The sequence below is a fragment of the Suncus etruscus genome, chromosome 4 (assembly GCF_024139225.1).
Source record: "Suncus etruscus isolate mSunEtr1 chromosome 4, mSunEtr1.pri.cur, whole genome shotgun sequence".
In the NCBI taxonomy this organism is placed as follows: domain Eukaryota; kingdom Metazoa; phylum Chordata; class Mammalia; order Eulipotyphla; family Soricidae; genus Suncus; species Suncus etruscus.
The window spans coordinates 149,136,458-149,208,546 of record NC_064851.1 but is presented as its reverse complement, the minus strand read 5'-3'; the positions used below and the strand labels follow the sequence as shown (position 1 = coordinate 149,208,546).

General features: G+C 35.6%; 1 pseudogene; it reads left to right on the top strand.

The window, feature by feature from the left end:
- The first annotated feature begins 52,828 nt into the window (after positions 1-52,828).
- Positions 52,829-53,102, top strand: LOC126006475 (60S ribosomal protein L37a-like; annotated as a pseudogene).
- Positions 53,103-72,089: the final 18,987 nt, after the last annotated feature.

Sequence of the window (72,089 nt, the reverse complement as noted above, 5' to 3'; positions counted from 1 at the left end):
GACTTAAAAACATTCATTCAAAAGGATGTATGCACATCATTATTCATTGTTGCTCTTAGTATAATAAATATGGAATCAACCTATGTGCTAAACTACAAATGAATGGATTATGAAGATGTGGTACATATACACAATGGAATAATTTGGAGCTTCAAGGATGATGAAATCAAGATATTTGCTGAAACTTCTTTGGAACTGGAAGATATAATTTTGAGTGAAGCAAGCCAGAAGAATAAAAGCCAACCCATCTTCCCAGATAAAGTCATGGTAATTTTATTTTCTCCCTTAATTTTCTCATTGTTTTGTTTTATTGCATCACTGGAAATCAAACTCAGGCTGAGCTACAGCCCTTTATTTTTCTAAAACATTATGGAGGTTCCAGAGGTCTGTCACTGATCTGATTTTGGAGTCTCTAGACCATTTTGGGAGGAATGGAATGGAATTACCTCGTCATCCCAGGAGGTATTAATTTACTTCTAGTAGTAAATTACTCTGGCTCCCCTTTTGATTTCTTCTCATAATTTTTAAGTCTTAGAAATAAAGAAAATATGTTCTACAAAAATTCTTTCCAAGTCAATAGTTAGATTCCTATATGTGTTTTTCTGTATTTTCTTACCCTGGACTGATAAAATAGAAAGAAGACAAAAAATATAGGAAGGAGGAAGAGGAATTGTACCAAAATAAAATTTTCTCATTGTTTTGTTTTATTGCATCACTGGAAATCAAACTCAGGCTGAGCTACAGCCCTTTATTTTTCTAAAACATTATGGAGGTTCCAGAGGTCTGTCACTGATCTGATTTTGGAGTCTCTAGACCATTTTGGGAGGAATGGAATGGAATTACCTCATCATCCCAGGAGGTATTAATTTACTTCTAGTAGTAAATTACTCTGGCTCCCCTTTTGATTTCTTCTCATAATTTTTAAGTCTTAGAAATAAAGAAAATATGTTCTACAAAAATTCTTTCCAAGTCAATAGTTAGATTCCTATATGTGTTTTTCTGTATTTTCTTACCCTGGACTGATAAAATAGAAAGAAGACAAAAAATATAGGAAGGAGGAAGAGGAATTGTACCAAAATAAAATCCTACCATAAAGATATAATTTATGAAAATGTTAATTCTGTAAGAAAATCTGGGTACTTCATGTTTCTGGGACTTCAAATGTTTCTGGGACATGAAGCAAGTTTCAGATGCATAACATCTCCAGTTTTACAAACCATACTGCCCACTAGACATTTACCCTCAGTTCAGTCCTGCTTACTATAGGAAATGCATGTGCAATATTATAGTAATTTATTAACTTATTATAATTCGCAATCTTTTAAGAATACTAAGATTGCACACATAGACAAAGTGAATACCTCATATTATGAAAATATGGGTACAACTGAGATGAAGTGTTCCCCACTGGTAAAAGGTGGGACAATTTAAAAAAAGTGACTTATAGTTTAATAGGCTCATAAACATGAAAAATTTTCAAGAACATTAATTGTCTTTAATAGACCCAATACGTTAGATTTCCCAACTAAACTAAAAATGGAAGGTAATAACAAAATTCTGATATATGTCATAATTCTGACTATTAATTATACCAAATCTGAGATACATTCTAGATTCCATGGTTCTCAAACTTTCTTCAGTAAAATGACCTTTTTCAGCAGAAATGAATGATCCCTCATTAAGAAGAGAGTAGCAGTTCTGTTCCCTCAGTGTCATTTTAATCCATCTTCTGTGGTTGGCAGTCCTGGTCTTTGTGCTGATCCTAGGATGGGCCTGGGATAGCGTCTTCCGTTATGTTTCCAAAGGTCCCCTTCCATTGCAATAGTCTCAGACAGACCTCTGGAACTACGGATCATAGTTGTTATGCAGGTGATAGCTCACACCCTAGACTAGGGCTTTTTTTATTGGTCCCAGGATACATACAGTCTGGCCATGGTTCTGTCAGCCAGTCATCTGTAAATCGCAATCTTGTCATTTGGACAGACCAAAGGGTGACAAGTCTTCTGATTTTTGTCTTATCGTTAGCTGGTGAGGTAGGATAACTTGCTCTTAGGTCAAGTTGTTCCCATTTTCCTCGTTGTCAGGGTATCATATTAGGGCTGGCACTTGTTGGATGTCCCGGTTGGGATAATCATAAGTTCAACTCCTTGACTCCTGCAGATACCGAGACCTCTAGATACAGAGGTCTGATGTTATCACCCAGGACAAGACAGAAGTCTTCCATACACCAAAAAATCACCAAGGGGAGAGTAAATGAACCTGAAAGGAGTCTATAGTTAACCCCATGACAATATACTTCAAGGGTGGAGAAACCCTGTATCTCTTAAGCAAAGGAAATTCCTTTTCGAATGACCCCAATATTTACTGTGCATCTGCAGGAGGGATTGTTGATTGCATTGTTGTGGTTTGGCTATTGAAGTGGATGTCTCCATTTATAATTATTTATTTTCTTCTTTTCTTATGTGTTCTGCCACATTTTATCTCAATACCATGACTTTTATATGGTGCTTACCCTTTTGTTTTGTTTTGTTTTGTTTTTTGGAATGCTCACTGGATATTTTATTTGACAGTACTTTATGTACTGTTGTGGTGTTTCACCTTCTTTTTCCCCTTTGTCTCTCAAACCAAGGATGAAAGCCTCTAGAAGGACTTCGCCCATTTCCAGAGTATCTGATTCTTTTTTCCTTTTTTTTTCTTCAGGTTATTACTTCTCTCTTCTTCAAACAAAACCGCATAACTTGAACTATCTAGTCCCACCTCCCAATTGGGGCAGGGGAATAAGGGAGGTACCAAGACCAAATAGATGTAAGACCACTAAGTAGTAAGCTAGGCACAGAGTGGACCACTTATTCTAGCAGCCCCGGGGGTAAGGGAAGAGGTTCTGAGAAGAAGGATGGGAACGGAGGTGGAGGGAGGACAATTTGGTGATGGAAATTCCCCTGATTTTATGTTAATATGTACCTAAAATACTATTGTCAATGATATGTAAGCCACTATGATTAAAATAAAAATTATATTTAATTAAAAAAAAGAAGAGAGTAGCAAGGAAAAAGCTTAGTTGATGTTTGTCAACTATCCTGTTTCTTCAATTCTATTTTAAATAATTTATACTCTTCCCTATATCCTTTACTCCTTGCCTTTTTATAAGGTGGGGTCTCCAGAATAAATAACTCTATTGCAATTTTATGCAATTGTCACTAGTCACAAAGTGAAATCTGTGACTTCCATATACAGTTGGAAGTTAGTTCTGTTTTTGTTTTTTGTTTTTTCTAGTCCACATCTTCCAGGGCTCATATTTTACTCCTGGATTTGTATTAGGGCTAAATCTTTGCAAAACTCGTGAAGTCAAGGATCAAATCCTGGTCAACTGAGTGCAAGGAAATTACCTTATCCAGTGTTTCATCTCTCCAGTCCCCATCAGTAGTTCCATTTTAAACCCAGAAGAAGGATCCATTTAACTCACTGAGTTTCTAATCTATGGTCATCTAGAGATTTGGGGAACTATTTCAGCCCAGCACCACTTGTATAACTGTAATAAGCAACTGCCACTATTTGTCTACTTCCTGGAAAAAGTGCTCAATTTAGCACAAAACTTGTCCACAGTCTCTGGGCCCACTTGCGGCCTCCTGAGTCTCATAGCCCAGTACTCTTTCCAGAATTCTAATAGGAACTGGAAGACAAAAGTAGAAGATCTATTGTACACCAACCTCATACCTTATGCAACTAGAAATACATGAAGATTAGTGCATTCTTAAACCCCCACCATTTCTGTTTTTTTGGAGTCATGGATCGACTGCCCATTACCTCTGATCTTTGCACCACTGAGTCCCAATTCCTCCCATCTAGTATCCTCCAGGAAATGTGTCCTTGGATCCAAGCATAAACTGAAAAAACCTGAATCTTTGCCTCCAGGTCTAAAGCAGCCTAAATATCTCTGGTCATATATTCAGGAGCAGCACCATGCACAACTTCTCTAACCCAGAACTAGCTACAGAAGTTTCCAGCAAGTATTTAGGTACAATTTTCATTCACAATCTACAGAACAGAACAGAACAGTGACAAATTTATGAAGCTAAGCATTTAAGGAACAGGGACAGAGAAGTCAAGCAAATTTAAATACCTGTTACTATTTGAGAAGAACTTCAGAGCAATGGAGAGGAAACAAAGGAAACTTAGTTATCAATGACTTAATCACCATGTTTCCTTCTCTACCCTACTGCCTTGGAATATTTAACTATATAGCAATCTATTCTAATGCAAAAAGGCAGGTAATGAGGCACTGTTCATTCTGCCAATAACATGAGTCAGGGAAGGAAAACAAAACTTCTAGAAATTGAAAAATAAACAAAAATGCATTCCATATTATTTTCTTTCTTTACTTTCACCAACAAACACAATTTTATTTTGAATGGTTATGTGTACAAAACCATTCAAAATAGAATTGTGTTTTTATTAGTTTTCAGGCAGGTAGAAATGATAAAATCAATGTCAGTAACAGTGACTGTGAGAAGCACAGATGAATGAATCTCCAATTAAATTAATGGGTAGCTTTAGTTTTGTTCAGCACTCTTGCCTACTTCTCCCTTCTCTTGATTTGAACAGATCGTGATGTCCCCCAAATCAGCAAACATTTTGAGGTAATATTGAATACAGGGAACAAAAGTATAAAAAATAACTAGTATCAAGAAATATTCCATCTATATTATTGTCTGAAAGCCTTAATGCCATACTTTCTGCTGTCGTAAAATGGTTTTTTGCCAATCTATTTTCTCCGATATAAAGAAAATCAAATTTCATGTTTAAAAAGTAAAAGTTTGGGAAAAATAACATAAAAGTTTAAATGTAAAGGATTTACCTCCATTTCTCAAAACAAAAACCAAAAGACAAAAAAACCTAGAATTAGTCACACTAAAAGCACAAATGAAGACAAAAACACATAAGGAATATACTAAACATACTAAAGAAGATATCCCTGTCTTATAGTTACATTTGGGTTATGTCATCATATAAATTAGGTCTTCGAGAGCTGCTAAATAGAAGCAAGCAGATTGGAAGTATTCAACAATGCAAGATTTTAAAAAATCTAATAATTCAAGAATTTTCATACATTCTCTGAGTAGGGCTAAATGCAAATCTTCTCTGTATTGTTCTTTAGTATATCTGCTGCCAAAGAGAGCGTGGAATTTGGGTGAGCAACATTAAGTATTACACAGGATTTACTCCTGTCTCAGGAATTACTCCTTAGGACACCATAAATCATACTAGGGACGTACCTTGGTCAAGAAAAGTGACCTAGATGCTGTATTATCTCTCCAAACAAAAGATAGTAATCTTAATACACTTAAATATGGTCATCAAAAAACTGAGATATATTTTCTTTTGTTTTGTTTTATTCTTTATTTAAACATCTTGATTACATATATGATTGTGACTAGGTTTCGGTCATGTAAAGAACACCCCCATCACCAGTGCAACATTCCCACCACCAATGTCCCAAATCTCTCTCCATCCCACCCCACCCCCACCTGTACTCCAGACAGGCTTTCCAGTTCCCTCATACATTCACATGATTATAGTAGTTCTCTGTGTAGTTATTTCTATAACTGCACTCACCACTCTTTGTGCTGAGCTCCATGAAGTGAGCTGGAAGTTCCAGCCCTCCTCTCATTGTCTCTGATGATTGTTGCAAAAATGACTTTTATTTTTCTTAAAACCCATAGATGAGTGAGACTATTCTGCGTCTCTCTCCCTCTGACTTATTTCGCTCAGCATGATAGATTCCATGTATATCCATATATAGAAAAATTTCATGACTTCATCTCTCCTGACTGCTGCATAATATTCCATTGTGTGTATGGAATTGTGTGTATGGAATGTACAGTTTAGCCATTTGTCTGTTGAAGGGCATCTTGGTTGTCTCCAGAGTCTGGCTATTGTTAATAGTGCTGCAATAAATATAGGCATGAGGAAGGGTTTTTTTTTATTGTATTCTTGTGTTCTTAGGGTATATCCCTAGGAGTGGAATAGCTGGTCGAATGGGAGCTCAATTTCCAGTTTCTGGAGGAATCTCCATATGGCTTTCCATAGAGGTTGGACTACACAGCATTCCCACCAGCAGTGGATTAGAGTTCCTTTCTCTCCACATCCCTGCCAGCACTGATTGTTCTCATTCTTTGTGATGTGTGCCAATCTCTGGGGTGTGAGGTGGTATCTCATTGTTTGCATCTCCCAGATGATTAGGGACGAGGAGCATTTTTTCGTGTGCCTCTTGGCCATTTGTATTTCTTTTTTTATCAAAGTGTCTGTTCATTTTTTCTCCCAATTTTTTGATGGAATTAGATGTTTTTTTTCTTGTAAAGTTCTATCAGTGCCCTGTATATTTTGGACATTAGCCCCTTATTTGATGGGTGTTGGGGGAATAGTTTCTCCCACTAAGTGGGTGACTCCTGTATCCTAGGCACTATTTCTTTTGAGGTGCAGAAGCTTCTCATTTTAATGTATTCCCATCTGTTGATCTCTGCTTTCACTTGTTTGGAAAGTGCAGTTTCCTCCTTGAAGATGCCTTTAGTCTCAATGCCATGGAGTGTTTTGCTGACATGGTGTTCTATATACCTATGGTATCAGGTCTGATATCAAGGTCTTTAATCCATTTGGATTTTACCTTCATACTTGATGTTAACTGGGGGTCTATGTTCGCTTTTTTCCAAGTGGCTAACCAGTTCTGCCAGCACCACTTGTTGAAGAGGCTTTCTTTGCTCCATTTAGGATTTCTTGCTCCTTTGTCAAAAATTAGGTAATTGTATGTTGTGGGGACAATGTCTGAGAACTCAAGCCTATTCCACTGATCTGTTGGTCTGTCTTTATTCCAATACCATGCTGTTTTGATAACTATTGCTTTGTAGTACAGTTTAAAGTTGGGGAAAGTAATGCCTCCCATTTTCCTTTTCCCTAGGACTGCTTTAGCTACTCGAGGGTGTTTATTGTTCCAGATGAACTTCATAAGTGTTTGATCCACTTCTTTGAAGAATGTCATGGGTATTTTTAAGGGGATCGCATTAAATCTTTATAAGGCTTTGGAGAGTATTGCCATTTTATTGTTGTTAATCCTGCCAATCCATGAGCAGGGTATGTGTTTCCATTTCCAGGTGTCCTTTCTTATTTCTTGGAGCAGGGCATTATAGTTTTCTTTGTATAGGTCCTTCACGTCTTTGGTCAAGTTGACTCCAAGATATTTGAGTTTGTGTGGCACTAATGTGAATGGGATTGCCTTCTTGATGTCCATCTCTTCCCTATCATTATTGATGTATAAAATGGCCACTGATTTCTGTGTGTTAATTTTGTAGCCTGCCACCTTGCTATATGAATATTGTTTCTAGAAGCTTTTTGGTAGAGTCTTTAGGGTTTTCTAAGTAGAGTATCATGTCGTCTGCAAACAATGAGAGTAGGACTTCTTCCTTTCCTATCTGGATTCCCTTGATATCGTTTTCTTGCCTGATCGCTATAGCAAGAACTTCCAGTACTATGTTAAAGAGAAGTGGTAAGAGCAGACAGCCTTGTCTTGTACTAAAATTTAGAGGAAAGGCTTTTAGTTTTTCTTCATTGAGGATAATATTTGCCATTGGCTTGTGGTAGATGACTTCAACTAGATTGAGGAAGGTTCCTTCCATTCCTATCTTACTGAGAGTTTTGATCAAGAATGGGTGTTGGACCATATCAAATGCTTTCTCTGCATCTATTGATATGATCATGTGATTTTTATTTTTCTTGTTGTTGATGTTGTGTATGATGTTGATAGAGATACGGATGTTAAACCATCCTTGCATTCCTGGGATGTAACCTACTTGGTCATAGTGTATGATCTTGATGATGCATTGGATCCTGTTTGCCAGGATTTTGTTGAAAATCTTTGCATCAGAATTAATCAGGGATATTGGTCTGTAATTTTTTTTGGCAGCATCTCTGTCTGGTTTTGGTATCAAGGTGATGTTGGCTTCATAAAAGCTGTTTGGGAGTGTTCCCGTTTTTTTCAATTTCATGAAAGAGCCTGGCTAGGATTGGTAGTAGCTCCTCTTGAAAGATTTGAAAAAAATTTATTAGGAAATCCATGTGGGCCTGGGCTTTTCTTTTTGGGTAGATGTTTGATTACAGTTTCAATTTCCTCAGTAGTGTAGAAGTGTTTAGATATGCTACATCCTCCTTCCTTAAATGTAGAATGTTATAAGTGTCCAAGATTTTTTCCATTTCTTCTAGGTTCTCATGTTTAGTATCATAAAGTTTCTCAAAGTAGTCTCTGATTACCCTTTGGACCTCTGCAGTATCTGTAGTAATCTCCCTCTTTTCATTTCTAATACGGGTTATCAGATTTCTCTCTCTCTCCTTCTTTGTGAGTTTTGCCAGTGGACTATCAATCTTGTTTATTTTTTCAAAGAACCAGCTTCTGCTTTTGTTGATCTTTCGGATTGCTTTTTGGTTTTCCACTTCATTAATTTCTGCTTTAAGCTTTGTTATTTCCTTCTGTCTCCCTATTTTTGGTTCCTTTTGTTGGTTATTTTCTAATTTTTTGACCTGCACCATTAAGTTATTCAGGTATGTCCCTTCCTCCTTCCTGATGTGTTTGTAGAGCTATAAATTTTCCTCTCCGGACTGCCTTTGCTGTGTCCCATAGATTCTGGCAGTTTGTGTCTTCATTATCATTTGTTTCCAGGAAAGTTTTGATTTCCTTTTTGATTTCATCTCATACCTACTGGTTGTTCAGAAGCAGGGTGCCTAATTTCCAATTGTTAAAGTTTTTCTTCTGTGTCACTTTGTAATTTACATCTAATTTCAGAGACTTGTGGTCAGCAAAGGTAGCCTGCAAGACTGATATCCTCTTGATTTTTATGATGGTAATGTTTTATGTGTCAGCATGTAGTCTATCCTGGAGAATAACCCATGTACATTGGAGAAGAATGTGTATCCAGGTTTTTTGGGATGGAGTGTCCTATATATATATATATATATATATATATATATATATATGACAGTCTGATTGACCTATCAAGTGTTGATAGGGCCGTGTTGAGGTCTCCCACAATTATTGTGTTATTATTGATATCTTCTTTCAGATTTGTCAGTAATTGTATTAGATAATTTGTTGGTCTCTCATTGGGTGTATATATGTTTAATAGTCTGATTTCTTCCTGTTGCACATATCCCTTGATTAGTACATAGTATCCATCTTTTTTCCCTTACCACTTTTCTGAGTATAATGTTGGTGTCATCAGATATTAATATGGCCACCCCAGCTTTTTTGAGGTTGTTATTTGCTTGGATGATTTTCCTCCAGCCTTTGATTTTGAGTCTATGTTTGTTCTGACTATTCAGGTGTGTTTCTTGTAGGCAGCAGAAGGTTGCATTTATCTTTTTCACCCATTTTGCCACTCTGTGTCTTTTAATTGGTGAATTTAGTCCATTGACATGGAGGGAGATGATTGTCATAGGATTTAATGTCATTTTTGTAGATAAGTTTGCTGTGTTTGTTGGTCTCTCTTGTCTTAGAGTGGACCTGTCAGTTTTTCCTTTAAGGCTGGTTTGTCATCTGTGAAGTTTCTGAGCTGTTGTTTATCCATGAAGCTCTGTATTCTTTCTTCAAACATGAATGTGAGTCGGGCTGGGTGCAGTATTCTCAGTGAGGCATTCATTTCATTCAGTCTTGTCACAATATCCCACCACTGTCTTCTGGCCTTGAGAATTTCTTGTGACATGCCTGCTGTAAGTCTTAGGGATGCTCCTTTGAGTGTAATTTCCCTTTTTGATCTTGCTGTCTTCAATATTCTATCTCTATCTGTGGGATTTGTCATTGTAATGAGGATGTGTCTTGGGGTGTTTTTCTTTGGGTCTCTTTTAGCTGGTACTCTTCAGGCTTGCAGGATTTGATTGCATATAGTCTTTAACTCTGGGAGTTTCTCTTTGATGATGTCTTTGACGGTTGATTCTTCCTGGAGATCTCCTACCTGGGTCTCTGAGACTCCAATGATTTTTTTTAAACATTTTTTTTTACTTATGAAAGGGGTCATTGTTAAAAATGAAAATAATGGGGAGGGCCACTTTACATACAGGTGACCGGGTTTAATCCTTGACATTCCATATTGTCCCCCAAGTTCACCAGAAGTGATTCCTGAGCACAGCGCCAGGAGTAACCCCTAAACATTGGTGTGGCCTACACACAAAAAAAAAAAAACTCCCCCCAAAAAAAGGAAAAAGAAAGAAGAGAAAAGATATGCTACTGTTCCATGTTACATGATGGGACTAGCTACTCATATTTATCTTGATTTTAACCTTTGGCCTCTGCATACTGAATAGTTTAGTGAATTTTGTTAAAGATAGAATCAACACAATCCAACTGCTGGTCTTAAGGCAGCAATGCAAGTCTCTGATTGAAATAATCCTATAAGGTCAAGATTGACCATATACACAAGAAGAGGGGGAATATTAGAACCTAACTTTATTTAACGTAAGTGTGTCCATATTACAAGCCCAGCTCAGTGTGTGAACTGGAACAAGTCCTAAAATAAGAAACTGCAGTCTCTGGAACCTGACCTTGCGAGCATATACCAGGTCCAGATGGCCAACCACAAAGTGGGGAATTGTCTCAGATAGATAGCAAAAGAACGTTCAAATGGAAATCTGTGCCTTAGGTCTGTAAAGATAAGCTTTTCTTTTTACTAATAAGGCTTAACTTACGCATTTGTCTGATACAGTATGAGAACCAGTAGTTTTAAAGATCAATTATGACTTTATGTGAAATCCCCTAGACTCCCTTTAAAAATGCCTTGCAAGCTATAGTCGGGGTCATTGCCTAACAAGGGGTGACCCCAGCATGCTGGTAATAATAAAATATGTTGTTTCTGTTGAGTTTATCAAAGACATATTTTTATTTATTCGCATTCCATGAGTACTTTTTCCATTGCCTGTTCATTTGTCATAAGTTTCTTTTCCAATTTCTTCTGTTGTGTTGAGTTTTTCTGCATCACATCTTCCAATACTCCGATTCTCTCCTCAGCTGCTGATACCCTGCTGGCCAGGCCATCCACTGAGGTTTTCTGGTGAGCTACCGTATTTTTCAGATCTTCTATTTCCATTTGGAGTTTTCTGATTTCTGTCTTTGTGTTCTGTTCAGATCTATCTATGCTTTCTTTGAGTTCTACAAGCATCTTCCATATTGCTATTTTAAGTTCCTTATCCGAGAGGTTAATCAGGTGGTTGGAGTTTATTAGGTCATCCGAGCTTTCGTTGTCATTTTCTGTGCATGGTGTTTGCCTGTGCGGTTTCCCCATTGTCACACTTGTAGTGTGCTTTTTCCTGTGTGTTGTGGTGGGGTTCATTGGTTAGAAAGAGTCGAAGTGCTCTTCTGCTGCCTCTAGTTGACAGATTTTTGGGGGTGCGCTCCCTAGGCCTCTGAGGAGACCTTCAGGGATTCAGAAACACAGGCAGACAGGCACAGGCAGGCAGGAGAAGTTTCTCTTGAAGTCCTCAGAGTAAAAAACTGAGATTTTTATAATTTTAAATATTTGGGCCCCAAACTGATATGCAACAAGCTAAATGCATATTTAAGCACCTAAAATATATTCCTCAAAATTTATTTAAAAAGTGATCATGGAGGAGGATGAACAATGGGAAGACTCATAACATTTATGGTAGAAAAGTGCAGAAAGTTTGATACTAGCCTTTGATAAGTTTCTCATTCTCTATTTTAACAAGTGGAAAGTTTTGCTTATTTTTATGTTCTTATTGCCATCTTTCGATTTCTTTTCCATAATGGTATTTTGGTTAATATGTAAATGATAACTTTCTTTTAAGAAAGTCGTAAAATGAAGAAATAATTATTCAAATATCAACCACTTTGGTGGAGGTATAGCAATTTTGAATTTAAAAGAAAACACTAAATTTAACATGTGTAATTGTTACCTCAAATACAAATTTTATTCATGTAGATAATGTCATATTGTCCAAATATTCTGGACCTTGGGATTAATACAGTAATGTCAACTTGATTTTTCTCAACACAAAAGGAATAGGATAAACTTTTCTCATTATAATAAAATACATTTATTACAGCCCATCCATGGCAGACATTACACTTAATGGGAAAATATTATAAGATTTTCTTCTTAGATCAGCTACAAGACAAAGTTGCCTATATTCATTACTTTAATTAAATATAGTACTGATAATACCTGCCATAGCAATTAGTTAAGTAAAAATGACAAGGGCATCAAGATAGTAAGAGAAGTCAAGCTCTCTCTGTTTTAGATGGCAGGATGTTAGATTTAGAAAATCCTAAAGATTTTACAAAAGAACTTCTAGGAAAAAAAACGTTTATCCTAAAGTGAACAGGCTACAAAATAATATGCAAAAGTCCACAGTTTTTTTTCAATATACAAATAATGAAAGAGATTAAAGAGATATTTTTTAAAAATATACCATTCACAATTATAGTTCTGAAAATCAAATATCTCAGAATCATTGTAAGCAAAGAAAACTATAAAACACTAGTTTAAAAAATAAAAGCAGAGATGGAAAATGGAACCACATCCCCTGTTCATGGATTGGAAAATTAACATAATTAAAATGGCAATATTCTCCAAAGCATTGTGCAGATTTAATGCAATTTATATAAAGACATGCAAGTCATTATCAAGAAATATATAAAACACCTCTGAAATTCATGTAACAATAAACCTCTAGAAATAGCTAAAGCAATTCTTAGTGAACAAAAGAAGATGGGACATTATTTTTCCCAACTTCAAACTCTACTACAAAGTGGTAGTAATTAAAATGGCGTGCTATTTAAATTAAAACAATCTCGTATCAGTAGAATTGAATTAATTATCTTGAGACAATTCTCCAGCTATATAAGTTAATTTTTGAAAAAAGAGCAAAAACATAGTGGAAAAGCAAAGAAAACCTCTCCAACAAGTGTTGCTGGGTAACCTGGTCAGCTGCATGTAAGAAATTGAACTCAGACTTTTTTCTATTTTTTCTATTATGCCTAAATCAAATCATTAATATTAAAGACCTTGATATCAGATCTGAAACATTATGGTAGGTAGAGGAAAACATAGGCAGAAGTATTCATGATATTGGTGCTAATGTTATCTTCAAGGTTGAAACATTACTGACTACAAAGTGTAAGTAAAGATAAAAAAAAATGGAACTACATTGAATTAATAAACTTCTTCATTTGAAAGAAAATTATCATGATAAAAAGACCTAGAAATTATTTATCCAGTACTCATTTGATTAGGGATTAATGTCTAAGATTTATAAGGCACTTGTAGAGCTTAACAGAAAAGACTAAAATCCAACCCCATTTAAAACATGGAAAGAAGAGATAAGCAAAAACTTATTTAAAGTAGAAATTTATATGGTTAAATTGCACATGAAAAATGTTTCACACCATTAATCATCAATAAGATGCAAATCAAAACATTAAAGCTTTACCTTATTCCAAGAGACTGGCACTCATCAAGAACAAAAGCAATTAATTCATGTGTGAATGTGGGGAGAAAGAAGCTATCTTTAGTTGCTGATGGGAATGTCAACAGGTCCAGCCTTTTTGGAAAATATGGACTGTCCTCAAAAACCTAAAAATTGAGCTTCCATTCAACTCAGCAATACCTCTCTTGGGAATATAAACTAGTGCTCAGCACACAGTGCAGAAAATCCCTCTGCACTATTGTGTTCATTGAAGTAGAATTTGGAAACAATCTACCTTCCTGAGAACAGATGAACGGGTAGACAAACCATGGTACAACTCCACAGTGGAATACTATGCAAGTGTTAAGGAAAATAAAGTCAAGCTACTGGTTTATACATGGATAGAAATGGAGAGTATCATGCTGAGTGAAATGAGTCAGAAAGAGGATTATCAAACTCATCTGCATGACATTGAAAAAAAGTCCAAAGACAATAGAAATGTTAGGTGGAAAATGCAGTTAAGACAGAGAAGGGACAATTATGACTATAATCATTGAAAATGATCACTCTGAAAAGAATTAGTAATTGAGAGGAAGTAAAGTAATATGCGTGCTATCACTTCAGTAATAGTATTGCAAACCAAAGTTTATAAAAGGAATAAAGAACATGAGAAAGAAAATAAGTGTCTGCCACATAGGCAGGTAGGGTGGGGTGAAGAAAGGGTAACTTGGGAATGAGTGGCTGTGAATGAACAGTGGTGAAGTGATGGGTGTTGCAACATTGTACGACCAAAACTCAACTATCATTTTTAACTGTATAATTTGTAATGATTTAATAAAAAAAGATAAGAATCACTTAGCCGGCGCGGACGGGCAGCTGGCAGGCCCCCCATGGGCCAGCGGCCTTTTAGTCCGGCCTAGGGTTAGGGGGGCCCGGACCTGGGTCACCAGGCCCCTCTCTCCCCCATTCCTCCGGATCTCCAGGTGGGTTTCTGGGAGGAGCTGACGGGGCACCCTGGGTTTTTTTCCCCACTCCCAGGCCGGGCCGGGACCCTGGCCTAGGGAGGGGCTCCAGTCCCTGAGCTTCAGGCTTGGGAGGGTCTCTTTCCCTTCCCGGAGCAGGATTCTTAGCCGGCGCGGACGGGCAGCTGGCAGGCCCCCCATGGGCCAGCGGCCTTTTAGTCCGGCCTAGGGTTAGGGGGGCCCGGACCTGGGTCACCAGGCCCCTCTCTCCCCCATTCCTCCGGATCTCCAGGTGGGTTTCTGGGAGGAGCTGACGGGGCACCCTGGGTTTTTTTCCCCACTCCCAGGCCGGGCCGGGACCCTGGCCTAGGGAGGGGCTTAGGGGGTAGAGTTTGATCTGGTGGGTGGCAGATAGCTGCTCAGCTATACTCAGTCTGTCACTGGTAATTTCATACCAGTCTACATTTTGGAAACCGCGCGGGGGCTCTAGCCCCCGCGCAAACATTTGCTCCTTCCAACCATTAGTACCCCAGATTTACCCTTCTTAACTTCAGTAACACATAGTTCTAATCTCTGACCTAAGACATACAGTAGATCTAACAAATCCCAGAACTATCTAGAAGGACACACATTGAACACATATATCTTTTGAATATTTTATGGGTATTTTCTTTAACTGATGTAACTCTCTATATATTCTTCTACCCTGATGTTTCTATTCACTTTTCATCTTGTCTGTTCTTTGTAAGCTGTACAGTAAGGATTGTTGGTGGAACTGTCCCTCAGTTTGATGCTTATGATTGAACTATGTCATGGAAAATGCAGGTCTTGTTCCTATTGCCTCCAGATGCACAAATAACGCCCCATGGCATTGATCCTTGTTTGCATAGACACATTAAAATGGGAAAACACCATACATACAGATAAGTTCTTATCTAATAAATCTCAGTACAATGTACCTTACACCCTGAACATTGATATAATGACCTGGCACAGGCCTCATAAGAATGACATCCTCCATTCACGCCGGAACCAGGCAAGCTATCTACGAAACATCCAGGGTCTTTTTCAGCAACAGCTGGAAGCAGTCCTCTACCAGGAAAGACACTACCAAGGGTCTGACATCGACCCCCTAAAAAGAGACTTCCGTTTACACTGAGAAGACTCGACAACATCAATGACCTGCTCTACAGGACACGGTTCTCTCTAGTGCCCCTTAATTGTGAGGTGAAACGAGAGGATGCTATGCACCATCCTGACTGCAATATGGGATATGCAAACTCCAGGATCCTTAATACAGAAGCATGATACCAACAACAGAGACTATGTGAGGAATGGAGGTGTATTGCCACTACAGACGATGACTTGAATTGGACAAACTAATTTGCCTGGAGCCTAGAGTCAGTCCTGTGCCAGGAAACTTCAGGGTTAGGGTCTTCTTGTATTTAGACCATAATTTGTCTTTCCATGTCCCTTATGTTTTGATGGGCCTATGCAAACAAATGCCACTTTAATACCATTTTTTTACTATGTTCCCTTGACTCTAATCCTTAAGAAAAACAACCCACTAAAACTTTTGAGGTTAACTTAAACTAGTAAGCATGTGCATAGAACTAGAGAAATGTACTTTGCCCGCAATGTTTAGGGAGCTACATAAGTATAATGTCTTTAGATTATATTGTGTGCTGCTAAGAAATAGTATGTACTACAACTGGGGATTTGAGGGACAAGAAATTGTATTGTACATGGGTTCAGTTTTGTTTTTCTTAATGCTCTTTGGCTGAAAGTTCAAGGCTGGGATATCATCGATGGGACTACCGAGAATTCTGTTTATGGGTGATTGGGCTTCCACTGTCCTCTTCTTTACATCTTTGTTGTCATAATTAAAATAAAAAAAGGAAAAAAAATATCTAAACATATATCCACACATATTACTAGTCTTAAATTTTCTAGGAACTCTTCTGAAATCATTTAAAATTGGCAAAGTATCCCAACTATATAATTTAAGCAAATAGTTCTTCATACAAAATTCAATATATCATCTACTCCTATAGTAAATTCTAAACCTTGGCTTTGACGCACTGTACTTTAGATCACTCCCACAATATAAAATGTTAGAGCAAAAGGATCAACTGTTATGCAGATTTACCAAGTATCTACCGCAGAATTAACCACAGTATGTTGTACTTCTACTCATCATACGGCATGTGTAACTTGCTAACTCAATGTTCTAATGTCATGTTTTCAAATAATACATATATCTAAAAAAATATAGAAAATTGTCAAAAGTGACAGGAATTCTTAATTTTCCACAAAGCTTTCAAAAATAAATGATATGAACATCTTTCACAAAAAAAAAAAAGATAAGAATCAACAGAGCTATGTTAATGAAGTATTATACTCAGATCTCAAACAAACTTTATCTTTATGGCATATGCAAACCTATAGATTGTACTTTCCTTTTTGTTTTTATTTTGGGGACACATACAATGTTGCTCAGAGATGACTTCTGGCTCTGTTCTCAGTAATAACTCCTGGTGGGCTCAGGAGGTGCCAGTTATTGAACTCAGGTCAGCTATATGCAAGGCAAACTCCCTACATTTTCGACTATGTCTCCAGCCCTGGTTACTTCCCTTCCCTTTCATTTCAGGCTCATTTATCTCCCGCAATATATTATCTCCACCTATCTCCCCAATTCCTAATAAAAGACATATACTCATTCAGCCTTACCAGTTCAAAACCCCTGATTATGCTGTCTCTCTCAGTCTGAAACGGCATCTTTTCTACCATCCTAGCATGTTTCTTTGAACAAGCTCTGTCCTGACTACCAGATATGTCCAGTCTCCTGGAAATGGAAATGAAGAGCAGGAAATAAATGAGAGGGCTTTGGCTCCACCAACTGAAGCCTATAAAACATGAGAGGGGGCCGGAACTATGGCACAGCAGTAGGCGTTTGTCTTCCCTGAGCTAGCCTAGGACTGACTGCAGTTTGATCCCCAGGTGTCCCATATGGTCCCCCAAGCCAGAAGCGATTTCTGAGTGCATAGCCAGGAGTAACCCATGAGCATCACTGGACGTGACCCCAAAATAAAAAAAAATTGAGAGAGAAAAGACTGTGCTTTTTATTTTTGATTGTTTTGTTTTAAAATTTTGGGCCACACCCACCCGTGTGTGTTATTCTGTCTCTGCACTCAGAAATCGCTTCTGGCAGGCTCGGGGAAGCACATGGGATGCCGGGAACCAAACCTGGGTTCATTCAGGTCAGCTGTGTGCAATGCAAACACCCTACCGTTGTGCTATCTCTCCAGCTCCAGGAGGGAAAGTATTCTATTTATATCTCTCATCAAATTACATTGTTAGAGTGAAACTGTATGAGAAACAATTAGGTAATCAATTTCCATGCTTTTTATTTTGAAGGGAAGGTAATTGTTCTTTTTGAGACTACAAGTCAACTTTTTTTTTAAACATTTTTTTATTTAAACACCTTGATTACATACATTATTGTGTTTGGGTTTCAGTCATGTAAAGAACGCCACCCATCACCAGTGCAACATTCCCATCACCAATGTCCAAGTCTCCCTCCTCCCCACCCGACCCCCCGTGTACTCTAAACAGGCTCTCCATTTCCCTCATATATTCTCATTATAAGGAAAGTTCAAAATGTAGTTATTTCTCTAACTAAACTCATCACTCTTTGTGGTGAGCTTCCTATGGTGAGCTGGAACATCCAGCTCTTTTCACTTTTGTGTCTGGAAATTATTATTGCAAGAATGTCTTTCATTTTTCTTAAAACCCATAGATGTGTGAGACCATTCTGCGTTTTTCTCTCTCTCTCTGACTTATTTCACTCAGCATAATAGATTCCGTATACATCCATGTATAGGAAAATTTCATGACTTCATCTCTCCTGACAGCTGCATAATATTCCATTGTGTACATGTACCACAGTTTCTTTAGCCATTCATCTGTTGAAGGGCATCTTGGTTGTTTCCAGAGTCTTGCTATGGTAAATAGTGCTGCAATGAATATAGGTGTAAGGAAGGGGTTTTTGTACTGTATTTTTGTGTTCCTAGGGTATATTCCTAGGAGTGGTATAGCTGGATCCTATGGGAGCTCGATTTCAAGTTTTTGGAGGAATCTCCATATCGCTTTCCATAAAGGTTGAACTAGATGGCATTCCCACCAAGAGTGGATAAGAGTTCCTTTCTCTCCACATCCCCGCCAACACTGTTTATTCTCATTCTTTGTGATGTGTGCCATTCTCTGTGGTGTGAGGTGGTATCTCATCGTTGTTTTGATTTGCATCTCCCTGATGATTAGTGATGTGGAGCACTTTTTCATGTGTCTTTTGGCCATTTGTATTTCTTCTTTGTCAAAGTGTCTGTTCATTTCTTCTCCCCATTTTTTGATGGGATTAGATGTTTTTTCTTGTAAAGTTCTGTCAGTGCCTTGTATATTTTGGAGATTAGCCCCTTATCTGATGGGTATTGGGTGAATAGTTTCTCCCATTCAGTGGGTGGCTCTTGTATCCTGGGCACTATTTCCTTTGAGGTGCAGAAGCTTCTCAGCTTAATATATTCCCATCTGTTAATCTCTGCTTTCACTTGCTTGGAGAGTGCAGTTTCCTCCTTGAAGATGCCTGTAATGTCCTGGAGTGTCTTGCCTATGTGCTGTTCTATATATCTTATGGTTTTGGGGCTGATATCGAGGTCTTTAATCCATTTGGATTTACCTTCAAGTCAACTTTCTATTAAGATGGCTTTTTAACATGTATCTCCATACTAGACCATTAGATATAGTGAAAGTGGTCAACCAGGGTTAGATTTCTGGCATTCCATATGGTCCCCTGAGCACCACTAGCAGTGATTTCTACATGCAGTGCCAAGATAAAGTCCTCACCACTGATGAGTGGCTGAAAAACAAATATCAACAACAATAACAACAACAAAAAACCAAAATTCTAAAAACTGAGGGTGGTGATTCCTATTTTTGAGAGTAAAGATTCTAAAAGCCTATATATGTAAAGAAAATAAAAAATAATATGAAACATGATCTCCGAAGCAAAATTAGCTATGTATAAAGTTCTACAGATCAGCTGGGTAACAGAATAATTCATAGGTGAATTCAAGAAGATATGAGAACAACAAATTTTAGAAAAGTTATTTGTAAACTATGCTGGCTTACTGACAGTGTAGTATCAGTTTCAATTTATTAGGGGAAATTCAATTGTCAGTTAAACTGAAATCCCAGTTTCAGTTATAAAAGTGCTAGAGTAGAAAATATAGCCTATTAAATGATTTTATTTTAGTAAAGAAATTACAGATCCTGCTACTATAGAAATTGCCTCAAATTTAGTTATAATAAATAGTACATATTCATTCTTTTATAGTTATGAATATATATTCAGATTTATTTTCCTTAAAAACTCGAGAAAATAATCTATTCCCATGACTTTCTATGCCTTCCAAAGAATTTCTTTATTTCTTGTGACTATACCAACCAATAACCCAGTAAAGCTATTTTATTTTTTTGGTTAAACCAGTGGCACTTAGTCATTATTCCTGACTGTGCTCAGAAATAACTCCTGGCAGGCTCAGGGATGCTGTCAGGGATTGAAGAGGGTTGCTGCACACAAGGCAAATGCTTTACCTGCTGTACTATCATTCTAGTAAATTTTTTAATCTCACTTTGCTTCCATTCTCACATTGAATTTTGTCTGCCCCTAATATTACAAAATTTTCCTTACAAAGATCCTTGTCCTTACACTATATTGAATTAGATGAGATAAAATGACCTTTTACTCAAATTCTTTAATTTAATAATAATTGAAAACTTTCTTTTGACAGATAATTTGACATATTCATAGGATGAAGGATTAAAGCAGAAATATCACTGTTAAGGGCATTGTTTAACTCACAAATACCAAGGTCAATTTTATATATCATCATCAATAGAGGCCCAAAGTGAGATATAGTCATTGGAAGGGGGAAAGTACAATCACTTGGTAATAGAGGATACTGTCAAAAGCAATATTAGGAAGAAAAAATGTAGTAAAGTATATTCTTCTTTTAATAAGTTTTAGGAATTGTACAAGCATATCTAACTGTAGGACCACTAAAATCATCATTAATGGAGATTTTATTATATAAATGTAAAATAAATCAAGTAAATCAAATATTAATTTATATATTTGGCTTGTAACTGCAATTTCTCCAACAAAGAGAGAAATCATTTCTTTGGTCACTGATCTTGGTCTGATCAACAACTTGTTTGGCCATCAACTGGAACAGAATTGATACCCAATCTGCAACAAGCTAGACATAGAAGGGACCACTTATACCACTTATACTAGCAGCCCAGGGGGCAAAGGAGGGGTGATAAGGGAAGCATGCTGGAAACAGGGGTGGAGGGAGGACAACATTGGTGTGGGAATGCCCCTGATTCAATGTCACTATGTATCTAATATACTACTGTGAATGATTTGTAATCTACTTTGGTCAAAAGTAAAATTATTAATAAAAAATAAATTAAAATTTTTTTAAAATCTCAACTGAAAACAACAACAAAAAAAGAAATAATGGATTATATTAGCTTATTGGGCTTTACTTCTAGATATTCCTGACTAGACCACTGATTCAAAAAGAATCAGAAAAACAATGATGTAACTCAAATACAATCTGCAACTAGTGTAGAATTGCATATATTGATACACAAAAATAGAATAATTAAGGCTCATTAATACATGCCAGATATATTTTGTGGATTGTTTCTAAAGTCTGTTGATAAATATTATATGCAGTTTGCCTCTACTAATTAAACTAAACATCACTTCACTATTATAAAGTAAATAGATGTCTTATTTTATACAAAAGAAAACAATGGCTTTAAGAATCATGTTTTAAAAAACATTCAAAGAATAAATATTGGAGCTACAATTTGAATTTTTGTTAGTATATCTACTTAATTCTTAACAGTAAGAATTATTAGTTCATAGTCAAAAACATGTTGATATTTTCCCATCTATTTTTACTATTTACAGTCCTTTTTAAATCTATTTTAAATGTTTATACATATTTCTTTGAGTACCTTAGAAAAAAATAATTTGATATTTGATCTGACTAATCATAAGGAATACAGAATTTCTCAGTTATAAATATTTTCCTTGCCAGTTTTCACATTTTCAAGGGCTGAGATGGTATATATATAGTAGAAAAACAAATACCCATAACCTGAAATCAGTCACAGTAAAACAACTTGAAACCAGGAAAAAACTAGGTTTTTTCATTAACCATGTCTGAGATTTGTATAAAAGTTCCAACTTTTTGATGCTAAAACTTCTAAAAAGGAGTTTTATGTTTTTTTAACCTTTAGATTTGCATTCACAGGAAGTAGATAGAGGCCTATGATACAAAAATAGGCCACATATGCGACTTGAGGACCAAAATTTGAACAAAAACACAAGAACTGGTCAGTGATATTTTGTAACAAAATAAAATGACAAAGACTACAATCAAATTCACGTGTATTCTGATGTTCCTAGATTTAAAATGTAAAACTGTCTTATGGAATGCAAAAAAATACTATGAAATCATTTTCTGATAAAGGATGGGGTATATAAGGAATTCATTAACTTTTAAAATTATATGCATGTCATCTGCTATCTTATGCCTGGCAGTAAATGGTAATAGGATATTAAGCAAGTTAATGTTGTTATGGGATGCATCAAAGTGGTAGAGATGTATGAACACTATTTCTATAGTTAAGTTTTTGGCAATGATGATGAAGATGGTGGAGGTAAGTGGTAGTTTTAATAATAATGATGATAGTGAAGATGAAATAAAGTTCTACATAAAATTTCTCAATTTAAATTTTTAAAGAACTCCAAAAGAAACATATTAGATTATATGAACTTTGTATATGCATATTTGAGACTTAGGCTATTATTCTTTGAAATTACAGGGGCAGTCAGTGGTGGAACTGGTATTCAAATATAAACAATTCAGCTTAAATATTTTAACTATTAAACATAGAAAAAAGTGTCATTGTTTTGGCGTGATACCTGACTTATTATTCTGTATTAGATGTAAGGTGTCTTATGCTGCTAACCAATAATAAAATCTGTGAAAGATATTGAAAGGAATAACTTACTAAGCTTCTATAACATTTTCTGATTGGTCCAGAGTAAAGACCTCAAGCTTTCATGGCTCCTGCCACGTTTATCCAAGCCATTAACTGAAACTCTATTCTCCCTGATCAATTTATCATCTCTTTACTTCATTCAAGGTCAATATTGACCTGGTTGGATGAGGAGGAGAATTATATCTGAGAGCAGCATTCTATAAATATTGGAATTAGAACAGGAAATTCTAAGTCAGTAACATATACTAAGGTCTTAGAAATGACAAAGACAGAAGTAACAAAGAAAAGGTGGTTTAAAGGAGACATAAATGAAAGTCATTGAAATTAGAAAATAAAGAAAAATATGGTTGGGTAAAACTAGACAGACTATGTAAACAACTGTTTGACAACAACTTATTTATAACTGACTTCTGGAGGCCAACATAACATGATGCAAGTATAATTTTTAAAGCATGGACCTAGGCTTAAATTGAAATATCTGGGAAAGATATGTATTCTTTCTTCTGTTTGATAAGTCCTAAAATATGGACTCACAACTTGTGAAAACCTGGAAAAATCTGGAAATTACTCAGATACCCTACAATAAATGAATGGGTTAAGAAACTGCAGTATATCTGCACAAAGGAATACTATGCATCTGTTAGGAAAAATGATGTCATAAAATTTTCCTAAATATTGATGAACATGAAGACTATCATGATAATGAAATAAGTCAGAAGGAGAGATATATACATAGACTAGTCTCACTCATCTGTGGAATTTTAAAAATAAAAAACAGATGCTGGTCAGAAGGACCAACTCATGATATGAAGCTTACCACAAAGAGTGGTAAGTTCAGTTAGAGAAATAATTGCACAACAGTGATGGAGCAGAAATCCTAGAACCATAAAGAAAAACTCTCTCCTAGCCTTCGCCCTATGACCTATACAAATAGCAAGATATCCAGTTACAGAGGCGGGATGTCAACACCCACATCTGAGTGGAAAGTCTTTTGGCACCATAAAAAGACCTTGGGGTGTGTAAATTAGTGAGTATGGAGCCTGTAGTTGTTCCCATGGCAGTATGCTTCAAGGGCTGAGAAACCCTGTATCTCTTAGACTAAGGGAATTTCCTTCTAATTTCCCCAATATTCACCATGTCCATGCAAAAGAAGGTAGAGGAGGAGGAGGAGGAGGAGGAGGAGGAGGAGGAGGAGGAGAAGAAGAGGAGGAGGAGGAGGAGGAGGAGGAGGAGGAGGAAAGAAGAAGAAGAAGAAGAAGAAGAAGAAGAAGAAGAAGAAAAGAAGAAGAAGAAGAAGAAGAAGAAGAAGAAGAAGAAGAAGAAGAAGAAGAAGAAGAAGAAGAAGAAGAAGAAGAAGAAGAAGAAGAGAAACAACCCTTTTTTTAAAAAATGTTGCTGGTTTGGTGGGTTTTTTGTTGTTCTATTTTTGGTTTTGTTTTTGTTTTTTTTTGTTTGTTTGTTTCTTCGTAGCTGATGGTTGGTTTTTGGTTTATTCTTTTTTTTAATTCTTTTTGTACATTTGTTGTTACTCCCTTATTGTGTTTTTGTTTTTGTCTTGTTTTGTTTTGTACTTTTTTCTTCTTTTTTTATTCTTTTCCCCGTTCTTCTTTCAAATGTATACTTACAACACCTAGACGGACTCCTCCCATATCCTTTCTTAGTTCTCCAATAGAGCCACATTACTGGAATCACACTAATAAGCATCATAATTGGAGAGAGAAAAATGGATAGTGCCAAAACCAGACAGTCGTATGTTCATTTGGTGAAAATTAAAAATGATCAGACTTGAATACCAAATCCAAAGTCAATGACAACAGAATTGCTACCCAATCTACATTAAGCTGTATAAGGGGGAACAGATACACTGCATTACTGGGAGGTAAAGGAGGGAGAAGTGGGATGTATGCTGGGAAAAGGGGTGGAGGGAGAACAACACTGGTGATGGGAATGCCCCTCATTCATTATCATTATGTGCCTTAAATATTACTGTGAAAGATTTGTAATTCACTTTGACCACAATAAAAATAAATAAATGTTTTTAATAGTATCAGTATTTTTATTTTTCTATTCTTTTTATTTTATATATTTATTTTTTTGGTTTTTGGGCTACACCCAGTGATGCTCAGGGGTTACTCCTTGCTATGGATTTGGAAATTACTCCTGGGTTGGTTGACCATATGGGACACCTGGCAATCGAACCGTGATCTGTCCTAGGCTAGCATGGGCAAGACAAATGCCTTATCCTTGTGCCACTGCTCCAGCCCCAGTTCTATTCTTTCTTAACACCATCATTGCACCTGAGACTCCTTGGCCCTTCTTCCCATCCTTTTATATTTGTGTTTCTCCTCCTCCACTCAATTTCTTTCTCCTCACTATAATTTGGGAATTATAGTGTTCTAGACAATCCCCTTTTATTAGATCTACCATTTAAGTTCTGCTAATACCATTTCCTCCTGTGTTTCATTGGGAGATGATTGTTTTTCCCTGCTCTTGTTAATTTCCTATATTGCCTTAGTTATCTCTTTGAATTTTTAACCTCTTTCACATTTTCTAATGATTTTTTTCATAATAATGTAATGAAAATTTAACTAGTTATGGAATATAAATAATGTGAATTTTGAGACAAGACATTGTAGTTAACTTTGAAATTACCAATTTTTCCTTAAGTTGACCTTATTGTATTTGGAAGAAGCCAACTTAGGTAACTGGAGTTTATAAATGTAGGTCAATAACTTCTACAAGTAACCTAAGGTTGTTTTTTTGGTCTAGAGAAAAGTACTACTTCACATAAAATATTTTTAATAATATCCTTATTTAAACATTGTGATTACAAACATGACTGTAGTTAGGTTTTAGTCATAAAAAGAACAACCCCCTTCACCAGTGTAGCATTCCCACCATATTTTATTTTATTTTATTTTATTTTATTTTATTTTATTTTAAGTAAAGTATGCCGACCCTACACATTATTTTTTCTCCTTCCATTTGGTCCTTGAAAATTATGAACCTACCCACAAACAGTGGTGAGTGCGGTTAGAGAAATAACTACACTAACAACTACCATGACAATGTTAATGAATAAGAGAAGTTGAATGCCTGTCTCAAATACAGGCATGGGGTAGGGGAGGAGGGAGATAGGGTGCATTGTAGTGGGAATGTTGCATTCAAATAAAATATTATAGGATAAGATTGGCCTGGGTTACTTTTTTTTGTTTAAGTGGTTGAGAAATGACTTGGTTTGCAGCATTTTTTGAAATTCAAATACTTTTATAAAATATCTTTATCAGAATAAAACTGCTTCCATATAATATATTCATCAAATAAAAATGCAAAGTACAAAGTTGCTGTTATGCACCACTGAAGGATGCAGAGACATTATTCAAATATGTCCATGGCAATTGCTACACATGCACTTGCAGGGTGTGGGAAATTAACAATAGAAGATTCTTGGTGTTGGAGTGATAGTACAGCAAGTGATTACTCTTAATCCTTTTTTATGAATAGGTGCCAGACCCCTTGAAATATTCAAAGCAACAGACTTACAGATTTCCAGGAAGCATAAGGGGTGAGCAGAAGATACAATAAGGGCAGAGAGTTACAAAATTAGAGGAAAAAATGCTTAGGGTCACCCTTCCTTTCTGATGATTTTGATCCACATTTATTTTTGGACCCTCATTATTTTGGATAACTGAGATTGCTAATAACAGATGGAAATTAATACTGGTTATACTCTAATTTAGCATATTATTATGTTTAATAGAGGGAAAGTCTAATAACTTTTAGTTTTATTTTCCATTTCTGTATATCTAAATAAAGATTAATGAATAGGATAGATAGATGACAGATGGATAGATAGATAGACAGATAAATAGGTAGACAGATAGATAGAAAGAAAGAAAAAGAAAGGAAAGAAAGAAAGAAATAAGAGAGAGAAAGAAAGAAAAAGAAAGAAAAAAGAAAGAAGAAAGAAAGAAGAAAGAAAGAAAGAAGAAAGAAAGAAAGAAAGAAAAAAAAAAAAAAAAAAGAAAAAAAGAAAGAAAGAAAGAAAGAAAGAAAGAAAGAAAGAAGAAGAAGAAGAAAGAAGGAAAGAAGAAGGAAGGAAGGAAGGAAGGAAGGAAGGAAGGAAGGAAGGAAGGAAGGAAGGAAGGAAGGAAGGAAGGAAGGAAAGAAGGAAAGGAGGAAAGAAGAAAGAAGAAAGAAAGAGAGAGAGAGAAAGAAAGAAAGAAAGAAAGAAAGAAAGAAGAGAAAGAAGAAAGAAAGAAAAAAGAAAGAAAAAGAAAAGAAAGAAAGAAAAGAAAGAAAGAAAAGAAGAAAGAAAGAGAAGAGAAAGAAAGAAAGAAGAAAGAGAGAGAGAGAAAGAAAGAAAGAATACAAATGAAAGACATGACTGATAAATAGTACAGTGAATAGGATTTTTGATTTCTGTGTGGCTGAGCCATGTTCCCTTCTTGGTATCCCATATGTTTTCCCTAGCCTGCCAAAAGTGAGTCCTGAGTGCATAACCAGGAGTAACTCCTGATCCCAAGACAAAAAAAATTATAATCAAATTTGAATATTGAGTAGGCACATTTGAAGAATTATTTTAAGGTATCTTTATAAAGAAATTTTTTTCTATTTGGGTTTGTGTGAATATCTGAGTTCTCAACTCATCTAAATTACACATTGTGTCAAAATTATGTGAAAAATACAAGTCAAGCACAGAAGCTATAAAGACCAGGGAAAACACTCATCTAATATCAAATACGTTTCTATTAATTTGTTTTTCCTAACGTTTAGAAATACTTTTTTTTGCCTCAGAGATAAGTATTTAAATGAGTATTTAAAATGCATTTCCTAAATGTGTGCACATCCATAAATTAGAAATTGCCATGTACTAATCAAAACAATCACCTTGTTATTTCATCAGTTACCTGAATTTAAGGTTTTCTCTTCTACTTAGACTATTCCATTTTTCCAAATTGCAAATAAGTTGCAACCCACTCTAAGGTTGGAGGAGAAGCACTTAATGAGAAATCCCTGTGTTTTCTTCTGGGCAGTCCTAAATGTAAGTGCTGAAGAAGAAAAAAAAGTTTGCTTCCTTCTATGAGCACTAATAGTTTATTCTAATTAACAAAAGATAGAGGATAGATAATTTGATATAAAGCTAGCAGTTAATTCCTTTCCTGCATATTTAACGGAAAGGTTTCTACCCAGAGCTGATGTGGTAGAGGAATAGGCAGAGAATTATAAGAAAACAAAGACCATGGAGCCGGAGAGATAGCATGGAAGTAAGGCATTTGCCTTTCATGCAGAAGGTCATTGGTTCGAATCTCGGCATCCCATATGGTCCCCTGAGCCTGCAAGAAGCGATTTCTAAGCCAGGAGCCAGGAGTAACCCCTGAGCCCTGCCGGGTGTGACCCAAAAACCAAAAACCAAAAAAAAAAAAAAAAAAAAGAAGAAGAAGAAGAGAAGAAAAGAAAAGAAAACAAAGACCAGAGAAATAGTTCCAGTCTTCAAGATCATACTAAATAATATAAATAAGACAAGTCTTATGACTTTTCTAAACTTTATTTCTTCATCTGAAAATTGGGCATAAAATTCAGCAAACTTTTTAGAAGTATTATATACTAAATATTTTCTATTTTCCGGCTAATAGTGCTCCATTTCAGCATTTAATCAGTCTACAAAAGCACAAAAATATATGGGCAAGACCTGAACAAATATGATTATATCCTATGCAAATTATATTTCTAGAAATATGGTTTATTGTCTAAAGTTACCTCCCTCATAACCACCCAGGTGCTCAAGACCTTCCACTTAGCAATTGTCAATAAGTAATGGGAAGACTGATGGGTTATTAGGAATGACTGACCAGAGATGACTAAAGGAAAGGTTTTGGACAGTTTAGTGGAGGTATGCTATTATTTTGAACATAAACTTCATAAACTCAAATATTATGTTGAGCCTATTAACTAAATAGTAATAAAATTAATTAAAATATAAACTAGATGAAAAATTATATGAAGTTGGGGCCGGGCGGTGGCGCTGGAGGTAAGGTGCCTGCCTTGCCTGCACTAGCCTAGGATGGACCTCGGTTCGATCCCCCTGCGTCCCATATGGTCCCCCAAGAAGCCAGGAGCAACTTCTGAGCGCATAGCCAGGAGTAACCCCTGAGCGTCACAGGGTGTGGCCCAAAAACCAAAAAAAAAAAAAAAAAAAAAAGAAAAATTATATGAAGTTAATAAATTCATCTGAACTAAAAACACAATATTCACATCTATATGAAACTACTCTTCTACCTTTTTCTGGCATTAACCATCAAACAATGTTAGTTGAAGTCTGAGGAAATAATACAGAATAAAACTTATTAGAATAAAATAAATTTAAATTTATAATTTGCCAAATGTCATTTATATTTAAACTGTGTAATACTATAATTATTTATTATACTGTATTATTTATACTCTTTGGTTTAGATTGAACTAATTTTTGTTTTCACAAGGTTGACAGCTAAGATGCCCTGATTACTTTAGTACTTTAGTACTAAAGGCATCTTCTGGGGATATAGAAATATGCTGAACTCCAAAAGAACATTAGTTTATTAGTTTTTATGATCGCATGCTATTAAGCCAAGGTAGGGGTTATTGTTTCTAAAAAAAATGTACTGAACCACAACTGAGCAGAACTTTTCCTGGGACCAATAAGGAGACCCTAGTCTAGGCTTTGGATCAGGATTTATACAAAAACCAAGATCTCTAATTCCAAAGGTCTGAGTTTGACAATCGCTACTGAGCAGAACTTCTGGAACCATAAGGAAAGACTATCTTAGGCTTGCTCTAGAATCTGCACACACACACACACACACACACACACACACACACACACACACACACACACACACCCCAAAACAAAACAAGGTCATTAATTACAGAAGACTGATTACAACCATGAGGGAGCAGAACTTCTGAAACCATAAAGAAAGACTCTATCCTAGACTTCATCCTCTGACCTGTGCAAATATCAAGATCTCTAATTACAAAGGACTGATTTTGTCAACCACAGCTGAGCAGAACATTTCATGGCATCATAGAAAGGCCTTGGGGTTTGATAATGAGCATGTCCGAAGCCTGTAGTTGTTCCCATAGTAGTATATGCTTCAAGGGTGGAGAAACCCTGTATCTCTTAGGCCAAAGGAATTCCCTAACTAATTTTCCTAATACTTACTGTGCCTATGCAAAACAAACAAAAAAACCACATCAGCCCTCCTTTCTTTTTATTTTCTTTTTCTTCTTTCTTGTTGCTTTTTATTGCTGTTGTGTTTCTTTTGTTGTTGCTTGTTTTTTTTGTTATTTTTTCTTTTTCCCCTTTCTTATTTTAAATGGATAATTATAGCTTCTTATGAACTCATCCCAGCTTTCCTTATTTTCTCTTTTTTTCCCTAACAGAACCACAGAACTTGAATCATCTTGTCTGCCTCATAAATTGAAGACAAAAAAAGTGTATGGTACCAAGATCAAACAGTCACATGAACAATGAGTGGAAATAAAAATGATCAGATATAAACACTAAACCTAAAGTCAATGACAACAGAATCAGGATACCCTGTGAAAGACTTGTAATTTCACATTGGTCACAATATTATTTAAAACAAAAAATGTTGTAAGAAATTGATTTATAATTTATTACTATCTCACAATTTCCATTGTTTGTTTAGGAATGCCTCTTTATGTCCACAATTGTTTTTGTGTGTTTCTATGTGCTTGTTTATTTATTCAGGCTCTCATTTGCTCCCACAAAATAAATATCTACTCCTTCAGAAGCTTAAACTGCAAACCTTTGTTTCTAAACCAGTGCTCTGAATATATATTTTTATTTTCTTTAATCTCAGACCTGACAAAAGGAGAACTATTTGCCAGAAAGAAACACTTTTTGCAACACCTTCTACTCTCAGCCTATTATATTCCCTGCGAAAAAAATCTATAGTGCTTGTCAGTGGATTTATCTCTATTTTGTAAAATAAATGGAATTAGCAAAACACTACTTCTTTTTGGTTAAATACCTGTAAAAAATAAAGAAGAAGGTCTGTGCAGTTATTTATTTATTATACAATCAGGGAAATGGAAATACCCTATCCAAAGAAGTGCAGACATGTTTATAAACCATGGTGCTTCCAATTCAAATCTGGTCAATTTAAGCAAGTACAATCAGTTCGTTGGGTTAAAACAGCCAATATTTTCTTTACCTTTTCTCAGAATTGTGAATTACCACTTATATAAAAGGATGAAGAAAGACTATTATGACAAAATGTACTTAAATTTACCAATTAATTAAAATAACGAATTAGAAAAAAAAAGGAAATTCAGTTTCTACTTTTGAAACTTAGAAGGATATAGATTCCAGGGGTTAAAATATTTCCTGTTACTCTTTTTGGTCTTCTAAACACAAAGAATTACTTGCCAGCTTCAAATGTATTTTTAAATCTTATGGTATTTCAGAATTTAATTTTGATGTAAGATTACAAAAAACACTAGAATAATAATATTGGAGGATATTGTAATTTTTCCCCTTCTTACACTAGAAAAAAGAAAGCTAATAAGATTTGTATAGGCATCCTCACTCAAACCTGAGCAAGTGATTTGGTTAGATTAAGAGGTGATTTAGAATGATTTTCTGAGAGAACAGATAATTAGCTATCTGCTTGAGAGGTTAGGGGAAGAGGAATATGAATGATCAAGTTGCACACTGATTATAGGCTCACAATACCTGGGGAGTAATAATGTCCATAGACCTTGAAGTGAGAAAAACCTCTGTTTTTGTCCCAAATATAATTTCATTACATGACCTTGGTGTAACATTTGTAATTTCTGAAATTTTGTTTTCAATAATTTTAAAATATTTCAAAATATTTATTTTCATAGTATTCATCAAAGATAAAATTTGTATTATATATTACTTTATAATTTCTTTCAATAATAAAATGAGACATTTAAAAATTAAAATGTGAGGTATGTACCATATCTTCATAACTAATTATGTCATTGGGACAAATATTTAAATATTTTATACCCATAATTTAACCATCAATAACTTGTAAAACCAGGGCTCTTTAATTAATTAAAAATAAAATCAAAATAATATAAGTTACAAAATAAACTAAAAGGTTATACACATTTAACACTTTGGAATTTGTTTCTTTGGGGGGTTTCATACTCAGCAATGCTTAGGCCTTTAATTCCTGGTTATATACCCAGAATTCATTCTTTGTGGTATTTGGGGACCATATTGTGATTCAAACTCCTCTTGGTTGGATGGCAAGACAACAAACCTATCGGCTGTACTATCATTCTAGCCTCCATTTTTTGTACTTTGCACAGTGCTTAAATAATCCAGGTATTAGTTAACTCAGCATTTGCTTTCCAATCTTTCTGAAGAATTATGAATAGGATGATAAAAAGATTTGGCCAGCATATAGATAGGTTTCTTTAGCTATCAAACCTACCCAGTTCGACTTTAAAGCATTCATTAATTACATTTTAGTTGACCACTTAGCATATAAATTGACAAATGAGCTCTTGGTTATAATTAAAATAAGTTTTGAGACAATATTATTCAGTTTATAATTGACTTTCACATTAATACATTTATTTTAAAATTTTTAGCTAGTATGGGGTAAATAAATATTATACAAAAATTTTACAGCACTTTTACACAGTATTTTGAAGTTCACTACTTTCTCATTCACAACTTTTGTTTCATTGTCTTAAAATTATCATACTGTTCAATAAGTTTATATGACATAAAGTTATAAGATAACTGTATAGATGGTAAAGTTAAAATTTTCAGAAACTGAGTTTTCCAAAAAACAGTATATAAAAAAAAACAAATCTGGTATCCATAGAGTAGGATTGTTCCATTCATTTTCCACTACATAAAATTTCGTTGTCCCAACCAATTATGATGCTCAGGGCTTACTCTCTATCTCAGAAAATCACTTCTGTTGTTACTTGGGAGATCATATGGCATATTGGGGACGTGAACTCTGACCAGATCTATATATTTCTTATGGGTATATTTCTTGATATTGTATATGCCTTTATTTTCTATTTTCATATGTAATTATGGTTCTCCCCCATTTTAATTTAATTTATAGTACCTAATTTAGATAGCATTTTCTAGCATTTTTTTTGTTGAAACTAAGCTATTTTGTTTATTTTTTATTTGTTTAGTTTGTCATCATTTTCCCATTTTATCTCCTTTGTAGTTATATGGCAAGATTTTTGAATGGGATACATTTAAATCGGAAAAATTGTAGTTTCTATTCATTAAGGATGAAACCTTAAAATTTTTTTGGAAAAGGAGGTAACTCTACCTGAAACATCTTGGTCTTGGTAATTAACGTAAGCTTCATTGCTCAGAAATTGGCCAAACCTCCCTTGAATTTTTGTACCTTATTTTTGAATCTGTTATGGTTATGCATTTTCTCCAGTAATCAAACCATCTTCCAGTAAAGGGCTCAGAACTGTGACATCTTCTTGCCCTAAAATGGGCTTTATTTGTCATCCTGGTTAAGACTGTGGAAATTGACTTCATCCTGCCTGGAAGACATTTTCCTTGCTTCACCTTCTAAAATTTCTGACTGGAAATTGCCTTGTGATGCTCAGATTACTTCATATAGATCTACATAATCTACCAGATCCTTGATCTCTGAATTCTGGGCTAGTTATCTGTATTACAAAAGAAAATTTTTTAGGAACATTAAAATCATGAATTTGGGGGAATTGTTATATTATCTTGTCTGAGACTTGACTTTTCATTTTCCCTTTTGATTGCACTTAAGAAAATTTCTACTCTCTGTTAGTTTAGTTTTTCCCTAGTCTTTAAGGGCCTATGGCTTAATTTTCCATTTTGTTTTAATTTTTTAAGGAACTAAGAAGGGGGAGATGTAATGTAAAGAGAGGTCTTTAAATTAGTGCTCATTTGTATCTTAATTGTCTTCCTTGGTCTTGTTTGCCCATGGCCTTTCATTTGGCTTTTTCCCCTCCACTTTGTGGGGGTAGGACTTGGTTTTTTGATCTCAATAAATACTAGTCAGGAGACCTTAACTGGGAGCTGTAATCTAGGCTTGTGGTTCTCTACATGGTGGGAGCGATTGTCTGGGTTGAACAGCTTGCTGTGGTGATTTTTCTTGCTTGCTTAAACCTCCATATCTGTGTGTGGATTATTTATTGCAGGGAATTACTACCAGACCAACTTCTCTTATTCTCCTGGGATAGGGGAGAATTGCTTATGATGATGAGTCAAGAGTATAGAATAGTATAGAGATGTAGGCCAGCTCCAGCCTTTCATGATATCATCAAATTTCCCCCTAAAATCTCTAGATAAGGGGAAGTAATACAAAATGAAGGTTGGGAACACACTGACCCAGAGATATAGTGAAGAAAAGGAAATAAATTGAGTGGAGAATAAACATAAATATGACAGGGATGGGGGAGGGGGGTAGAGGCCAATAGGTCTCAGGTGCATTGGTGATGTTAAAAAGGGAAAGAACCAAATATCCAAGTAAGAGCCAACAACAAGAAAATCATGAGACCCAAACTTTAACAATCAAAACTTAAAAATTTGGCCTGTTATTCTGGCAGGTGGCATGAACTACACTCTGGGGAACATTGTGAAGGGAGTTAACCACAGGGTGGTGAATTGACCCTGAAACTTTATATGTCTGAAGACCAACTATGAATAACTGTAAATAACAATAGTTTCAGTGAAATATTTTTAAAAATGAAGATTGTTTTAGGGTTTGGAAAATTCAGTAACAGATTCTATAGGTAATAATTTGTCATTATTTTAGCAATATTCTTAACCAACAGACATTCTGTTCTCTAAATTCTCCCATATACCCTTCATGTAAAATCTACTTGCTTTATAAACTTTTAATACCTATTCCATTGACCTAGTTCTTTATGCTCTGATACCTTTAATAAGTTTTAGGGCAGAAATTACTATTTTTGTTCTTCATACTCTTAAAAATATTCTTCCAAAATTAAGTCACCCAATGCTCCTTATCTCTATGGCAATCAGCAACTCCCCTTCCCAGTCCCGTCCAGTGACAGCAGCTGTGTCTAAATCACCCATCTGCTGTCTTTCTGGTACTCTGCCATGTTCTGCTTTATGCCCACTTGCAAGGGTATCATATTTCTATTTAAAAATATTCTGCCTACCTTGGTTATTTTTGGCTACTTATCAGCATGCACCTCTTTGACAATCAATAAAAACTGCTGAATTTGTCCTGTCCTTGATGTGTCCAGTTCCTAACCTGAGTCAATAATGAGTACAGATATCAAAAGAAAGGATGAAATGCATTTTATTCCTTGATGAATTCCCCATAGGTGACTGGCAGTACAGTGGTAAAGTGCAGGGTAATTTAGTCTATTGCTACTGCTACAACACCAGAAACAGCATAAATTATCTTCAACAAGAATGACAACATATGTCTCACATTTTTGGACATACTATCTCATGATGCTACTATGGTCAGATTCTGGTAATAATGCCTTCTTGCCTGCTATTTCTCCACCTTTATGATCCAAAGATCTCACTTCTTAATGCCACCATTGAGATGATTTCAGCATATGAATTTTGAGAATCACAGCCTTTAATCTACAATAGCCCAAAGGAAGTCAATGGGTACAACTGCTAAGTTTGGGGGGTACATATCAGTAAAGTGGAGATTTTCATTGTTTTTATAAATTGCTTTTAGTTTTATAAAAACCAACTATTAAAAATATAATATAAATGTCCTACACTCAGAATGCACAACCACTATATCTAGCTGCAGAATATATTAATCACAACCAAAGAAAAACCCACAACTATTAAGAAGTTAGTCTGCATTCCTCCTTGTTTGGGCTCATTTGTTTTTGGTTTGGGCAATATCCAGGTGTGCTCAGGAACTACTTAAGATTCAGTGCTAAAGGATTTTGGCTGACTCTGCTCAGGCTAACTCTTATTCCTGTGGATTCAAAAGCATGAATACATATAAAGCATTGCACTGAAACCTATTAAAGCTGTTTTGTTTATCCAGCTCTTCATTCTGTTTTCATAGATTTCTGTTTTATGTATTTACTATAAGAGAATTATACTAATTTTAGAATCTGCCTTTTTTACTCAGTATAATGCTTTCAAAGTTTATCTATGAAATATGATCTATGATGATTATATATCATCAGTTTTTTTACATTTTATATTTTAATGATTAAATTTTGTTTGTTTTTGAGCCATATCCGGTGACACTTGGGCTATTACACTCAGAAATAGCTCCTTGCTTGGGGGACTATAGGGGATGCCAAGGGATCGAACTGTGGTCAGCTCCTAGGTCAGCCATGTCGAAAAGCAAAAGGCCTACCACTGCGCCACCACTCTGGCCCCATGATTAAGTAATATTCCTATTGATTATATTATATCATATTTTTGGTTTATCCACTTATGCATTTATAGACATTTAAATTATTTCACTTTTTGACTGTTATGAGTTTATGCTCTTTTCAAACAAATATTTGATTTGAGTTCCTATTTTTAGTTCTTTGAAATATAGATCCATGAATAGAATTCATAAAACAAATTCATTTCCCTGTTTAAAATTTTGAGGAATCATCAAACTATTTTTTCATAATAGTAACACAATATTTACATTGCCAGTGGGCAATGTATGAAGGCTTCCATATTGTCATATCTTTGACAAGATGTGTTGTTTTTTTTTCTCTCTTTTTCTTGATTGAATTCATCCTGAGGGCAAAATATTTCTTTTTTTAATTTAATAAGGATTGCATATCTGTATTCATCTTTCTTAAATTCTTAGGAAGAAAACTTACTCTTCTGTGTTGGCATTTGGAGATAAATTTTGTATATTGACATTTGAAGAATAGACCTGTGGAGGTAATTAATTATTCATGAAACAAAAGCTTCTCTGTCATAAGACACACCAAAAGACAGTCATTTATCTGAACATCAGCATAAAGGGGGGCTTCCTAAAGTCAAAACATAATTGACACCCCTATCCCCAGCCTAAGAATTACTAAAATGCATGAGAATATCCTCTTGAAGGAGGAGATAAATTTAAAGTGTGCACAAGAAAGACTTTGGAAGGGTAAGTCTTTGAGTGCTTTCACAAAATGTAAGACAAAGAAAGATGATGTTAGTAATAAATTATTAATGATTCATAGGTCAGATTCCACCATCATGTCTGGTGAGTAAAATTCTTCTTCAGAAATGGTATAAAATACATGTTTTATCTTACCAGTGAAGTCCAAAGAAAAGTTATTTGCCAGATGCAAACATTAAGTGTTCGTTAATAGGCACATTTTATTAGACAATGGGTTGGAGAATGTATCTAGAATGCCCCATAAACACTACCAGAAAATTCCAGTTTGGTTACTTCAAATTATAAAATTGAAAGTAACCAATACTTTTGGGGAAGAGGTAAAACTGAATCCATTTATGTGCTATGTTTAGTGGGTCTTGGCACCAATGACATTATTTTGAGTCTGTGTTTCTTATAACTTTTGTCTACTTATTTTTATCCTTGGTTAATGTGTGTGATGTTCTAGAATAAATGAATTACTGCATTTTTTGTTAGTAGACATAATAAAAAAAGGTGCCATGAACCTTTTTTAATGTTTAATTTTTAATTTTTTTTGGTTTTTCGGTCACACCCATTTGATGCTCAGGGATTACTCCTGGCTAAGTGCTCAGAAATTGCCCCTGGCTTGGGGTGACCATATGGGATGCCAGGGGATCGAACTGCAGTCCTTCCTTTGCTAGTGCTTGCAAGGTAGACACCTTACCTCTAGTGCCACCTCACTGGCCCCATAATTTCTAATTTTATTGTATGTTATACCCTTTAAAAATATTGCATTTAATTATATTTTTGGAATCAATGTCACATTAATCTTATTTTAAATTTTTCTACAATATTTAACTTTTTTTTCCTTTTTTAAATTTAAGCACCATAATTACACAATTGTTCCTTGTTGGGTTTCTTTTTTTAATATCTTTTAAACACCTTGATTATAAATATGATTGTAGTTGGGTTCAGCCCATAAAGAAAACCCACCTTCACAAATACAACATTCCCATCACCAATGTCCCAAATCTTCCTCCTCCCCCACACCCCCCTTATATTTGAGACAAACTTTCTATTTCTCTCATTCATTTACATTGCTATGATAGTTGTCAGTGTAGCTATTTCTCTAACTGCACTCACCACTCTTTGTGGTGAGCTTCTTCTAGTGAGCTGGAGCTTCCAGACTTCTTCTCTTTTGTCTCTGAGAATTATTGCAAAATTGTTTTTATTTCTTAAAACCCATAGATGAGGGAGACTATTCTGTGTCTATCTCTCTTCCTCTGACTTATTTCACTCAGCATAATAGATTCTATGTACATCCATGTATAGGAAAATTTCATGACTTCATCACTCCTGATGGCTGCAAAATATTCCATTGTGTGTATGTATCACAGTTTCTTTAGCGATTCATCTGTTGAGGAGCATCTTGGTTGTTTAAAGAGTCTGGCTATTGTAAATAGTGCTGCAAAGAATATAGGCATGAGGAAGGAATTTTTAAAATTTTTTTGTGTTCCTAGGGTATATCCCAGGAGTGAGATAGCTGTATCATATGGGAGCTCAATTTCCAGTTTTTGGAGGAATCTCCAAATAGTTTTCCATAAAGGTTGGACAAGATAGCAGTCCCACCAGCAGTGGATAAGAGTTCCTTTCTCTCCACATCTCCGCCAACACTGCTTGTTCTCAGTCTTTGTGAGGTGTGCCAATCTCTGTGGCATGAGATGGTACCTCATAGTTGTTTTGATTTCGTCTCCCTGATGATTAATAATGTGGAGCATTTTGGCCATTTGTATTTTTTCTTAGACAAAGTGTTCATTTCTTCTCATTATTTTTGATGGGATTAGATGTTTTTTTCTTGTAACGCTCTGTCAGTGCCTTGTATATTTTGGATTTTAGCCCCTTATCTGATGGGGTACTTTGTGGAATAGTTTTCTCCCACCCAGTGAGTGACTCTTGTATCCTGGGCACTATTTCCGTTTAAGTGCAGAAGCTTCTCTGCTTAATATATTTTATTCTGTTTATCTCTGCTTCCACTTATTTGGTGATTGCTGTTTCCTCCTTAAAGATGCCTTTACTCACAATGTCATGTAGTGTTTTACCTACATGTTGTTCTATATACCTTATGGTTTCAAGTCTGATATCAAGGTCTTTAATCCATTTGGATTTTACCTTCAAACATGGTGTTAGCTGGGGGTCTGAGTTCGCTTTTTTGCAAATGGCTAACTAGTTGTAGATTCAAATAAATTATGTTTCCCCAGTTCCCTAAAGTAATACAGAGGATAGTATTTTTAAAATAAGATTTTCACATTTGACAGAATTTAGTTTATTTATTTTCAATTCTAAACAAATAATTTCATTGTTTTTCTAAGCTCAATTAAATTAGCTATTTCTACATAATTGTAATAATATTTGGAAATAAAAAACCTTAACTTTAGAGTATCTTGCCCATAATTTGTATGGGATTTTGCTTAGAGGGGTAAAAAAAAACTTGCTATGATACAAATTTCTTCTATTTGTAAAACCCTTACCTTCCCATCCTTTCCTACTGACTAATGAAAAAAGCAGCACTGTTGAATGATTCTAGGGGATAGTCCATGAATTTAAAAAGAAACATCATGTGAGGAAGTGCCCAGGAGTCAAATTGGTTATATAATGGCCCCAAACTTCATATATCCATACAGGAATAATGAGTCTGGAGCAAAGCTTACCTCAGAAAATAATCCAAACAAGCTGAAATGAAATATGTATGTCCAAGTAACAATCTATTTATCAAGTGCTAGAGAAAGATAGAAGGCCATACACATTGAAGAGAGAGAGAGAGAGAGAGAGAGGAGGAGAGAGAGAGAGAGAGAGAGATATGGCCTGTGAAACTGCAATTTTTATTGAGTACAGAGACCATCTGGAGGCAGGGGAGTAAAGGATATAAGGCCTATCCTAAGCAGTCCTACTTTATACATGCTAAGTAGGAAAATCTTTTTTGTGTAAAAACCAAGTTGTAATAAAACAGATATAAAGAAACCAGAGATGATCTTTGTTTTGGATAGAACCAAGTTGTAAGTTATAAACCAACAGGTCAGCAAGGCTTACCTTGCATGGGGCTACCATGCTTGGGTCCTTGGCACCAAATAGTGTTCCCAGAGCCCCTTCAGGAGTGATTCCAGAGCTCCAAGACAGAAGTTAGGCCTGAGCAGGACAGACCGTGGCCTTAAAGAATAAATCAGTAAAAAAGAGAAACTTACGCTTCCAAGTTTTCTGAACTCAATGCTAAAAACACGAACAATAAAAAGTCATATTCTTGACCCAGAAAAAGGGATGAAGTACCTTTTAAAAAGAACAATCTAATGACAATAATGAAGCTAAATTATGCAATTAGAAAACTGTACAGCATTATCTTTATTTGAAGAGCTGATACAGCAGAGTGAAAGGATGAAGTAGCAGATGAAGTTAATCAGTCACTTTAAATCTTACTCAAGGGACAAATAACCAATCAAAAAGATAATGGTCTCCCCCACTCTCTCACTCACTCTCTCTCTCTGCCCCTCCCATTGTCTCTATGTAAAAAAAAGTTTTTCTGTAGCTCAAAGGATTTTGCCCTTTGCTCAGACTTCTTTAAAATTCTCATATGGTCTTTGTTTTCTGCTATTACTTTTCTATAGAGGACCATCTACTCTGGTTCTGCTGTCATAATTTTTATCAGGTCTCAGTTTCTGGATCTCCAAAGCATATGTTTTTAAGGTGCTTTAGAATGGTGACAGTAAACTCATTTGTTGATTTTATCACTAACCTAAACTCATTTTCATAGTTCTTTATTCTACCTGTCTGGTTCACACATTTGAGGTTTTTGGTGAATAGAACTATGTAAGGATTATTGCATCTACCAAAATAATTGGCTAGCACTTTTTGGAAAAAAAAAAAATTAACTCCTTGGTGATGGGTGGTGTTCTTTACATGACTGAAACCCAAACACAATCATGTATGTAATCAAGGTGTTTAAATAAAATATAAAAAAACAACTCCTAAAATTTATCTTAGACCACTTTTTCTTATGACAAGATAAAACACATGTCAGATTTATTGTATTTTTCCATGGTCACCAGTGATAATTTTCTTGTTTTTGTTGGCATTTCTAGATCAAAATAACTATGGTTTCTACAATATCTATATCTTCTTTCATCATCACAAAGACCACAATCTCTGTGGGTGTCAGTCCCCTTTCCCCAAAGCTTCATATAGGCTTTTCTAAATACATCCAGAATAGCTGTCTTCAAGTAACTGTCACATTAGGGTAAGGAACTAAAAGTCAATTGTCTCAATAGACTTATGGGAGGTTTATTAACAATCCTTAAAGTAAGGCTTCTAACAGCTTATTCACTTGTGATTTTTTTGCCTTGTAACTTTTTACAAGACCACGGAAATATAAAATTGGCATACAAATCACTTAAATGATGACATTTTGATAAATAATTCTTAATAATAACAAAAATTATTTCAAGACAAATTTTGAGGATAAGCAGCCAAATCTCATTCCAAGCAGATCAATTTCATCTTCCCAGATGATAAGCAAATTTCAAAACTTTCATGACTTTATTATTCCGAACAACTATGTAGTATTTCATGTGTAGATGTACAATATCTGTAATCACTCCTCTTTCTCAGGCACTTGGGTAGTTTCCAGAGTCTGACTATCATTAACTGTGCTGTGATGAACATAGGAATGCAGAAGGTTTTGCATATTGTGTTTTTGGGTTCCTATGGTATATACCTAGGAGTGATATTGTTTGGTTTTATGGAAGCTCAGTTTCTCATTTTTTGAGGAATATTTGTTGTTTTCCAAAAAGGCTGACCAGTCTGCATTTCAACCATCAGTGAATGAGAGTCCTTTTCTCCCCACATTCACTCCAGCACCAGTTTTTCTTGTTCTTTGTGATGTATGCCAGGCTCTGTGGCAGGAGATGGTATTTCATTATTGTTTTCATTTGCATCTTCCTGATGATTAGTGCCGTGGAACATTTTTTTCACTTGCATTTTGGAATTTATATTTCTTTTTTGACAAAATGTTCATTTCTTCGCCCCATTTTTGGATGGGGTTAGATTTTCGTGCTAAGTTTTATCAGTGCCTTATATGTCTTAGATATTAACCATTATTTAATGGATATTGGGAGAATAGTTTCTCCCATTCCATGAGGAGTGCTTGTATCCTAGTTATGATTTGAGGTGCAGGTCCTTCTATTCTAGTCATGATTTGAGATGCAGAAGCTTCTCAGTTTAATGTAATTTTCTTGGTTTAACTTTAACTTTGCTTTCATTTTCTTGGACAGTGTTGTTTATTGCTTGAAGATGCCTTTAGCTTCAGTGTCATAGCTTATTCTAGTTACATTTTACGTTATATAACTTACGGTTTTAGGTATAATATCAAGGTTTTTAATCCATTTTGATTTACCTTTGTGCCAGTGTAAGAAACTGATTTTGCCTTTTATTTATTTATTTTTGCATGAGTTGACCAGTTTTCCCAACAGCATTTGTTGAACATGCTTTCTTTATTACACTTTATATTTATTTATTGACTCTTTAGCAAAGATTAATTGATCATAGATACCTGGCAGTCAGTCTCAGAATATTCAAATCTATTCCACTGTTCTGACAGTCTGTATTTCAATAGCATGCTGTTATAATGACTACTGATTTATAATATAGTATAAAATTGGGGGGAAGTAATGCCTCCCATCTTCCTTTTCCTAATAATTTCTTTAATTATTCTTGGATGTTTATTGTTCCAAATGAGTTTCAACACTGTTTGACTTCTTTGGAAAGAATTCTCCAAATATGGGTATTCTCTTAGAGATTGTATTAAATCAGTACAATGGTTTGGGAAGTATTGCCATTTTAATGACGTTAACCCTTCCAACCCATGAGTAGGATAAAAGTACACATTTCCTTTTCTATCCTCTTTTATATCTTGAAGCAGTGTTCTGTAGGTTTTATTTTTGTATGCCTTTCATTTGTTTAGTTAGATTGATAATGAGATTCCTGATTTCCTGAGGCATAATATATATTGGAATTTTTGAAATGTCTTTCTTCTTGGATTTTATTTGTATATAGAAAATCCATATATTTTTGTAAATTAATTTTTACCTTGCCACTTTATTTCACAAATATATGGTTTCTGGAAGCTTTTTGCATAGTTCATGATTTTCTTTTTCTTAATATTTTTTATTGAAACCATTCTGAATTACAAGCCCTTCATAGTTAGATTTCAGGCATATAGTGACAGTGAATTAGGGCAATTACCACCACCAGTGTTGGCCTCCCTCCACCAAAGTTCCAAGCATTCATTCTATACTTTCACCCTTAGCCCCTGGACTGCCAGTGTAACAAGCCCACTTTAAGTAGAGATTGTTATAGTTTGGATCTCTTGATTGTATTGTTGTTGACTTTGGCTTGGGTATTCAGTCCTGTTCTTTTTTTATCTCCATCAATGCACTTGAGACCACATGGCCCCTGACCCCGATCCTCATTTGTTTTCTTAGTCTTGTAAAAAAAAAAAAGGAATATGAGGTAAAACAAAGTAATTCATGTCCCAGTTTACTATGAGAAAGGTAGGAGCCTCTATCTTGAAGATACGAATAAAATTTAAAAAAAATAATGGGAGGGGTGGCAGGTTTTGTGAAGGAGTGTGTGTGTTTTTTGCTTTTTTTTTGTTTTTGCATAGACAAAGGAAACATTGGGGGAAATTAGAAAATAAATATCCTTGGCTTATAAAAACAGGGTGTCTCTACTCATGAAGCATCTTGTCATAAGACCAACTACAGACTCCAGGAATACTAATAGTCCAACCCAGAGTTTCTAGTCTTCAAGTTCTACTCAATTTCAGTTGTAGCAACCAGTAATTAGAGATCTTGGGTTTTGCACAGATCCTATGTTAAAGCCAGCATGTCATAGACCATCCTCTAATTTCAGCTCACCGTTGTGTGGCGAGGCTGCCCTAAAAGCAAGTTGTTGCTGTTTCCTAATTGTAAGACTACCAAATGAACCCACCTTGGAGCAAATCAGTGCTCCAAGTTTGATTCCTGGTGCTGGTCGAGAAAATCTTGTTGGTTCCTAGGATAAGATCCAAGGTTTGGGATTGAATGGTCAATGTTAGATCAACTGAGGCCTAAGTAAAGTCTCTATGACAAGTGTTCAGAGTGAAAGGAACCCCCATACTATCAAATTTAAATTTCTATTCCTATTAATAAGAACTTATTTCTATATTTAATATTTCTCCATTTTAATGTGCCTATGTAGAAAGGAACAATGCCATATGATACTACTGGTGCATATGGAGGTAAAAAAAAAAAAAGCCCTAAAACCTGATTCTAATCTGAATTCAGTTCTCAAGAGAATGTTATCTACTAGAATTTCCTCCTAAGAAGATCCAAAAAAGTAATGGGAAAGCTAACTCTATATTAGAAAATACACACTAAAAATTATAATTATTAAGGAAATACATATAAAGAGATATAAAAGGAAGCACACATATACCCTTTTTAAGTCTTTTGAATTAGTCTGAGAGGGGTAAAATCTAGAGTACAGTTTCAACCTGCAATGTGGTCTGTGGAGTTTAAATAATGGTTCAAAGAAGTAGGGATCAAGTGGTGTCCCCAAACTGAGTCTTTCTGGAGCTGAATCCAGAAGTGAACAACAGTCCACAGTGAGGGGAGGTGGAAGATAAAGGGCTACATAAAATGAATCAGCAGGAGCAGTAACAAGCAGCAGCTTCTTTCCAGGCAAGGCAAGGCAGGCTGGGAAGCTATCCTTTCCATTTGGGAGCCAGTCTGTGGTAGGGGAAAGGTTCTATTTCCTGAAGAGTTCAGAACTGAGAGCAAAGAAATATTAGGAGAAATAACAGATAAGGAGTGAGAAAGGGAAAGGATAGAAGAGGATTTTTAAGGTGTTAGGCAGGGGAGGGGGAAAATAAGGGTTATATATAACAGGGACTATATACATATGCAACTTTGACAGTCATTGTGCATAATACAGGTTAGACAGACATAGATGTGGCCACCACATGCACACACACACACACACACACACACACACAGACAAACATTGAAGATTGATCCATAGGTTGCATTGGAAAAACTGAGCCATGTAAAATGCTTTAAAAAAAATGAGGCCGGAGCGGTAGCACAAGTGGTAATACATCTGCCTTGCCATCACTATCCTAGTATGGACTGCGATTTAATGATTTAATCCCCCAGCATCCCATATGGTCCCCCAAGCTTGGAGCGATTTCTGAGTGCATAGCAAGGAGTAACCTCTGAGCATCAACAGGTGTGGCCCAAATCCTAAAATAAATAAAAAGAATAAAAAAGTAATTTCATGTCTAGAATAGTACACAATATGGTAATGAGCACTATAAAAGGAGTCTACCCATGAAGTATCGTCTACTGGATATAGAGCTTCTAAGTTCCATTCCTGAAAGCAAACTAAAACATAAGCATTGTGATATAATAGTAAACTAGCTTGAATTGAGAAAAAATGCAAAACTTACTGTAGCACTCACTGTAGCAAAAGTCTATGGTGTGCAGTTACCTATTCAAATATTATATGTGGGCACAAACATTGGATCACATCAGCGGGTGTAATCAGATGGAAAATAGATAAACTAGAGTTATTTTGGCAATACATTACTAAAATCATGCTTGTAATCATGGTGCTTAAATAAAGATTTTATAAAAATTATATTACCAAAATGAGTACAGTACTTGGAGTCTAATATGATATAACATTGTAAAACAAAACTAGGGAAAACTACATATATTTCAAGAATGACTATGAACAAAAGAGTTAAAAAGTTATTATAGACATATTAAAGTGACACCAAAACATTATTATAGTGAGCATCATAGTAGGAGTCCAAGGCTTCTGAGTGCATTCTATATTTGTTTGTGAATAAAAGCATTAGAAAATTATTATAGACCTCTATAAAGAGCAGTTGATCGAACACCTGTTCAATCTAAACAGTTGTATTCATTTCTATAGGCTCTTTGAGGTATAAAGGAGAATATAATCTTTTGTGTGTCTTCTCTTTCACTCCATTTGTTTCTTTCTTGCAATATTCTGGAGCCTACGGTGTTTGAGATACCTGTCACTTAGACTATTGTGTTTCTTCATGCAGTTATTCTAAATAACACATATGAGTGATATCATTCTGGCTTACTTCATTTAGCATTATATGTTTTAGTTTCACCATGTTGGTGCAAATTGCATGATTCTATCATTCCTTACAGAAATGTAGTATTTTATTGTATATAATATATACTGTATATGTACATATATAATACATATATACAATACAATGTATATACAATATATATACACAATACATATATATGTACCACATCTTCATGATCTATTCATCTATTGTTGGACATCTAGGTTTATTCCAACTCTTAGTTATTGTACTGAGTACTGCAATGAATAGCAATGTACACACATTCTTTTGGAAAAATGTTTTTCTGTCTTGGGAATACCCAAGAGAGGGATAGTTGAGTCCCAGGACAGCTCAATTTTGAGTTTACTGAGAACCCTCGATATTGTTTTCCATAGAGATTGGACCAGGAAGCATTTCCACCAGCAGTAGATGAGAGATTCTTTTTCACCACATCCCCACCAACAGAGATTGTTTCCATTATTTTTGATATGTGCCATCCTCACTGGTGTAAGATGATATCTCATTGTTGAATCATTATAATTATGTCATTATAATAATCATTATAATAATGATATCTCATTATTGAATCATGAAATCCATTGATTTGGGTTTCTCTAATGATTAGTGATGTTGACCATTTTTTTGTGTATTTATTGGCCATCTGTTAGACTTCTCAGAGAAGTGTCTGGTCATTTCATCTCCCCATTTATGATGGGTTTTATTTTGAAGTTTTGTGTAGATAACTTTTGTGAGTACTTTGTATATACTATATATCAAAGCCTTATTTGATGGTGTGAGTGCAAAATTTTTCTCTGAATAAGTTAACTGCCTTCTAATTTCTTCCCATGTTTTTTTTTGCCATAAAGAAACTTTTTATTTTGATATAGCCAAATTTATTTAGGTTTGATGATATAGTTCTTGCCATTGGCATTCTGTCATTGGAGACTTCTTTGGGGTCTAAGTCTTGGAATGTTCTGCCTATGTCTTCCTCAATGAACTTTATGGATTTGAGTTTGCTCTCATGGTATTTAAGCCACTTTGAATTGACTTTGTGTAGTGTGTGAGATATGAATCAATCTTTAATTTCTTACATTTGGTTATCAAATTGGTCCAACATCATTTGTTGAAAAGACTTTTTGATCCATTTCAAATTCTTGGCTCCTTTATCAAAGATTAGCTAACCATAGACTTGAGGGTCACTGGATAGTCTATTCTGACCCATTGGTCTGAAAGTCTGTCTATTTTAATCAGTATGGCTTTGTAGTAGAGCTTCAAATTAGGTAATTAGATGCTTCTCAGTTTCTTGTTTTTAATATGGATTTGGCTATCGTAGGTCTTTTATGATTCCACATTAATTTTATAATTTATTGTTCTAACTCCTTGAAAAATGTCTGAATTTGGATAGAATTGCACTGAATCTATATAAGTTTGCATACGATGATCATTTTGATGATATTTATTCTTCCAACCCATTAGCATGGAATGTTCTTCCACCTTCTTAGTTCCTTTTTAATCTCTTTCTGAATTGTTTTAAAATGCTTATAACACAGGTATCTCACTTTTCCTGTTAGATTGATTCCTTTGTACTTGTTAGTTTTAGATACTGTTTTAAATGGGGTAGAATCTTTGATATCTCTCTCCTCTGAATCATTATTTGTATAAAGGAATGTAATTGTCTTTTGTGTGTTTACTCTGTAGCCAGCCACTTTGCTGGATTGGTTTATTGTTACTCGAAGCTTTTCTGTGGACTCTCTAGAGTTTTCTATGTATATCAGCATGTCATCTGTAAATAAAGATAAGTTTGACTTCCTCTTTTCTGATTTGGATTTCTTTGATTCCTCTCTTGACTTATTATTATTGCTAGAACTTCTAACACTATGTTGAATAAGAGTGGAGACAGTGAACAGACAGCTTTTCCTAATGCCTGGCCTTAGTGAAAATGCTTTTGACTTATTATTATTGCTAGAACTTCTAACACTATGTTGAATAAAAGTGGAGAGAGTGGACAGACAGCTTTGCCTAATGCCTGGCCTTAGTGAAAATACTTTCAGTGTTTTGCTATTAAGAGTAATGATGGCTGTGGGCTTCTTAAAGATAGCTGTTATTATCTTGAGCAAGATTTATTCCACTTCTATTTTGCTAGGTTTTTTCATCATGAATGGGTGATGGATTATATCAAATGCTTTCTCTTCATCGATTGATATGATCATGTGGTTTTTATTTTTTCTTTATATTAATATGGTGTATGATGTTGATTGATTTGATATATTGAACATTACTTGCATCCCTGGGATGAAAACCACATGGTCATGATGTATAATTTTTTTGATATCTTGTTGAATTCAGTTTGCTAAGAATTAAGTTTGCTAAGATGGGTCAAAGTGATAGCACAGCAACAGGGCATTTTTCTGCAAGGAGCTGAGCCAGGACAAAACCAGGTTCGACCCCCAGCATCCCATATGATCCCTCGAGCTTGTCAGGCATGAATTACGAGTGAAGAGCCAGGAATAACTTCTGAGTGCAGCCAGGACCAAAAATAAAACAAAAACAAAAATGTTTGCATCCATATTTATCACGAATTCATGCTTAGAATTCTTTTTTAGTGGTTTCTTTGTCAGCTTTGGGAATGAGTGTGATATAAGGGAGGATTCCAGTCTTTTCCATGTTTTGGAAGAGTTTCAAGATCAATGGTAGTTAACTCCTCTCTGAATGTGATAAAATTCACCTGTGAACCCATCTAATCCTGGGCTTTTATTCTTTGGGATTTTCTTAATTACTGTTTCAATTTTCTTACTTGTGATTAGCCTGTTCAGGCTTTCTATTTCTTCCTTATTAAGTGTTGGGAGATTATATTTTCAAGAAACCTGTGAAATCCGTGATTTCACTAGCTTAACTGAGTACAGTTGTTCATAATAATAAGCCCTCATGATGTTTTGGATTTCTTGGGATTCTGTTGTAATGTCTCCCCTTTCATTTCTGATCCAATTTATTTGAGTATTTTCTCTATCTTTGTGTCTTGCTAGTGGTTTGTCTATCTTGTTTATTCTTTCGAAAATAGCTCCTTTCTCATTAATTCTTCGTATTGTTTTCTTTGTTTCTATATTGTTGATTTCTTTTCAAATTGTTTTTTATATTTCTTTTCTTCTGCTTGTGTTTAGGTTTCTTTGCTGTTCGTTTTCCAGATACTTAAGGTGTCCCTTTAGGTTGTTTATTTTGTCATTTTCTTTCTTCCTAACATAGGCTTGTATTGCTGAGTTTCTCCCCAGTACTGTTTTTTGGTGCATCCCAATAATTTTGGCAATTTGTTTCTTCATTATCACTTGTTTCAAGGGATCTATATCTTCCTTGATTTTCTCTTTGATCCAGCTATTGTTGAGCAGCATGTTGAATTCTCCTCATCTTTTTACAATCAGTCTTTATCTCTGTGGCATAGTGATTTGATAGGGTGTTTGGTATAATTCTTATCTTTGTGACTTTATGTAGGCTAGACTTATGCCCCCCAATGAGGTCTATCCTAGAGAAGGTTCCATATGCACTTGAGAAAACTGTGTTTTCAATTTTTTGATAATGAAAAGTCTGTAAAGATCCATTTGTCCTAGTTCTTCTAATTTCTCATTTAGGGCTCTTATGTCTTTGTTAGTGGTCTGCCTAATTGGGTCTGTCTAGTGGTGATAATGAAAAGTTGAAATCTCCCAATACTATCACATTTCTGTCCATGTTTCTCTAGGTTTGTGAGTAAAAAGATATATTTTTCTGGCTCTACAATTGGTATATAAATGTTGATCAGAGTTAGTACTTTTTGGCCTATTTTTCCTCTGATTATAGGTATAATTCATCTTTATTTCTAAGTACTATCTTGATGTAACTGAATGCAATTTGGTCTGATATAAGTATGGCATTTTTTCCCCCATCAGCTTGTGTAAATGTTTTACATTCTTTTACTCTGAGTCTGTTTCTATCCTGAACTTTTAAGTGTCTGTACTGCAGGCAGCAGATATCTGGGTTTTGCTTTCTGATCCAGCCCACTACTGTTGCCTTTTGATGGGAGAGCTTAGTCCATTGACATTTAAAGGAAGTGTTGACAGAGAGGGTTATTATGCCTTTATGTTGTATAGGGTTGTTGTTGTTACAATTGGGTATTATCTTTGTGTAATTTATCTCTGAACAGTTTATTTAGAGTCTGTTTGGTTAATTCAAATATTGTGACTTTTTTTTGTCATAGAATATTTTTAATCCTCCCTCCGATGTAAAAGAGAGTTTTGATGGGTAGTAGAACTCTAAGTTGAAAGTTTATTTCATTCAGTAATTTAAATATGGCATTCCACTCTTTTCTTGCCCAGGTGTTGTTCTGTTAGGGCCTATTTTGTTTGGTACTCTTTTTGCCTTTTGTATTTATACAACAAATCTCTCTTGAACTTGTACAACAAAACTCTCTTTCCAGAGAGTGGGAAAGTTCTCTCCAATTCTTCCTCATTACTTATTCTTTCCCTTTTCTTTTTTTCTCCTCTTCTAGAGAAAATTTCTATAATTTAAAGGTTATTTCTTTTGTCTTTGCTCAAGTACTTGCTTTAAGTACCTAACATTTTTCACCAGTGTTTTGTCTCTCCTTTCTTTATTGACTTATTTTTGTTAATTATGATTCTTCTCCTAGTGGAAGCAGGAAACAAATGCTCTTCAACTTCCTCTCTCATACTTGTATCATTGCCGATAATTCTGTTCACTTATTAGGGAGAAAAACAAAATTGAAAGAAGATATATTTATATGTATGTATATATATGTACACTTATTAGAGAAGGGGGCATATTGAGCTCAAAACCTATTACATGATACACTATTAAATGATAATAATTTTACCTTTGTTGAGTTTCAGCATACTCAATTATATTGAGAATATCTGAGCAAATCTTAAGGCACAAACCAACACTATTCAAAACATTTCAAAGTTATTAAAAGATCATAATGTCTTCTGGATTCTAAAAAATAAGATTTATCGGGGTCAGAGTGATAGCACAGAGGTAGGGCATTTGCCTTCTGTGCAGCCCAGGACAGATGGTGGTTTGAATCCTGGCATCCCATATGGTTCCCCAAGCCAGGAGCAATTTCTGTGTGCATAGCCAGGAGTAAATCCTGAGCAGGTGTAGCCCAAAAAACCAAAGCCATATAAATATATGATGTACCACTATTAATGTTATGCATTCTAAAAATGAGTTACCTGCACTGACTTTAGTAGTTATAAAGTAACATGAAGGTCTTCCCAATAACTTTAATTAAATGATGCTATTTATTTAAACTCTCTCTGTGTTACAATTACTCTGTAAATTTTTAAGAATAACTCAAAAATGAATATGTATTAAATAGACAAAATTTTAATTAGTCAAAGTTTGTATTTTGTTATACCATCTACCAGTCAGGTCACTTTCTACTTATCCTTTGAGTCCTTTCTGTACTTGGATTCTAATCCACATTGATTCTTTAATCAATTATTTCTTTATGTTTTATAAGCTGCAGTCTAAACACATTTAAACAGATTACTTTGTCTTACTTGCTTATATTGTATAGTTGATTATAGAATTTCTTTTATTTATTGAAATCCCAGTTAATACAAAAGTTACATTTATCACTTCATCCTCCCATAACTTTAAATGTATATGTAAATATATATTTGCATCCCTTTTTGTTTCAAATATAGCAATACAAAAATATGACTAAATTTTTCTAAGGTCACATGAATTTAAACTAATTAATCATTTCAATATTCATTTATATGTAATAACATTTTTATGTAATTTATATGTAACTATGTGCAACAATGTTGTATTTGGTGTAAAGAAATAAATTATGAGTTATTCCAGGTAACTGTAGGCAGATTGTAGTTTCATGTATATGTATATAATATATATTTGATATATAACCTATATATATATATAACCACATATCATATTATGGTCCTGGACATGTAGAATCTACTATTAGAATTGTCCCTGACCTATAATTGATGTAATACTGTAGATAATGTGCTTTTATTAAAATAATGGTCATTAGAAATTTAATGTCAAGCTAATTGAATTTTTAGGGATACACCTGCTCTTAGTAACCTGCTTACTCTTTCCCATTGAGTAGGACTGGATTATCATATATTCCAATGCTCCACCCAAAGAATGCTTCATTGTAGGACTCTGCATCTCTACAAATATCATTTGAGTTAAATAGCGTCATTTTTTCTTGGTTTTTGGTTTTTGGCCACACCCGTCTGATGCTCAGGGGTTACTCATGGCTAAGCGCTCAAAAATTGCCCCTGGCTTGGGAGGACCATATGGGACGCCAGGGGATCGAACCGTGGTCCTTCCTTGGCTAGCGCTTGCAAGGCAGACACCTTACCTCTAGCGCCACCTACCGGCCCCAAAGCGCATCATTTATAATGCACTGTTTATAACCTGAAGATTTATAATTGTCGATTGCTGTATAGGGTGCTATTGACCGGCTGGCTGCCTGCCTGTTACTAGGACTCTTCTCATAGAATCTCGCCCCACCGGTCAAAGTTACTACAGCTTCTGATTTCTTTACTGGCAAAATATCTGCTTTCATCAGGATTTCAGTGGTGAAATATTTTTTTTCTAGATGTACAAAAAGCATCTCCCCCTTACTAAAAAATGTAAGTTTGCTAAAATTTTTGTTCATTTAGAGTAAAAATAAGATAACATTTTCAGAATGGTAAAGAAAATATAGATATTATTTAGTTCTAATTTGCTGTAATATTTTTAATATTATTATTTAAAAGTTTAGTGCATGCTTAATTTCACCAAATAATATCCACTAAATATTAGTTAGAAAAGTTACAATATCATTATCAAAATTTCTTAACTTGCAATGAACTAAATTAGGATCTTCATAGTTGTATCTTATTCAAAGCAATTATACAAGTAGGTAGTTTGAGTGAAAACTAAAATATTCGCGTCCTGCAGTGGTTTGAGGGAAGATGGATAAGCACACGAAGAAGGTGAGGATTGTGGATAAATATGGGACACATTACCGCTCTTTCCTCTGGAAGATGGTGAAGAAGATCGAGATCAGAATGCCAATTACACATGCTCCTTCTGCGGCAAGACCAAGATGAAGAGATGGGCTGTGGGCATTTGGCACTGCAGTTCCTGTATGAAAACTGTCGCAGTGGCTCTTGGACCTACAATACCACTTCTGCTGTCACAGTTAAATCTGCCATAAGAAGACTGAAGGAATTGAAAGAGCAGTAGAGCAGTAGATCTCCAGTCAGAAACATTGTTGGCCTATAGTAAATGGGTTAATTTATGTAAAAAAAAAAAAAAAAAAGAAGAAGAAGAATAAAAGAAAAAAGAAAAGAAAAAAATAGAATCTTCATTAAAAAAAGTACTAGCAACCCAGGGGGTCAAGGAGGGGGATATGGGATGCATGCTGGGAACAAGGGTAGAGGGAGGATGACATTGGTGGTGGGAATGCCCTTGATTCAATGTCACTATGAACCTAAAAATTACTGTGAAAGATTTGTAATCCACTTTGGTCAAAATAAAATGAAAAATATTCACTCAATATTCATATCTTCTATTTGCCTAAATGGTAATATAGTCTTCTATATCTAAAATATACTTCAATAATTTTAAAATGTATTAAATGATTTATTTGGAAGACTATAAAAAGTATAGTGTATCTTTAACATGAACTACATATACTATTTATTAAATTACTAATCTGATATGCAACTTGGAAGCTATAAGAAAACTAAAGAAAAACTGAAACCCAACTACAGTCATATTTGTAATCATGGTGTTTAAATAAAACATTTCAAAAAAAAAAACTAAAAAAAAGAAGAAAAAGTTTTGAAAGTGGTACCAATATGAACAAGTTCTGTTAAATTTAAGTAAATGACAGCTAGTTGCATGCATCCTTTATTTGTTCTACCTTTTCTTTGTTGTTGTTTTTGTTGTTGTTTTCATTTTAGGGCTACACTTGGCAGCACTCATGGGTTATTCCTGGCTCTGCACTCAGAAGTGGCTTTTGGCAGGCTCAGGAGACCAAATGGGATGCTGGGAATCGAACTCTGTTTCATCCAGGGAGGGTTGTGTGCAAGGCCAATGCCCTACTGCTGTGCTCTCTCTGCCCCCGTTCTTGATTTCTATCTTCACTTCCTTTTGATTCTTATTAGTGTTCCATTCAACTTGATCTATGCTTTCTTTGAGTTCTGTGAACATCCTCCATATATCCTCTCTTAAACGCCATATCTGAGAGACTTACTAGGTGGTTGACCGTTTTCAGGTCATCAGAGTTGCCATCTTCACTATGCCTGGCATTGGTCTGCATTGTTTCCCCATTGTCACAATTATATTGTGAATTTTTCTGCGTGTTGTGGAAGTGGCCAGAAGCAAAGCGAAGCTCCACCCTTTGTGGGCGGGAAGGCTCCCCTCTGAAGAAGACGAGCCCTCAGGGAAGATTGCCAAAGAAAATCAAAATCCCAGGCCTAAGGAGAGCAGAGAGAAGGCCCAAGATGTCTGCTGTGCTTCTGACACACAGCAGAAATCCCCCTGTTCCTATTTTCACTTTGTCAGTTCTTTTGAGGTCACTTCAAAGGCATTTTTAAAAGTTAGATGTTGCAGAAGTCTTCCATTTTTAACCAAAAATAGATAGGTGACCAGAAATTGTGTGGATAGCTCAGTTTGAGTGTTAGTCCAGAGGAATTCTTATTTATTCCCTACCACAACAGTGAATACAGATCAAACCAAAAGATGAATACCTTATCACTACTTATTCAGTAAAAAAAAAAACACTGATTTTATTCCCAAGACCTTCAAAAACAAAATATCAAAAGAGAAGTAGAAGTCCTTATACTTTAATCAGAAAATATTAGTTTGAAAGTTTTTATAAGAGCAGTTTTAGAAAATTTAAATAGCATAAAATTTGCACAGAAAAATATGAATATTCATCAGTGATTCAGAAAATAACAAGTTTTAAGAGCATAGGATTTCATCTAATGTTTTATGGTGGTGCAAGTTTTAAATTTAAAATTGGAAAGGAAGGAAATCTATAGTGTAATAGAAATGCTTTATATCAAAAGGTGTTTGCCTTGCAAGTGACAGACCCAGGACCAACATCCCAATGCTGGGATGTCTCAGCATCCCATATGGTCCCACGTGCCTGCCAGAAGCAATTTCTGATCACAGAGCCAGGAGTAACCCCTGAGCACGACCAGGTGTGACCCAAAAACCAAGAAAAAAAAATCAATGGAATAGGGGCCAGAGCTGTAGAGCAGCAGTAGAGCATTTGCCTTGTACAAGGCTGAACCAGGATGGACCTCAGTTTGATCCCTGGTGTCCCATATGGTCCCCCAATCCAGGAGCAATTTATGATTGCATAGCCAGGAAATAACCCCTAAGTGTCACTGGGTGTGGCCCAAAAACCAAAAAATAAAAACAATGAAAGAAAAAATTAAAAGTGTTGAGTAACTTAAGTGAAGAGATGGACATGCTTGCTTAGTAAATGCTATTTCGATTAAACATTGTAAAACAAAATCTTTCTACAAAGTTTGAAAAATATGTAGATAATTAAGAAAGGTAAAATTGTCAATGTAATTAACAGATAAATGTGAATTGAATTTCAAAATGTTAAAAAATATTTTAAAATATTGAGAACACAAATCCACTGCATAATCTTAAAATGAGACTGTGAAGGTGAGTTTTTAGAGTAGTACTATAAATAATGGTAGATGCAATTTCTACCACAGAAGATCTTACTTCTTATTCCTTACACATTAGAAACAATGAGCAAATAGCAGGGGTCCTCTGTTTTAAAGGGCACCAGTTTATTGTTTATATACATATGTATATGTACATAAATATATATATATATATATATACTCCTTTCAGTTTTGTTTTTTCTATTGTGTATTTATGTATATATAGTTCATTGTCTCTCAGATCATTGGAGGACTAGACTATAGTTTAAAAAAAATCTATGCACTATTGGGGGTAGTGAACTGCAATTTGAGGATCCCTCTTGAGCCAGAAAGGAAGAGTCAGAGAGATGGAGATAATGAGGAGAATCTGAAAGTGTGGTGCACATTTGACAATGAGCACTCTGGGCCTGGGCAAGTTGGCTGCTAAGTAGGACAGGCAGTAGCAGCAAAAACACCTGGAGGACTGATTAAATCTCCTCAATGACCACAAGTGACCCACATGCCATGATTTGAGGACTCCTGACGTAGAAGAACTCAATTAAATTAGTGAACAAAACTAAAAACCAGAAAGATCCCAAAGCACCCAAAAATTTAATTCTCAGAGGAAGGCTTCAATATAACAAAGATAAGTATGTTTCAATGAATTGAGGAGAAAAGTTCAAACATAGAACAAATAGAAAGAATTAAAAAGTATAAATATATATAAGTGAGAAGTCATTTGGTATTTTTTAAGTAACTTTATTTAAACACCTTGATAGTTGGGTTTCAGTCATGTAAAGAACACCCCTCTTCACCAGTGCAACATTCCCATCACCAATGTCCCAAATCTCTCTCCTCCCCACCTCATCCCTAGCTGAATTCTGGACAGGCTTTCCACTTTCCTCATACGTTCACATTGTTATGATAGTCCTCAGTATAGTTATTTCTCTAACTGCACCACCCTTTGTGGTGAGCTGCATGGCATGAGCTGGACCTCCTCTCTTTTGTCTCTGAAAATTATTGCAAAAATGTCTTTCTCTTTTTTAAAAACCCATAGAGTGAGAATATTCTATGTCTATCTTTCTCCCTCTGACTTATTTCACTCAGCATAATAGATTCCATGTACATCCAAGTATAGGAAAACTTCATGACTTCATCTCCCCTGATGGCTGCATAATATTCCACTGTATATATGTACTACAGTTTCTTTAGCCATTCATTTGTTGAAGGACATCTTGGTTGTTTCCAGAGTCTGACTATTGTAAATAGCACTGCAATGAATATAGGTGTGAGGAAGGGGTTTTTGTTTTTGTTTTTGTTTTTGTGTGTGTGTTCCTAGGGTATATCCCTAGGTGTGGTATAGCTAGATTGAATGGGAGCTCAATTTCTAGTGTTTGGAGGAATGTCAATATTGCTTTCCATAAAGGTTGGACTAGATGGCATTTCCACCAGCAGTGGATAGGAGTTCTTTTCTCTCCACATCCCTGCCACCACTGCTTGTTCTCATTCTTTGTGATGTGCACCAATCTTTGTGGCATGAGATGGCACCTCATGGGTGTTTTGATTTGCATCTCCCTGATGGTTAGTGATGTGGAGCATTTTTTCATGTGCCTTTTGGCCATTTGTATTTTTTCTTTATCAAAGTGTCTGTTCATTTCTTCTCCCCATTTTTTGATGAAATTAGATGTTTTTTTTTTCTTGTAAAGTTCTGTCAGTGCCTTGTATATTTTGGATAGTAGCTCCTTTTCTGACGGGTACTGGGTGAATAGTTTCTTAGACTCAGTGGGTGGTCATTGTTTCCTTTGATGTGCAGAAGCTTCTCAGCTTAATATATTTCCATCTGTTTATTTCTGCTTCCACTTATTTGGAGACAGCTGTTTCCTCCATGAAGATAACTTTAGTCTCAATGTCATGGAGTGTTTTACCTATGTGTTGTTCTATATACCTTATGGTTTCAGGTCTGATATCAAGGTCTCAAATCCATTTGGATTTTACCTTTGTATGTGGTGTTAGCTGGGGGTCTGAGTTAGCTTTATATCTTTTTCTTGCCTAATAGCTATAGCAAGGACTTCCAGTACTATGTTGAATAGGAGTGGTGTGAGAGGGGACAGCCTTGTCTTGTTGTAGACTTCAGAGAGATATCTTTTAGTTTTTCTCCACTGAGGATAATATTTGTCATTGGCTTGTGGAAGATGGTTTAACTATATTTAGAAAGGTTCCTTGCATTCCCATCTTGCTGAGAGTTTTGATCAAGAATGGGTGTTGGACCTTAACAAATGCTTTTTCTGCATCTATTGATATGATCATGTGATTTTTATTTTTCTTGTTGTTGTTGTTGTGTATTATGTTGATAGACTTATGAATGTTAAACCATCCTTGCATTTCTGGGATGAAACCTACCTGATCATAGTGATTGATCTTCTTAGAGGCATTGGATCCTATTTGCCAGGAATTCATTTAGTAGAAAAACTTCATAGAGCATTTTAAAAATTCAACCCCTTCTTAGCAATAGTACAGGCCACAGTGTCAAAATTCATCTAGCAGTATTTACAATAGCCAGACTGGTAACAATTAAGATATCCTTCAACAGATAAATGACTAAAGAAACTGTGGTACATATACACAATGGACTATTATGCAGCTTTCAGGAGAGATGAAGTCATGAAATTTTCCTATACATGGATATACATGGAATCTATTGTGCTGAGTGAAAACAAGTCAGAGGGAGAGAGACACACACAGAATAGTCTCACTTATCTATGGGTTTTAAGAAAAATAAAAGATATTATTTTAATAATGCCCAGAGATGAAGGACGAAAGGATTGGCTCATGATATAAGTTCACCTCAAGGAGGAGTGAGTGCTCTTAGAATACCAGGGGCTGGCGATTGGAGCAAGCGCTAGCCAAGGAAGGACCATGATTCGATCCCCCCCCCCCGCATCCTATATGGTCCCCCCAAGCCAGGGGCAATTTCTGAGTGCTTAACCAGGAGTAACCCCTGAGCATCAAACGGGTGTGGCCCCAAAACAAAACAAAACAAAACAAAAAGAATACTGACAACAACCATGACAATGTTAATGAGTGAAAGAAGTGGAATGACTTGAATACAGGCAGGGGGTGTGGGTGAAGAAAGATGGGGTACATTGGTGGTAGGAATGTTGCACTGGTGAAGGGGTGTTCTGTTTGTGACTGAAACTCAACTACAGTCATGTTTGTAAACATAGTGTTTAAATAAAGATATTAAAAAATAGAAATAGCAAATGCCATATTATGCAACCTATCTCTACAAGGCATTTATCTAAAGAAGTTGAACATACTAATTTAAAAAAATTCAAAATAAGAGAGACAAAGAGATAGTACAGAGAGAGAGAAAGAGAGTGAAGAGGGTAGGGGAGGGAAACTAGGGACATTGGTGGCAGGAAATGTGCATGGGTGAAGGGTGATATACATTCTATGACTGAAAAACAACAAAAAGAAAAATCAAATTTGTAGCCGTGGTGCTTAAATAAAGTAATTATTAAAAATTTAGAAACAATCACTGGATGAACTCACTAGCAGAGTAAATGTTCCAAAAGCAATACCATCAACAGTGCTGACTTTACTGATCAGAGTTCCTAGGTTCCCTGCTTCTTGACAGGAATATTTTTAAATTTGGTTGTTGTAGTTTACATCTCATACTTAAGATTATTGTTTGCTCTGTTTTTTAATAATATAAATGAATAACTTTGTAAAAACACAGACTTAATATTTTTGGAATTATTGTAAAATGAAAACTAAAATAAATAAATTCATTAAAAATTTTGACATTGTATTACCTTCTAAGGTTTTTATCAGGAGGAACAAGTAGCTAAATAAATTAATTATTAGCTTGAAATCAAAAGAATACTCACAATCTTCCTCAAAACAAAAATTCTGGCCTAAATGAGTCCTGTCCCAAATAGGGAAAATAAGAAAGGACCTGGAACCAGTGGTGGAGGATATTCCACTTCTGGAGGTGTTCAGGAGTTAATCCTGGGTGTGTGCTCAGAAATGACTGCTGGCAGACTAGGAGGACATATGGGATGCAGAGGATCGAACCTGGGTGGGCCCAGAGCAGGCAAACACCCTACTTACTATGCTATCTCTCCAGTCCCTCCCTTGTGGGTTTTTTTTTTTTGTCTTAGCAGAAAATGTACTTTCTGACTTTAATTATTTTTATTTTACCTTTTTAAGGTTTTACGATCAAACTGCATTAAAATATAACTGTATTTGCTATATTTTTCTTTGTTTATATCACTGCTTAACTAGTTTTAATATGATGCATGACAACATGAATTTTATCCCTCATGTAGTGCTCTCAGGATGTAACAATCTATTTTTATTGTGAAATCCCAAAGAATTAGACAAATTCTTTGTATGTCCCATAGAAATACCACTGACTCATTTATAGTAGGGCATCCCTGAGCACTGTCAGGTGTGCCCCCACCCCCAAAGAACAAAAGAAAATAAAGCCAAAAACCAAAAAAACAAACTCTGGAGCCGGAGTGATAGTAAAGTGGGTAGGGCGTTTGCCTCTCCTGTGGTTGACCCAGGTCCCATCCCCAGCATCAACTAGTACACCCAGTTTACCCCGGAGCCTGCCATGAGTGATTTCTGAACACAGAGCCAGGAGTAACTTTTTTGCACCGCTGGGCATAGACCAAAAACGAAACAAAACAAAAAACACTGATGGTGAAGGAGGTGAAGAGATATCATGTAAATTATATCTAATGTATAATATTTAATAAATCATATATAATAAATATATTAATTCAGTAAATAATGTATAAATATATGATAAATTATATATGATCATATATATAATTTACACAGCATAAAACTTGCACAGCATATATATCAATATTTATCAGTGCTTTAGAAAGCAAAGTTTTAAGAGCATACGATTTCATCTGACATTGTGGTGGTAGGAGTTGTAAATTTTTTTTTAAAAATCACTTCTTTTTAAAAACGTTATTGATTGATTGATTGGTTTAGGCCACATCTGCTCAAGGACTTACTCCTGGCTCTGCACTCAGAAATTGGCACTGGCAGGCTGGGATGCCAGGAATCGAACCAGGTCCCTCCCTAGTTGACCTCATGCAAGGCCTACTGCTGTACTATCTCTCCAGCCCTAAAATCACTTCTTAGAATATTTAAAGTTATGTTTTAGAAATGATAAAGGGGTTATGATGTCACTCTGATGTGAGTTCCAGCACCACATGATCATTCATATATACCCCTGGACACCCGAGTATTTCTGAGATGATCCAGGTAATGCCATTACCCAAGAATTCCTAGAATACTCCAGGCTTCCTGAGCACCACTTGGGAGATTTCCCTGTCAAAAAATATAGTATCAAAGAGGCCATGTTTAGTTAAAAAAATATATTGATCAAGAAATAACTTTAATTCCATCACATTGCAATCATTCCATATGACTTTTTTTTAAATAGGTGCCTCTCTTGTTTGTGCTCAACTACTACCAGTGACCACATGCAGTAATGCTGGTAAAAGTATGCTGTGCCATAGTTGAAACTCAGGTCATGTTCTATACCATTTCATTTATTTCCCTGCCTCCCAATAATAGCTTTTTACAAATACCCATTTCAGGTGTTGTAAGTAACACGGGTGATACCTTTAAAGGTGTCTCAGTATGTCTTCTTCAGGTTCAGGCATCCCTATATGCTTTTCAATGCCTGGAGACAAAGATCTGTGTCATTTTTCCCTCTTCTAATGCCCTTGTGATTTCCCTATAATTCATATATAACTCCCTTTTAAGTTTACTTCTGTAGACATAGTTACTTGAGCCTCATTTAGACAATGGCTCGTAATTATAAAAACCTATAGCCACACAACAAACTTGCTATTCAACCACTAGTCCATAGTCTGGGCTATTTGATTTTCAGTCAGTAGTCTAGAACACTGATCATCAGTTTGTAGAGCATCCTGTATCTTTTTGCTCCAAGCACCAAGTATCTCACACACAACACTTTACATTTCAAGATTTAATACACAGTTTAATTTAAACCTTGATATCACTACCATCATTACCAATATGACTATCAATACAGGTAGCTGCTGTTTTGACTTATTTCAATATTAATTATTTCTGTCCTAGAGTGTTAGTGAAATTATACAAACCATATAGATACTATTATTTTTAAATAATTTACATATTTAAATAATTAAAATTGCAATAGTTAAAAGTATTATTTTAAAAATACATTTGAGAATATTTTTTTCACTTATAGAAATTTTTCCTATACCATTTTTATTATCATATCAAAAATATCATAGGTGCCAATAGAAATTAAACATTTACAATTTTCTTTTTTTTTAATTTATTTAAACACCTTAATTACATACATGATTGTGTTTGGGTTTCAGTCATGTAAAGAACACCACCCATCACCAGTGCAGCATTCCCATCACCAATGTCCCAAGTCTCCCTTCGCCCCACCCGACCACCGCCTGTACTCTAGACAGGCTCTCCATTTTCCTCATACATTCTCATTATTAGGACAGTTCAAAATGTAGTTATTTCCCTAACTAAACTCATCACTCTTTGTGGTGAGCTTCCTGAGGTGAGCTGGAAATTCCAGCTCTTTTCTCTTTTGTGTCTGAAAATTATTATTACCAGGGTGTCTTTCATTTTTCTTAAAACCCATAGATGAGTGAGACCATTCTGCGTTTTTCTCTCTCTCTCTGACTTATTTCACTCAGCATAATAGATTCCGTGTACATCCATGTATAGGAAAATTTCATGACTTCATCTCTCCTGACAGCTGCATAATATTCCATTGTGTATATGTACCACAGTTTCTTTAGCCATTCGTCTGTTGAAGGGCATCTTGGTTGTTTCCAGAGTCTTGCTATGGTAAATAGTGCTGCAATGAATATAGGTGTAAGGAAGGGGTTTTTGTATTGTATTTTTGTGTTCCTAGGGTATATTCCTAGGAGTGGTATAGGTGGATCGTATGGGAGCTCGATTTCCAGGTTTTGGAGGAATCTCCATATCGCTTTCCATAAAGGTTGAACTAGACGGCATTCCCACCAGCAGTGGATAAGAGTTCCTTTCTCTCCACATCCCCGCCAACACTGTTTATTCTCATTCTTTGTGATGTGTGCCATTCTCTGGGGTGTGAGGTGGTATCTCATCGTTGTTTTGATTTGCATCTCCCTGATGATTAGTGATGTGGAACATTTTTTCATGTGTCTTTTGGCCATGTGTATTTCTTCTTTGTCAAAGTGTCTGTTCATTTCTTCTCCCCATTTTTTGATGGGGTTAGATGTTTTTTTCTTGTAAAGTTCTGTCAGTGCCTTGTATATTTTGGAGATTAGCCCCTTATCTGATGGGTATTGGGTGAATAGTTTCTCCCACTCAGTGGGTGGCTCTTGTATCCTGGGCAATATTTCCTTTGAGGTGCAGAAGCTTCTCAGCTTAATATATTCCCATCTGTTAATCTCTGCTTTCACTTGCTTGGAGAGTGCAGTTTCCTCCTTGAAGATGCCTGTAATGTCCTGGAGTGTTTTGCCTATGTGCTGTTCTATATATCTTATGGTTTTGGGGCTGATATCGAGGTCTTTAATCCATTTGGATTTTACCTCCGTACATGTTAGCTGGGGGTCTAAGTTCAATTTTTTTAAAGTGTCTATCCAATTGTGCCAACACCACTTGTTGAAGAGGCTTTCCCTGCTCCATTTAGGATTTCCTGCTCCTTTATCAAAAATTAGGTGGTTGTATGTCTGGGGAACATTTTCTGAGTATTCAAGCCTATTCCACTGATCTGAGGACCTATCCTTATTCCAATACCATGCTGTTTTGATAACTGTTGCTTTGTAGTACAGTTTAAAGTTGGGGAAAATAATTCCTACCATATTCTTTTTCCCAATGATTGCTTTAGCTATTCGAGGGTGTTTATTGTTCCAAATGAATTTCAAAAGTGTCTGATCCACTTCTTTGAAGAATGTCATGGGTATCTTTAGAGGGATGGCATTAAATCTGTATAATGCCTTGGGGAGTATTGCCATTTTGATGATGTTAATCCTGCCAATCCATGAGCAGGGTATGCGTTTCCATTTCCGTGTGTCCTCTCTTATTTCTTGGAGCAGAGTTTTATAGCTTTCTTTGTATAGGTCCTTCACATATTTAGTCAAGTTGATTCCAAGATATTTGAGTTTGTGTGGCACTATTGTGAATGGGGTTGTTTTCTTCATGTCCATTTTATCCTTATTACTATTGGTGTATAGAAAGGCCATTGATTTTTGTGTGTTAATTTTGTAGCCTGCCACCTTGCTATATGAGTCTATTGTTTCTAGAAGCTTTTTGGTAGAGTCTTTAGGGTTTTCTAAGTAGAGTATCATGTCATCTGCAAACAGTGAGAGCTTGACTTCTTCCTTTCCTATCTGGATTCCCTTGATATCCTTTTCTTGCCTAATCGCTATAGCAAGTACTTCCAGTGCTATGTTGAATAGGAGTGGTGAGAGAGGACAGCCTTGTCTTGTGCCAGAATTTAGAGGGAAGGCTTTCAGTTTTTCTCCATTGAGGATAATATTTGCCACTGGCTTGTGGTAGATGGCCTTCACTATATTGAGAAAGGTTCCTTCCATTCCCATCTTGCTGAGAGTTTTGATCAAGAATGGGTGTTGGACCTTATCAAATGCTTTCTCTGCATCTATTGATATGATCATGTTGTTTTTATTTTTCTTGTTATTGATGTTGTGTATTATGTTGATAGATTTACGGATGTAAAACCAGCCTTGCATTCCTGGGATGAAACCTACTTGATCGTAGTGGATGATCTTTTTTAACGAGGCATTGAATCCTATTTGCCAGGATTTTGTTGAGGATTTTTCCATCTGCATTCATCAGTGATATTGGTCTGTAATTTTCTTTTTTGGTAGCGTCTCTGTCTGGTTTAGGTATCAAGGTGATGTTGGCTTCATAAAAGCTATTTGGAAGTGTTTCTGTTTGTTCAATTTTATGAAAGATTCTTGCCAAGATTGGCAGTAGTTCCTCTTGGAAAGTTTGATAGAATTCATTAGTGAATCCATCTGGACCTGGGCTTTTGTTTTTCAGCAGATATTTGATTACTGTTTTAATTTCATCAATGGTGATGGGGGTGCTTAGATATGCTACATCCTCTTCCTTCAACCGTGGAAGATTATAAGAGTCCAAGAATTTATCCATTTCTTCCAGGTTCTCATTTTTAGTGGCGTAGAGTTTTTCAAAGTAGTTTCTGATTACCCTTTGAATCTCTGTCATATCAGTAGTGATCACTCCTTTTTCATTCCTGATACGAGTTATCAAGTTTCTCTCTCTCTCTTTCTTTGTTAGGTTTGCCAGTGGTCTATCAATCTTGTTTATTTTTTCAAAGAACCAACTTCTGCTTTTGTTGATCTTTCGGGTTGTTTTATGAGTTTGCACTTCGTTGATTTCTGCTCTCAACTTTGTTATTTCCTTCTGTCTTCCTATTCTTGGGTCCTTTTGTTGAGCATTTTCTAGTTCTATTAGCTGTGTCATTAAGCTACTCAGGTAAGTTCCTTCTTCCTTCCTGATGTGTGCTTCCAAAGCTATAAATTTTCCTCTCAGTACTGCTTTTGCTGTGTCCCATAAGTTCTGATAGTTTGTGTCTTTATTGTCATTTGTTTCCAGGAACCTTTTTATTTCCTCCTTGATTTCATCTCGGACCCACTGGTTATTGAGCATGAGGCTGTTTAACTTCCAGGTGTTAAAGTGTTTCTTCTGAGTCCCTTTGGAGTTCACAAATAATTTCAGAGCCTTGTGGTCAGCGAAGGTAGTCTGCAAAATTTCTATCCACTTGATCTTATGGAGGTATGTTTTATGTGCCAGCATGTAGTCTATCCTGGAGAATGTCCCATGTACATTGGAGAAGAATGTGTATCCAGGTTTCTGGGGATGGAGTGTCCTATATATATCCACTAGGCCTCTTTCTTCCATTTCTCTCCTCAGGTCTAGTATATTCTTGTTGGGTTTCAGTCTGGTTGACCTATCCAGTGTTGACAAAGCCGTGTTAAGGTCCCCCACAATTATTGTGTTGTTGTTGATATTATTTTTCAGATTTGTCAACAGTTGTATTAAATATTTTGCTGGCCCCTCATTTGGTGCATATATGTTTAGGAGAGTGAATTCTTCCTGCTCTACGTACCCCTTGATTAATATAAAATGTTCATCTTTGTCCCTTACAAACTTCCTGAGTATAAAGTTTGCATTATCTGATATTAGTATGGCCACTCCAGCTTTTTTATGGGTGTTGTTTGCTTGGATAATTTTTCTCCAGCCTTTTATTTTGAGTCTATGTTTGTTCTGACTATTCAAGTGCGTTTCTTGTAGGCAGCAGAAGGTTGGATTGAGTTTTTTGATCCATTTAGCCACTCTGTGTCTCTTAACTGGTGCATTTAGTCCATTGACGTTGAGAGAAAGAATTGTCCTGGGATTTAACGCCATCTTTATTTCAAAATTTGGTGTGTCTTTTGGGTAGTCTTGTCTTAGATTAGGTCTTTCAGTTTTTCTCTTAAGACTGGTTTTGTGTCTGTGAAGTTTCTGAGCTGTTTTTTGTCTGTGAAGCCATGTATTCTTCCGTCAAACCGGAAAGTGAGTTTTGCTGGGTATAGTATTCTGGGTGAAGCATTAATTTCATTCAGTCTTGTCAGAATATCCCACCACTGCTTTCTGGCATTGAGTGTTTCTGGTGACAGGTCTGCTGTAAATCTCAGGGAAGCTTGCTTGAACGTGATTTCCCCTTTTGATCTTGCTGTTTTCAGAATTCTGTCTCTATCTGTGGGATTTGTCATTGTGACTAGGATGTGTCTTGGGGTGGTTTTTCTGGGGTCTCTTTTGGTTGGTACTCTTCGGGCATGCAGGGTTTGATCACATATATTCTTTAGCTCTGGTAGTTTCTCTTTAATGATGTTCTTGACCGTTGATTCTTCCTGGAAATTTTCTTCCTGGGTCTCTGGGACTCCAATGATTCTTAAGTTATTTCTGTTAATCTTATCATAGACTTCTATTTTCATCTGTTCCCATTCTTTGACTAATTTTTTCATTGTCTGCTCATTTGCTTTAAGTTTTTTGTCCAATCTCTCCTGCTGTATGGAATTGTTATGTATCTCATCTTCCACAGCACCAAGTCTAATCTCAGCTTCTGATACCCTGTCCCAGAGCTTATCCATTTTGTCATTCACTTCGTTTACTGACTTTTTCAGTCCTGTTAGTTGACATGTTATTTTGGTTTGGAGTTTTGTGATTTCTGTCTTCATATTTTCTTGGTTCTTATTAGTGTTCTGTTCAACTCGATCCATGGTTTCTTGGAGTCCGTTGAGCATCTTCCATATTGCTAGTCTAAAGTCCTTATCTGAGAGGTTGATTAGTTGGTTGGTCATTATCTGGTCCTCAGAATTGTCCTCTTCATTCTCTATGTCTGATGCTGGCCTGCCTTGTTTCCCCATTGTCACACTTGTATTGTGGGTTTTTCTACGTGTTGTGGTGGTATTCATTGTCTATATGATGCAGGCAGCACACTCCTCTGGCTCCTCCCTTTCTGGATGGGCTGACTTGCCTCTAAGGGCGGGGAGTCCTCCGTGGATGAAGCCTCACACTGGGTCAAATCTTCGGCCCAAGCATGCAACAGAGAAGACAGTCCGGAGAGAAATGTTTGCTTCTGTGATATAGCACCGTTCTTAATGTGATTTTTCCTTCTTGTTGCAATGGAGTTCTTTCCTTAGAAAGAGTGCACGGCCGCGTAGCGAAGTGGAGCGGCCATGCTCCGCTGGATCCTCTTTTTGCCCCACTCGCAAGAGTTTCATGCAACAGGACAGTAGACAGACATAGACAGGTCACACTCACAGTTTTTCACATTTGGGCCCCACTGGGCCAGTGTACTTTCGCGGAATTTCCCCGCCTGGTGTCACACACAGGGAGCCGGCTTTTGCAAAGCTTAGCCGGTTTTCATGCTCTGTAGTCCCTCCCTGAAAATGGCATCTGGGCGAGCGAGGTTTCTGGAGCCTCTTTTTGCCCCACTCGCAAGAGTTTCACGCAAGAGGACAGTAGACAGACATAGACAGGTCACACTCACAGTTTTTCACAGTTGGGCCCCACTGGGCCAGTGTACTTTCGCGGATTTTCCCCGCCTGGTGTCACTCACAGGGAGCCGGCTTTTCCATTTGAGAATATTTTAAAATATTATTGACATTATTAAATGTATATATAATTATATAATTATATTTATTAATTATAATTATTATGATTAATATTTAATACTCAGAATATTATTGATAAAATATTGTTTTAATAGTAATTATTTGTCTCAATTTTCTATTGTTATTATATTTATTCACTTATAGAAGGATACTTGTCTTTTATCCATTTTATGCTGTTATTAATATAATTGTCTTAAATGTTTTATAAGTACTAATGTATCATATTGTTTTATTTTTCAGTCATTGGTACTATTTGCTTTATTTACTTTCTAATTTTTGCTACAATTTACATTTTGCCTCCTTACTAATATGTTGTATTACTATATTATGAATTTATATTTCCTGATGACTAAAAATATCAATCATCATAGATGAAGTCTTAATGGTGTTTTATGTGTTATTCTCTTCCTAATTAAGTAGCTTTCCCATTTTCACATTGAGTTATTTTATTACTGAGCTGTCAGGAGTTTATATATTCTATTGAAGTTCTTGGTTATAATAGTTTTATCTATAACTTACATAACATCACCTCATAATTGGTGAGTTAAAAATGACAGATCATTTTTATTTATCTCATACTTTTGTAGTCTAGAAGTTTGCAGTTTGTATAACAGCATTGAAACACCATAAAGTCTCAAAGGGACAATCTGTTTAATATTTCTTTCAATTTGATTCCTAACAGAATTCCTCATTTTATGGTTATACCATTCTATAAATAATCAACAGCAATTATAAATAGCTATTCTTTTTTTGAAGGGGGGGGATCACACCTGGAGACGCTCAGGGGTTATTCCTGACTATGCACTCAGAACTCACTCCTGGCTTGGGGGAGCATATGGGATGCTGGGGGTTCAAACCGCAATCTGTCCTAGGCTAAAGCGGACAAAGCAGAAGACTTACCACTCACACCACACTCTGACTACAAAAATAAATATTTTTAAAAATTTTTTATTTAAACAACTTTATTACATACATGATAGTGTTTGGGTTTCAGTCATGTAAAGACCACCACCCATCACCAGTGCAACATTCCCATCACCAATGTCCCAAATCTCCCTCCTCCCCACCCAATCCCTGCCTGTACTCTAGACAGGATTACTATTTCCCTCGTACATTCTCATTATTAGGATAGTTCAAAACACAGTTATTTCTCTAACTAAACTCATCACTCTTTGTGGTGAGCTTCATGAGGTGAGCTGTAACTTCCAGCTCTTTTCTCTTTTGTGTATGAAATTTATTATTGCAAGAATGTCTTTCATTTTTCTTAAAACCCATAGATGAGTGAGACCATTCTGCATCTTTCTCTCTCTGACTTATTTCACTCAGCATAACAGATTCCATGTACATCCATGTATAGAAAAATTTCATGACTTAATCTCTCCTGACAGCTGCATAATATTTCATTCTGTATATGTACCACAGTTTCTTTAGCCATTCATCTGTTGAAGGGTATCTTGGCTGTTTCCAGAGTCTTGCTATGGTAAATAGTGCTAAGAGGAATATAGGTTTAAGGAAGGGGTTTTTGTATTGTATTTTTGTGTTCCTAGGGTATATTCCTGGGAGTGGTATAGCTGGGTCATATGGGAGCTCGATTTCCAGTTTTTGGAGGAATCTCAATATTACTTTCCATAAAGCACTAGACGGCATTCCCACCAGCAGCAGATAAAAGTTCCTTTCTCTCCACGTCCCCACCAACACTGCTTGTTCTCATTCTTTGTGATGTGTGCCAATCTCTTGGGTGTGAGGTGGTACCTCATAGTTGTTTTGATTTGCATCTCCCTGATGATTAGTGATGTGGAGAATTTTTTCATGAGTCTTTTGTCCATTTGTATTTCTTCTTTGTCAAAGTGTCTGTCCATTTATTCTCCCCATTTTCTGATGAGACTAGGTGATATTTTTTTGTAAATTTTTATCAGTGCCTTGTATATTTTGGAGATTAGCCCCTTGTCTGATGGGTATTGGGTGAATAGTTACTCCCACTCAGTGGGGGGCTCTGGTATCCTGGGCGCTATTTCTTTTGAGGTGCAGAAGCTTCTCAGTTTAATATATTCCCATCTGTTAATCTCTGCTTTCACTTGCTTGGAGAGTGCAGTTCCCTCTTTGAAGTCTTAGTCTCAATGTCCTGGAGGGTTTTACTTGTGTATTGTTCTATGTATCTTATGGTTTCAGGTCTGATATCGAGATCTTTAATCCATTTGGATTTAACCTTCATACATGATGTTAGCTGGGGTCTAAGCTTAAAATTTTGCATGTGGCTAGCAACTTGTGCCAACACCACTTGTTGAAGAGGCTTTCTTTGCTCCATTTAGATTTCTTGCTCCTTTATCAAAAATTAGGTGATTGTATGTCTGGGGAACATTATCTGAGTATACAAGCCTATTCCACTGATCTGAGGGCCTGCCCTTATTCCAATACCATGCTGTTTTGATAACTATTGCTTTGTAGTAAAGTTTAAAGTTGGGGAAAGTTATTCCTCTCATATTCTTTTTCCCAATGATTGCTTTAGCTATTCTAGGGTGTTTATTGTTATAAATGAATTTCAAAAGTGCCTGATCCACTTCTTTGAAGAATGTCATGGGTATATTTAGAGGGATCGCATTGAATATGTACAATACTTTGGGGAGTATTGCCATTTTAATAATGTTAAACCTGCCAATCCATGAGCAGGGTATGTGCTTCCATTTCCATGTGTCCTCTCTTATTTCTTGGAGCAGAGTTTTATAGTTTTCTTTGTATAGGTCCATCACATTTTTAGTCAAGATGATTCCGAGATACTTGAGTTTGTGTGGCACTATTATGAATGGGGTTGTTTTCTTAATGTCCATTTCATCCTTATTACTTTTGTGTATAGAAAAGCCATTGATTTTTGTGTGTTAATTTTGTAGCCTGCCACCTTGCTATATGAGTCTATTGTTTCTAGAATCTTTTTCATAGAGACTTTAGGGTTTTCTAGTTAGAGTATCATGTCATCTGCAAACAGTGAGAGCTTGACTTCTTCCTTTTCTATCTGGATTCCCTTGATATCCTTTTCTTGCCTAATCGCTATAGCAAGTACTTCCAGTGCTATGTTGAATGGGAGTGGTGAGAGAGGACAGCCTTGTCTTGTACCAGAATTTAGAGGAAAGGCTTTTAGTTTTTCTCCATTGAGGACAATATTTGCCTCTGGCTTGTGGTAGATGGCCTTAACTATATTGAGAAAGTTCCTTCCATTCCCATCTTGCTGAGAGTTTTGAGCAAGAATGTGTGTTGTACCTTATCAAATGCTTTCTCTGTGTCTAATGATATGATCATGTTATTTCTATTTTTCTTGTTGATGTTTTGTATTATGTTGATAGGTTTATGAATGTTAAACCAGCCTTGCATTCCTGGGATGAAACCTACTTGATCGTAGTGGATGATCTTCTTAATGAGGCATTGAATCCTATTTGCCAGGATTTTGTTGAGGATCTTTGCATCTGCATTCATCAGTGATATTGGTCTGTAATTTTCTTTTTTGGTAGCATCTGTTTATTTTAGGTATTAAGGTGATGTTGGATTCATAAAAGCTTTGAAAGTGTTCCTGTTTTTTTTTTTTATTTCATGGAAGAGTCTTGCCAGGATTGATAGAAGTTCCTCTTGAAAGGTTTGAAAGAATTCATTATTAAATCCATCTGGGCCTGGACTTTTGTTTTTGGGTAGATATTTGATTACTGTCTTAATTTTATCAATAGTAATGGGTGTGTTAAATATGCTACATCCTCTTCATTCAACTGTGAAAGATTATAAGAGTCCAAAAATTTATCCATTTCTTCCAAGTTTTCATTTTTAGTGGCATAGAGTTTCTCATATCAGTAGTAATCTCTCGTTTTTCATTCCTAATACGAGTTATCAAGTTTCTTTCTCTCTTTCTTTGTGTGTTTAGCCAGTGGTCTATCAATCTTGTTAATTTTTTAAAGAACCAACTTTTGCTTTCGTTGATCTTTTGGATTGCTTTTCAGGTTTCCACTTCATTGATTTCTGCTCTCAGCTTTGTTATTTCCTTCTGCCTCCCTATTTTTGGGCCTTTTGTTGAGCACTTTCTAATTCTATGAGCTGCGTCATTAAGCTATTCAGGTATGCCCCTTCTTCTTTCCTGATGTGTGCTTGCAAAGCTATAAATTTTCCTCTCAGTACCACTTTTGCTGTGTCTGATAGTTTGTGTCTCCATTGTCATTTGTTTCTAGAAAGGTTTGGATTTCTTCTTTGATTTAATCTCTGACCCACTAGTTATTCAGTATTAGGTTGTTTAACTTCCAGTTATTAAAGTTTTTCTTCTATATCCCTTTGTAGTTCATATATAATTT